Source organism: Rana temporaria, chromosome 3, assembly GCF_905171775.1.
Source record: "Rana temporaria chromosome 3, aRanTem1.1, whole genome shotgun sequence".
Lineage (NCBI taxonomy): Eukaryota > Metazoa > Chordata > Amphibia > Anura > Ranidae > Rana > Rana temporaria.
In genome coordinates this window covers 485,105,662-485,177,750 of record NC_053491.1, presented here as the reverse complement: position 1 = coordinate 485,177,750, position 72,089 = coordinate 485,105,662, and the positions used below count along the sequence as shown (strand labels likewise).

The 72,089-nt window shown below is 48.8% G+C and overlaps 1 protein-coding gene across 1 annotated transcript; it reads right to left on the bottom strand.

Moving 5' to 3' along the window:
- Window positions 1-21,960: 21,960 nt before the first annotated feature.
- On the bottom strand, window positions 21,961-51,536 carry FXR2 (FMR1 autosomal homolog 2). The gene is made up of 16 exons (XM_040347075.1): window positions 51,347-51,536; window positions 48,023-48,075; window positions 39,722-39,815; window positions 39,564-39,635; window positions 38,563-38,705; window positions 36,076-36,169; window positions 35,856-35,972; window positions 32,865-33,035; window positions 32,702-32,780; window positions 31,147-31,256; window positions 30,229-30,315; window positions 27,374-27,542; window positions 25,871-26,023; window positions 24,343-24,429; window positions 23,522-23,598; window positions 21,961-22,224 (listed from the first exon to the last, which is right to left on the bottom strand). Exons 1-16 carry the CDS (start codon window positions 51,398-51,400, stop codon window positions 22,210-22,212), a joined length of 1,575 nt encoding a protein of 524 aa, XP_040203009.1. The 5' UTR covers window positions 51,401-51,536; the 3' UTR covers window positions 21,961-22,209.
- Window positions 51,537-72,089: the final 20,553 nt, after the last annotated feature.

Below are 72,089 nucleotides of genomic sequence, written 5' to 3'. Positions count from 1 at the left end.
ATTCTCGGTACCTGTACTTGTATTGTGCTTGCGGACTGTGCACAGGAGGAGGACTTCTCTTGGTTGGTGATCTCGGTGGAGACCCCCAGCACTGTATTGTTATGCGTCCCCGGAGAGGGAGGGAAGCCTTTGCCTTCGGGTGACAATGAGTCGTCCTTGGAATGCGGTCCTTCCAGTCTGGCTTTGTGTGGTGGGGATGAAGAATTCTGTGGGATGTAGGAGGAGGATACAGTCGGACTCTTCTCGGGTTTCTCCTATTTCCTGTGGAAGTCACCACATTTCAAGCTATAGATGGCCCTGTTGGCACCACTTAGCTAAACAAAAGTCCATTTAAATATAGATTTGTGGAACATTGTCAGCTGACCGGTGACTGCCGGTATTCGGGTAGCCGTGTCTGCCATGGCTGTCAATGACCATCAAAGGTTTCTCCGTCCAAATGGTAAAATCTGGGGCCTCTTATGATGGTTCATTGATGTTCAGATATGAGGCCTACTATGATGGTTCATCTATGGTCAGATCGTCTGAGGCTCCCTATTATCATTTATTCATGGTCAGATATGAGGCCTACTATGATGGTTCATCTATGGTCAGATCTGAGGCCTACTATGATGGTTCATCTATGGTCAGATCTGAGGCCTACTATGATGGTTCATCTATAGTCAGATCTTCTGAGGCCCCTATTATCATTTATTCATGGTCAGATATGAGGCCTACTATGATGGTTCATCTATGGTCAGATCTTCTGAGGCTCCCTATTATCATTTATTCATGGTCAGATATGAGGCCTACTATGATGGTTCATCTATGGTCAGATCTGAGGCCTACTATGATGGTTCATCTATGGTCAGATCTGAGGCCTACTATGATGGTTCATCTATAGTCAGATCTTCTGAGGCCCCTATTATCATTTATTCATGGTCAGATATGAGGCCTACTATGATGGTTCATCTATGGTCAGATCTTCTGAGGCCCCTATTATCATTTATTCATGGTCAAATATGAGGTCTACTATGATGGTTCATCTATGGTCAGATCTTCTGAAGCTCCCTATTATCATTCATTCATGGTCAGATCTGAGGCCTACTATGATGGTTCATCTATGGTCAGATCTTCTGATGCCTACTATGATGGTTCATACATGGTCAGATCTGAGGCCTACTATGATGGTTCATCTATGGTCAGATCTTCTGAGGCTCCCTATTATCATTCATTCATGGTCAGATCTGAGGCCTACAATGATGGTTCATCTATGGTCAGATCTGAGGCCTACTATGATGGTTCATCTATGGTCAGATCTGAGGCCTACTATGATGGTTCATCTATGGTCAGATCTGAGGCCTACTATGATGGTTCATCTATGGTCAGATCTTCTGAGGCTCCCTATTATCATTCATTCATGGTCAGATCTGAGGCCTACTATGATGGTTCATCTATGGTCAGATCTGAGGCCTACTATGATGGTTCATACATGGTCAGATCTTCTGAGGCTCCCTATTATCATTCATTCATGGTCAGATATGAGGCCTACTATGATGGTTCATACATGGTCAGATCTTCTGAGGCTCCCTATTATCATTTATTCATGGTCAGATCTGAGCCCTACTATGATGGTTCATCTATGGTCAGATCTGAGGCCTACTATGATGGTTCATACATGGTCAGATCTGAGGCCTACTATGATGGTTCATCTATGGTCAGATCTTCTGAGGCTCTTTATTATCATTCATTCATTCATGGTCAGATCTGAGGCCTACTTTGATGGTTCATACATGGTCAGATCTTCTGAGGCTCCCTATTATCATTCATTCATGGTCAGATATGAGGCCTACTATGATGGTTCATCTATGGTCAGATCTTCTGAGGCTCCCTATTATCATTCATTCATGGTCAGATATGAGGTATCTTATGATGGTTCATACATGGTCAGATCTGAGACCTCCTATGATGGTTTATCGACAGTTAGATCTATGACCTCATCACTGCCTGCTGGTGCGGGTCCGATCTGTCCATTGCTCCGCCTCCTGCAGCCCTCGCCCCTTCACATCATGCGACTGAGTTGAGCAGCCAGGGGAACCAGGGGCGGGGCCACTTACGTCACTCACTGACGTAGGACGTAGGCGCCGCCAGAGCCGATCCTAGGGTCACAGGCGCCTGGGTGCAGAAATATTTCTGGTGCCCCCCGGTTTTTAATTTTACTAACTCCTCCCCTTTACAAATGTTTCTATGGCAAGGACTTAACCACAGAGATGCTCCTCCATGAAGTCTTCATTACCCTGGGATCCTTACATGATCTTTTAACAATAAATAAAATACAGGAAGAGAAGCAGAGTACTTTATTTGGACCTGGAGGGGGGCTTCTCTGATGGACACAGAGAGGGCTTCTGTTAGAGAGTCTGTTAGAAAGACCCCCAGACATACTACAGACATGATACAGAAGATGGTCAGAGACTGCAGACATAGTACAGGAGATGGTCAGAGACTGCAGACGTAGTACAGGAGATGATCAGAGACTGCGGACATAGTACAGGAGACAGTCAGAGACTGCAGGCATAGTACAGGAGATGGTCAGAGACTGCAGACGTAGTACAGGAGATGATCAGAGACTGCGGACGTAGTACAGGAGACAGTCAGAGACTGCAGACGTAGTACAGGAGACAGTCAGAGACTGCAGACATAGTACAGGAGATGGTCAGAGACTGCAGACATAGTAAAGGAGATAGTCAGAGACTGCAGACATAGTACAGTAGACAGTCAGAGACTGCAGACATAATACAGGAGATGGTCAGAGACTGCAGACGTGGTACAGGAGACAGTCAGAGACTGCAGACATAATACAGGAGATGGTCAGAGACTGAAGACATAGTAAAGGAGATAGTCAGAGACTGCAGACATAGTACAGGAGACAGTCAGAGACTGCAGACATAGTACAGGAGATGATCAGAGACTGCAGACGTGGTACAGGAGATGATCAGAGACTGCAGACGTGGTACAGGAGATGGTCAGAGACTGCAGACATAGTACAGGAGACAGTCAGAGACCACAGACATAGTACAGGAGACGGTCAGAGACTGCAGACGTGATACAGGAGACAGTCAGAGACTGCAGACGTAGTACAGGAGACAGTCAGAGACTGCAGACATAATACAGGAGATGGTCAGAGACTGCAGACATAGTAAAGGAGATGGTCAGAGACTGCAGACATAGTACAGGAGACAGTCAGAGACACATCAGTTCTGGACAGACACACACCTATGCTCAGTACGGAGCTCAGGACGGACACAAACAAGGAGAGAAGGAGGTAGGGGAGAACTCTGCCACTTCGGCGCCCCCACCTCTGCAGGCGCCTGGGTGCAAAGCACCCTGCCTAGGATCGGAGCATAGCGTAGCCAAGGACGAGACAGACAGTGAGACTGTCTGTCACACACTGAGACTGACAGAGTGACTCACTGCACAGGTCAGCGCCGCTGCGGGGACTGGGGGAGACTTATCCTTCAGATACCACCCGCAGTGGCAGCCCACAGACTGTACAGACACACTCTACGATCAGGCGGGCGACTGTCCCAGTCAATTTTCCGCCCTGTTCTCATGGCGGCGCTGGCGCCGTAAGGCAAGTGCCCATGTTGCCCTGCGCTAGCGCCGGCCCTGCTGAGAATCACAACGAGAAAATAGAGAGCAGGTTCTCTATTTTTCTCGTCGAGATTTTAGGCGGTTTTCTTGACGAGAAACCTCAAAGCCTCGTACACACGCTCGGTATACTCGGCAGTTTTCTTGCTGGTTCTTGCCGAGAAAACCGAGCGTGTGTACGAGGCTAGCAGGTTCTCTATTTTTCGCGTCGGGATTCACGTCAGATTTCTCGACGAGAAATCATACACACAAATGGTTTTCTCGGCAAAAAGCTCTGCCAGCAGTTTTTTTTGCCAAGAAAGCCGTGTGTGTGTACGATAGGGTGACCACGTGTCCCGGATTGCCCGGGACAGTCCCGCATTTTGCAGGTCTGTCCCGGGCACATTCATTCCGGGACACTACAGTGTCCCGGAATGAAACTGGCACAGCCACCCGCCGGGCCAATCTGATGCCCCCAAAAAAGGCCGTCACGTCACCTCTTTACTCATTGACAGTACTTGTCCTGGCCAGGAATGTCTGGAGGAGCACAATCCCACCCCCTGCTTATGATTGGAGAAATCATAAATCCCGCCTTGTGTCCAATCACTGTGCTCAGCACAAGCTGATTTTTGGGAAGGGAGGGTGTCCCTGAATGGTAGTCTGGAAATGTGGTCACCCTAGTAGGGTGACCACATGTCCCGGATTGCTCGGGACAGTCCTGCATTTTGCAGATCTGTCCCAGGTCCCGGGCACCTTCATTCCAGGACAATATAGTGTCCCGGAATACAGTGGGGATCCCAGCTGTCACTGGAGATGAGGCTGAGGGGCTGCCCGCTGTTTGTTAACCCCCCAAAAGTGAAGGACTACAGGTCCCAGCATGAACCCCTCAGAGCTGAAGATGTGATACCCTCCTTCCTCCCCAACTAGTGAAGAACTATGGTCCCAGCATGAATCCGTGAAATCTATGGTGGTCACACCCTTAAATCTCAGGGTTTCATGCTGGGATTTGTCATCCTTCAATTTGGGGGGGGGGGGGGGTCACATCCTTAGATATCAGAGGTTCATGCTGGAACTTGCAGTCCTTCACTTTGGAGGTATATAGTGAAGGACTACAGGTCCCAGCATGAACCCCTCAGAGCTGAAGATATGACACCCCCCCCACTGCTCCAACTAGTGAAGAACTACAGGAAATCTGTAGGGTCACACCCTTAAATCTCAGGGGTGCATGCTGGGACTTGTAGTCCTTAAATTTTGGGGCATGTGACCCCCCCCAAAGCAGTGCCATCTTCTTAGCATCATGGGCCCCCGGGCAAAGTAATGCATTGGTGCACTAACAATGAAGATGGTGACCTGCGGCGTGCTACGCTGTCTGAGTCAGAAGATGGCAGGGGAAGGGGATGGAGCTGATCTAGTTTTCCAGCCACATTGGCGGCACGCTATGAATGCTGGGGCGGCCATGGCACGCTCTGAATGTTGGGGCGGCCATGGCACGCTCTGAATGTTGGGGCGGCCACTGATGTCACTGGTTGCTAGGCACCAGGCGGCCGCCAATTCTAGCAACCAGTGCAGTCAAGTGGCATGCCACAGCTTCGGCGGCTTGGTGCCCCTTCTCTGTGGCAGCTTATAGCGTCGGGGCATGGTGCACCCATCTAGGATCGGCCCTGCCTGTCCTGATAGGGCCCCAGGGTGTGCCCACTGGATAAGATGGCCCTGCCCCAAAGTGAAGGACTACAGGTCCCAGCATGCACCCCTCTTAGCTAAAGATATGACACCGCCGCCCCCTCCAGCTAGTGAAGAATTACAGGTCCCAGCATGAACCTTTGAAATCTATGGGGTCACTTTCTTAGATATCAGGGGTTCATGCTGGGAATTGTAGTCCTTCACTTTAGGGGTGTGCGACAACCAAACCCCCCCCCCAAAAAAAAAAGTGACGGGCTACAGGTCCGAGCATGAACTCCTTTGGATCTGAAGACGTGAACCCCCCCCCCCCCCCAAAACAAAATGGCATAAAAGGTATCAAAAATCTTTTTTTTGGGGGGGCCTGAATGGCAGTTTGGAAATGTGGTCACCCTACTGCAGGGATCAGGAAATGTCTCCCTGGCTGTGATTAGCGCAGCGCCGTGCCGACTTCCTGGCGGGCTCTGCACGTGGAGTGTGCGAACACGCCGGAGCTCATCCTTACTCACCTTGCTAGTAGCAGGGTTGGACCCCTTTTTGCCTTAATTCCTCCTGGCATAGGTTCAACAAGGTGTTGGAAACGTTCCTCAGAGATTTTGGTCAATAGTGACACGATGACATCACACAGTTGCTGCAGATTTGTCAACCACCACATCCCTATGGGGCTCTATTGGATGAGATCTGGTGAGTGTGGTGGCCATTGGAGTACAGTAACCTCATTGTCCAGTGGTGAGATGCAGGGGGCGGTGCGTCCATAAAGAGCGCAGGAGCGCCGCCCCCTCTCTCCTGCACCGCTCTACCCCCAGAGATAGATTTATGCATTGCATGAATCTATCTATTGTCGCCGCTGACGCCCCCTATTCAGGTGTCCGGACCCTTTTCGGGCGCCGGCCACCTGAATTACAGCGGCGGGGGTGTTTTTTGGAAGCACCTGATTAGAGGCATTGGGCTAGATTCAGGTAGCTTTGCGCATTGTTACGGCGGCGTAGCGTATCGTATTTACGCTACGCTGCCGTAAGTAAGTGAGGCAAGTGCTGTATTCACAAAGCACTTGCCTCCTAAGTTACGGCGGCGTAGTGTAAATGGGGCCGGCGTAAGTGCGCCTAATTCAAATGAGGATGAAGGGGGCGTGTTTTATGTAAATGGGTGGTGACCCGACAGGATTGACGTTTTTTACGAACGGCGCATGCGCCGTCCGTGTACATATCGCAGTGTGCATTGCTCCAAAGTACGCCGCAAGGACGTATTGGTTTCGACGTGAACGTAAATTACGTCCAGCCCTATTTGCGAACGACTTACGCAAACGTCGTAAACATTTAAAAATTTGACGCGGGAATGACGTCCATACTTAACATTGCATACGCCTCATAATAGCAGGAGCGCCGGGCGTACGTACATTTGTGAATCGGCGTATCTACCTAATTAGCATATTCCTCGCGTAAATCGACGGAAGCGCCACCTAGCGGCCAGCGTAAAATTGCAACTAAGATACGACGGCGTAAGAGACTGACCCCACCATCTGAATGTCGCAGCTGAAATCCAGACTCATCAGACCAGGCAACGTTTTCCCAATTTTGGTGATCCTGTGACAATTGTAGCCTCGGTTTTCTGTTCTTAGCTGGTGTGGTCTTCTGCTGCTGTAGCCCATCTGCTTCAAGGTTCGGTGTGTTGTGCTTCCTGTGTCCCCCCCAGAAGGAAGATTTATCCTCACTTCCTGTCCTGGGAGCTGGTGTCAGAAACAGGACGTGAAGACTACATTTAAAATCTGGCAGAGCCTCTGACCATCCCCCCACCTTCTGTAAAACTAGATAAAAACATTTTATTTTGAGTTGACAGACAGTTGTCTATTAAGCCTTAAAAAACAACCCTTATAAAGAAAGTATGGGCTCATTTGCTTTAACTGAAGAAATTCCTTCCTGACCATGTAATGTATCCTGCTCTGTATTCCTAAAAATGTAGTTAACCTTTAACCTTGTATCATTTTAGGAAAGTGTACGCCCCTTGTTTGAATTTTATGGGCCTCCCACACCATCTGCTGCAAGAGCAGCCCCCCATGGGTGACTATTGAAGAGCCTCGCCACTCTTACCAAAAAGAACTCCTTCCATACCTAAGGATTGAAGCTGATCTCAAGGTAGACACAAAGTAATACAGCTTTGTATTCAATAGCTTAGTGGTTATCTACCCTGTAGCATTGGGGGTTCAAATCCAAACCAGGACCTTACCCACATGGAGTTTGCATGGTCTCCCTGTTCCACTATATAAAAACTCCTGTAATTAAAAAGTAATTTATTACATCCATAAATGGAAATGTTGGCACTAAAAAGTCCATTGAAGGAAACAGGAATTCAAATACACTCAGGTTATACTGCCACCCAGTGGCGGCTGGTGCTAATTTCTTTTTTGGGGGGGGGCACAAACAAACTAAAAAAAAAAAAAAAAAAAATCATCAAACGCTTCCACTGTGCCATCAAATGCTGCGACTGCGCCATCAAATGCTGCGACTGTGCCATCAAACGCTGCCACTGCGCCATCAAACGCTGCCACTGCGCCATCAAACGCTGCCACTGTGCCATCAAACGCTGCCACTGTGCCATTAATTGCTGCGACTGTGACCATTAAACCCTGCCACTGTGCCATCAAACGCTGCGACTGTGCCATCAAACGCTGCCACTGCGCCATCAAACGCTGCCACTGCGCCATCAAACGCTGCCACTGCGCCATCAAACGCTGCCACTGCGCCATCAAACGCTGCCACTGTGCCATCAAACGCTGCCACTGTGCCATTAATTGCTGCGACTGTGACCATTAAACCCTGCCACTGTGCCATCAAACGCTGCAACTGTGCCATCAAACGCTGCCACTGCGCCATCAAACGCTGCCACTGCGCCATCAAACGCTGCCACTGCGCCATCAAACGCTGCCACTGCGCCATCAAACGCTGCCACTGTGCCATCAAACGCTGCCACTGTGCCATTAATTGCTGCGACTGTGACCATTAAACCCTGCCACTGTGCCATCAAACGCTGCCACTGTGCCATCAAACGCTGCCACTGTGCCATTAATTGCTGCGACTGTGCCCATCAAACGTTGCCCCTGTGCCTTTAAACGTTGCCTCTGTGAAATCAAGTGCTGCGACTTTGCCATCAAATGCTGCCACTGTGCTATCAAATGGTGCAACTGTGCCCAAACTGCCCATCAAATGCTGCGACTGTGCCCAAAACTGCAGATAAAACACTGCCAGTGTGCCCATCAAATGCTGCCACTGTGCCAAATGCTGCCACTGTGAGTGTGCCCCCCCGCCCGCTCGCCGTCTGCCCGGCACTTATCCTGTCTTGTAGGGAAGCGGGTGATGGCGACGAGCTGGGTCCTTCATGTCTCCTGCACTTCTTCTCCGGTCCTCTCCTCCCGTCAGGCGTCCAATAGCGGCGCTTGTTGTTTCAGTCAATCAGGTGACAGATAACCAGACCTGAGCAACCTGATTGGCTGAGAGGCGGGTCAGAGGCAGGTCAGTGTTAGGGAAGCCTAACACACCACCACCACCACTGAGTAATCAGCGAACGCAAAGCAGTGCTCCCTGCTGTTTACCGTTTTGGAAGACTATTAGAGCCTACAGGCTCTAATCAGGAGGCCTATTAGAGACTATGGCCCAGATTCTCAAAGGGCTTACGACGGCGCAGCGCCATGTACGCCGTCGTAAGTCCTAATCTGGGCCGTCGTATCTATGCGCCTGGTTCTTAGAATCAGTTACGCATAGATATCCATTAGATCCGACAGGCATAAGGCTCTTACGCTGTTGGATCCCAAATGCATTTTTTTTTTTTTGCCGCTAGGTGTCGCCTCCGTCGTTTTCCCCGTCGAGTATGCAAATTAGCCAGATACGCGAATTTCCGCACGTACGCGCGGTCGACGCAGTGAATTTACGACGTTTGCGTTAGGTTTGCGCGGCGTAAAGTTGCCCCTGCTATATGAGGGGCAACCAATGTTAAGTATGGCCGTCGTTCCCGCGTCGAAATTTAAAAATTTACGTCGTTTGCGTAAGTCGTCCGTGAATGGGGCTGGGCGCCATTTACGTTCGCGTCGAAACCAATGACGTCCTTGCGACGTCATTTGGAGCAATGCACCCTGGGATATTCTCCGGACCCCGCATGCGCAGTAGGTTCGGCGCGGGAACGCGCTTAATTTAAATGCTCCACGCCCCCTACCCGGCTAATTTGAATTAGGCGGGCTTGCGCCGGGTGATTTACGCTACGCCGCCGCAACTTTACAGGCAAGTGTGAACAAAGCACTTGCCTGTAAAACTTGAGGGCGGCGTAACGTAAATGACATACGTTACGCCGCCGCAGAGATACGCCAAGAATCAGGTCCTATGGCTCTAATCAGGCGCTTCCAAAACACACCCGCCGCTGTAATTCAGATGCCCGGCGCCCGACAAGGGGCCGGGCACATGAATAGGGGGCAATGCAGTGTATGAATCTATCTATGGTGAGAAAAAGAGTGACAGGCGCCCTTTATGGACGCAGCGCCACTGCTGCCACCTACTGGATTACTGGCAATTAGAAAAATTGTAAGCCAGCCCACTCCTCTACTCTTTGGTCTCAGCGCAATACCAAGACCATGAACAGAAATAAGAGCGGTGGGATCTGCATCCCTCAATGGATTCCAAGTACAGGAAATACGATTCTATTGAGGGACACAGGTATCCACTATCCAGTTACAGTCAAAAAGCAGGCCAGCTGAGGGTGGGAAACACCTTAGCAACTAGTGTTGCTCACGAATATTCGTATCGCGAATATTCGGCTCGAATATGGCATATTCGAGTATTCGCGAATATCTCGAATTTCGCGGCCAATATTCGCTATTCCGAATATAAAAGAAAAAATTGCGAAATTTCGCTAATGCGAATTTATTGCGAACATTTTGCGAATTTTTTTTTTTTTTTTTTTCTGATTGGCTCTGATGCAAAAGAAGGGCGGAGAAAGTATTTTCGCGAATATTCGGAAATCGAATATTGGTGATATTTTATCGAAAATTTCGCTAATGCGAATGCGAAATTGATTGCGAGATTTTGACAACTCTGATTGGCTCTGATGCAAAAAAAGGGTGGAGAAAGTATTTTCGCGAATATTCGGAAATCGAATATTGGTGATATTTTATCGAAATTTCGCTAATGCGAATGCGAAATTGATTGCGAGATTTTGACAACTCTGATTGGCTCTGATGCAAAAAAAGGGTGGAGAAAGTATTCGCGAATATTCGGAAATCGAATATTGGTGATATTTTATCGAAATTTCGCTAATGCGAATGCGAAATTGATTGCGAGATTTTGACAACTCTGATTGGCTCTGGTGCAAAAAAAGGGTGGAGAAAGTATTTTCGCGAATATTCGGAAATCGAATATTGGTGATATTTTATCGAAATTTCGCTAATGCGAATGCGAAATTGATTGCGAGATTTTGACAACTCTGATTGGCTCTGATGCAAAAAAAGGGCGGAGAAAGTATTCGCGAATAATCGGAAATCGAATATTGGTGATATTTTATCGAAATTTCGCTAATGCGAATGCGAAATTGATTGCGAGATTTTGACAACTCTGATTGGCTCTGATGCAAAAAAAGGGTGGAGAAAGTATTCGCGAATATCTCGAATTTCGCGGCCAATATTCGCTATTCCGAATATAAAAAAAAAAATTGCAAAATTTCGCTAATGCGAATTTATTGCGAACATTTTGCGAATTTTCTTTTTTTTTTTTCTGATTGGCTCTGATGCAAAAGAAGGGCGGAGAAAGTATTCTCGAATATTCGGAAATCGAATATTCGGAATATTTTATCAAAAAAAAAATGTTGTGAAATATTTTGACAACTGTGGTAGGAGAACTCTGATTGGCTCTGATGCAAAAGAAGGGTGGAGAAAGTATTTTCGCGAATATTCGGAAATCGAATATTGGTGATATTTTATCGAAATTTCGCTAATGCGAATGCGAAATTGATTGCGAGATTTTGACAACTCTGATTGGCTCTGATGCAAAAAAAGGGTGGAGAAAGTATTCGCGAATATTCGGAAATCGAATATTGGTGATATTTTATCGAAATTTCGCTAATGCGAATGCGAAATTGATTGCGAGATTTTGACAACTCTGATTGGCTCTGATGCAAAAAAAGGGTGGAGAAAGTATTTTCGCGAATATTCGGAAATCGAATATTGGTGATATTTTATCAAAATTTCGCTAATGCGAATGCGAAATTGATTGCGAGATTTTGACAACTCTGATTGGCTCTGATGCAAAAAAAGGGTGGAGAAAGTATTCGCGAATAATCGGAAATCGAATATTGGTGATATTTTATCAAAATTTCGCTAATGCGAATGCGAAATTGATTGCGAGATTTTGACAACTCTGATTGGCTCTGATGCAAAAAAAGGGTGGAGAAAGTATTCGCGAATATTCGGAAATCGAATATTGGTGATATTTTATCGAAATTTCACTAATGCGAAATTGATTGCGAGATTTTGACAACTCTGATTGGCTCTGATGCAAAAAAAGGGCGGAGAAAGTATTCGCGAATATTCGGAAATCGAATATTGGTGATATTTTATCGAAATTTCGCTAATGCGAATGCGAAATTGATTGCGAGATTTTGACAACTCTGATTGGCTCTGATGCAAAAAAAAGGGTGGAGAAAGTATTCGCGAATATTCGATTTCCGAATATTCGCAAATACTTTCTCCGCCCTTCTTTTGCATCAGAGCCAATCAGAAAAAAAAAAAAAAATTCGCAAAATGTTCGCAATTTTTTCATTTTTTTTAAATATCACGAATATTCGATTTTAGCGAATATTTCACGAATATTCGGCTATATATTCGTGATATATTGCGAAATCGAATATGGCGTATTCCGCTCAACACTATTAGCAACCACTAAGAAAAGAAAAGGAACTGGAGACCACTGGCGTCACCAGTGTGGGGCCAGAGGGGGCCATGACCCCCCCCCCAACATTATACTGTGCCCCACTATGTTCCTCCCAGTTAAAATACCTTTTTGTTTTCACATCTGCTCCACATCTTTCTGGGGCCTCCGCCGAGTTATTGCATTTTTTTAGTTCGCCCCCCTACTTTTGTCCCTGTCCCCCCCCATGTGCCCCCCTGGAGACGCCACTGCTGGAGACTGCCTGAAGCCCAGGGGCTTTCTGAAGGACCAACACCGAATCTGAGCTGGATTTGGGAGCGCCCCCTATCAGATAGGGGAGCCACCAACACACCCAAAAGGGAGGGAAGGGAAATTCAACTTGAAGCTCAGACCAGAAGGCAAAGGTCACTGCCAATGGGGCATGATTCCACATGGAAGGGAATACTAACTAGAATCGGTGATCAGCTGATCAGCCTTTGACATAAAGTAGGGAAGAAAAGATCCACAACTTGATGTGGTTAACATAAAAAGGGATCGTGGGCCAGATTCACGTAGAATCGCGGCGGCGTAACGTATCGTAGATACGTTACACCGCCGCAAGTTTTCATCGCAAGTGCCTGATTCACAAAGCACTTGCGATGAAAACTACGCCGGCGGCCTCCGGCGCAAGGCAGGCCAATTCAAATGGGCGTGTGCCATTTAAATTAGGCGCGCTCCCGTGCCGGACCTACTGCGCATGCTCCGTTTCACAATTCCCGTCGTGCTTTGCGTGCCGTGACGTCATTTTTTTCGAACGGCGACGCGCGTAGCATAATTCCGTATTCCCGGACGTGTTACGCCAACGACGTTAAATTTAAAATTTCGACGCGGGAACGACGGCCATACTTTAGACAGCAATACGATTGCGGACTAAAGTTAGGGCACCCAAAACGACGACTTAATTTGCGACGGGAAAATAGACTAGCGGCGACGTAGCGAACGCGAAAATCCATCGTGGATCGCCGTAACTCCTAATTTGCATCCCCGACGCTGGTTTACGACGCAAACTCCCCCCAGCGGCGGCCGCGGTACTGCATCCTAAGATCCGACAGTGTAAAACAATTACACCTGTCGGATCTTAGGGATATCTATGCGTAACTGATTCTATGAATCAGCCGCATAGATAGAAACAGAGATACGATGGTGTATCAGGAGATACGCCGTCGTATCCCCTTTGTGAATCTGGCCCCAAGAGCCTAAAAAGGAACACGTAAAAAAAAAACACGCAAAAAAAAATAAAAACACATGTAGCCGGATTCAGGTATACTTACGACGGGGTATCAGTAGATACGGCGTCGTAACTCCGAATCCCCGCCGTCGTATATATTTAAGCGTATGTTCAAACTGAGATACGCTTAACTGTTGCTAAGATACGACCGGCGTAAGTCTCCTACGCCGTCGTATCTTAGCTGCATATTTACGCTGGCCGCTAGGGGCGTTTACGTGGATTTACGCCGAGAAATATGTAAATGAGCTAGATACGCCTATTCACGAACGTACGTACGTACATACGCCCGTCGCAGTAAAATACAACGTTTACGTAAGGCGTTTTTCAGGCGTAAAGATAAACCACCTAAAAGATGGCGCAGCCAATGTTAAGTATGGACGTCGGAACAGCCGTCGAATTTCACGTCGTTTGCGTAAGTCGTACGTGAATGGGGCTGGGCGTAGGTTACGTTCACGTCCAAAGCATTGACTATTTGCGACGTGATTTTGAGCATGCGCACTGGGATACGTCCACGGACGGCGCATGCGCCGTTCGTTAGGCGCGTCATTTACGTGGGGTCACGATTCGTTACCATACAACACGCCCACTACCAGCCTACTTTGAATTACGCGGGCTTACGCCGGCCCATTTACGATACGCCGACGTAACTTAGGGAGCAAGTGCTTTGTGAATACAGTACTTGCTTCGCTATGTTACGTCGGCGTAGTGCAAATGGGATGCGCTACGCCGAACTAAAGAAGCGCCGCTCTACCTGAATCCGGCTAATGGTCTCAAAGGGAAGGCCTGAAGCCTTACATCCATTGATGCCTATGGTCATGGGACGGAAACTATTGTCTAGGCATGATGGGACTTGTAGTTTTGCAACAGCTGGTGGTCCGCTAATTGCATATCCCTGAGGCAGACGACTAGCTTTGCTAAGCGAGACTCACCAGGGAAACTCCTGAACGCTCTTTCAAGCACAACAGCCTCAAGGGAATTTGGTGCAACTCCTAAGTCTGCCAAGGAACTCAAGAATTTGATCCCCTGAGGTCAACATGACTGAAAGAATATGGTGCATGAGGAGCGCCCTCACAAGGGTCAGCAGGAAATGGGATTGAGACCCAAAGCTCCAGACGGGTGAGATGAAAATAACCAAGTAGAACTGAGGATGAATCAGTGGCGGTGCGTCCTTAGAGGCCGCAGGGGTGCCGGCCCCTCTCTCCTGCACCCGTCTATCTATTGTCGCCGCTGACGCCCCCTTGTCAGGTGTCCGGCCCCTTGTCAGGTGTCCGGCCCCTTGTCGGGCGCCGGGCATCTGAATTACAGCGGCGGGGGTGTTTTTGGAAGTGCCTGATTAGAGCCATGGGCTCTAATAGGCTTCCAAATTGGTAAACAGCGGGCGCAACACTGTGCTGGCGGGTGCAACACAGGGCTGTGTTAGGGAATCAAATAAATCGCTTCCCTAACACTAACCCGCCTCGCAGCCAATCAGGTGCACCGGGTCTGGTTACCTGCCACCTAATTGGCTGAAATGGCAGGCGCTGTGATTGGACGCCTATTAGGCGTCCAATCATAGCAGAAGAGGGCGGGAGAAGACATCGAGGACTCGGAGGGAGCGTGGAGGAATGCGCTGACCTGAGACAGGTAAGTGGCATGCGGGGGGGGGACACTGGCAGCATTTGATGGGGCAAACTGGTGCCAATTGTTGGGGCACACTGGTGTAAATTGATGGGGCACACTGGTGCCAATTGATGGGGAAAACGGCTGGCAATTGATGGGGCAAACTGGTGGCAATTGTTGGGGCACACTGGCAGAAATTGTTGGGGCAAACTGGTGGCAATTGATAGGGCAAACTGGCGGCAATTGTTGGGGCACACTGGCGGCAATTGTTGGGGCACACTGGCGTCAATTGTTGGGGCACACTGGCGGCAATTGTTGGGGCACACTGGCGGCAATTGATGGGGCACACTGGTGGCAATTGATGGGGCAAACTGGTGGCAATTGATGGGGCAAACTGGTGGCAATTGATGGGGCAAACTGGTGGCAATTGATGGGGCAAACTGGCGGCAATTGTTGGGGCACACTGGCGGCAATTGATGGGCCAAACTGGTGGCAATTGATGAGGCAAACTGGCAGCAATTGTTGGGGCACACTGGCGGCAATTGTTGGGGCACACTGGCGGCAATTGTTGGGGCACACTGGGGGCAAACTGGCGGCAATTGTTGGGGCACACTGGCGGCAATTGATGGGGCAAGCTGGTGGCAATTGATGAGGCAAACTGGCGGCAATTGTTGGGGCACACTGGCGGCAATTGTTGGGGCACACTGGCGGGAATTGATGGGGCAAACTGGCGGCAATTGTTGGGGCACACTGGTGTAAATTGATGGGGCACACTGGTGCCAATTGATGGGGAAAACGGCTGGCAATTGATGGGGCAAACTGGCGGCAATTGTTGGGGCACACTGGCAGAAATTGTTGGGGCAAACTGGTGGCAATTGATGGGGCACACTGGCGGCAATTGTTGGGGCACACTGGCGGCAATTGTTGGGGCACACTGGCGGCAATTGTTGGGGCACACTGGCGGCAATTGTTGGGGCACACTGGCGGCAATTGATGGGGCACACTGGTGGCAATTGATGGGGCAAACTGGTGGCAATTGATGGGGCAAACTGGTGGCAATTGATGGGGCAAACTGGTGGCAATTGATGGGGCAAACTGGCGGCAATTGTTGGGGCACACTGGTGGCAATTGATGGGCCAAACTGGTGGCAATTGATGAGGCAAACTGGCAGCAATTGTTGGGGCACACTGGCGGCAATTGTTGGGGCACACTGGCGGCAATTGTTGGGGCAAACTGGCGGCAATTGTTGGGGCACACTGGCGGCAATTGATGGGGCAAGCTGGTGGCAATTGATGGGGCAAGCTGGTGGCAATTGATGAGGCAAACTGGCGGCAATTGTTGGGGCACACTGGCGGCAATTGTTGGGGCACACTGGCGGGAATTGATGGGGCAAACTGGCGGCAATTGTTGGGGCACACTGGCGGCAATTGTTGGGGCACACTGGCGGTAATTTATGGGTACAGTGGCTGCGTTTGATGGGTACAGTGGCTGCGTTCGATGTTTTTTTTTTCCGTTTGCACCCCCCCCCCCCAAATGTTGAGCACCAGCCGCCACTGGGATGAATATAATGCATTATCATTGGAGCCAAGGAGGTACCACTGGCGTTACTGAAGAGGAGTCCAGCTGAAGACCAACCCTGCCTGACCCCGACCTCAAGCCATAGGTCTTTGAATACTTCTGATCACCTAGATTAGGTGAAGCATCAGCATTCATGGAGGGACATGAACGAAAAGAGCCCAAAAACCTTTCTCAAAAAGCCATGAATCAGCCCAGGAAAAGGACCTAGCCCCCACAGGACATTTCCTGTTCTTGACAGAGGAAACATATGGCAGTGTTCTGCCTGCCACACTGGGCCCTCCAACAATGACCTTCACCTGTATATCATGTCTCTCTCTATATCATTTACAGATATGGCAGCAGTGGAGTCCATACTGACGCGTTTCGTCTCATTAGACGTCTAATGAGACGAAACGCATCGGTACGGACTCCACTGCTGCCATATCTGTAAATCAAGGCACTTTTTTAACCTGCCAAATTTAAGTTTTATAGCTTCATTAAAGTATTCTAATTTTTACGAAATTCCGCTATGTGGCCTTCTTCTTCTTCTTCTGTTTTTCCCTTCTGAACAGACCCCAGACGACATCTAATGGGACAAAACGCATCGGAATGGACTCCACTGCCGCCATATCTTACATTTTTTTAACCTGCCAAATGTAAGTTTTATAGCTTCATTAAGAGCCCTTTCACACTGAGGCGCTGCAAAAACGCCCTTTAGCGCTACTACCGCGTTTTTAGGGCGCCAGCGGTAAAATTAACGCAACGCTGCAGGCGTTTTAACAGCGCTTTTCCATCGTTATTGAAGCATGGGCAATTTCAGTGCTGTTGTTGTAGATGCTCTTTATTTTGCTTGCACGTTTACATTTTTGGGAGATCATGTGACTTTTCTACAGCTGAGCGGATTATAGGAGCTATTCAGGCGTTTTTACAGCACTTTGAATTCATTTCAATGGAGAGGGGCGTTTTTAGAGCGTTTTGTTTTTCAGCGCCCAAAAGCTGCTCCAAAGATGCTGCTTGCAGGACTTTTCTCCACGCCCCACCAGCACGGAATTACACTATGTGGCCTTCTTCTGTTTTTCCCTTCTGAACAGACCCCAGGCGACGTCTAATGAGACGAAACGCATTAGAGCCAGACAAAAGTGACTGTTTAAGAACTGAACCCACAACAGCAAAGCAGTGAGCTGTGTGTCCCATGAAGAGATGGGAGAAAGAGAGCCACCTCTGATGGGAGATGGGCAGCCACCTCTGATGGGAGATGGGCAGCCACCTCTGATGGGAGAAGGGGAGCCCCCTCTGATGGGAGAAGGGGAGCCGCCTCTGATGGGGGAAGGGGAGCCGCCTCTGATGGGGGAAGGAGAGACGCCTCTGATGGGGGAAGGGGAGACGCCTCTGATGGGAGAAGGGGAGACGCCTCTGATGGGAGAAGGGGAGACGCCTCTGATGGGAGAAGGGGAGCCGCCCCTGATGGGAGAAGGGGAGCCGCCCCTGATGGGAGAAGGGGAGCCGCCCCTGATGGGAGAAGGGGAGCCGCCCCTGATGGGAGAAGGGGAGCCGCCCCTGATGGGAGAAGGGGAGCCGCCCCTGATGGGAGAAGGGGAGCCGCCCCTGAAGGAAGAAGGGGAGCCGCCTCTGAAGGAAGAGTTCTCCAACACCCTATGCTCTTGTAAAGGTGAGAGGGGGTGACCTTTATCTCTTTGATAACGAGGTCTGAACGATAGACATGCTGTGGATCTTTTCCAGCAAGACACAATGGTTATCTCCTAAGGATGACAGACAAGTTTTAAAGCTGAAACCTGACAAAGCCAGATCTTGCCGGCTTTGATCCCTTCCCTAGGATCCATAACGATCTACTCACTTCAAAGGAGAGTCCCACAATGGGGATTGTAGGAAAAAGCCCCGGGCCAACCACAGGAGTAAACTATTTGAGAGGTATCAGGTGATCGTGAGCAACGCCAAGGATGTGGATCTCTATACAGTTGACCTTCGTAGTTCAGAGAATTCATGTGGAGAGAGATAGAGGACATGGGGGGTACAAAGGATCACTTAGGGGTCTACGTTTAGCCCAAGGGAAGGTTTTCCATCACGGTTTGACACACTAGGGTCACAGCCAGCAACGGACACACTGCAGACCCTGCCATAGAAAACTGGCATTTACAAAGGGATTGTCTTAAGAATGCTTAACAGGTAAGCAAGCCCTTTACCCGTTTAGCAGATTCCCTATTAAGTAGGTGACTGGTGGCAGGGCGGGTGCTACCACTAGGCAAACTGCTGCCTAGGGGGGGCGCCCAGCCACTGGTGTTCCTACTCTCTTCTCTCTGCAGCAAGCAAATAAGTCTCAGCATCAGCAGGCAACCGCCGCTCCATCCGCACATAGGGCCAGAGGCGCAGCGAAGGCGGAGAACTGTGTCCCGACTCATTGATGGGCGCTGGTGAGGCTGCATTGATGGGCGCTGGTGAGGCTGCATTGATGGGCGCTTTCGGGCGAAAGCCTGCCTTGTGCAATGCCAGCCTACCCTGTACCACCCAGCCTGCCTTGTGCAATGCCAGCCTACCCTGTACCACCCAGCCTGCCTACCCTGTACCACTCAGCCTGCCCTGTGCAATCCCAGCCTGCCCTGTGCCACTCCAGCCTCCTCTGTACCCCCCCAGCCTGCCCTCTACCACCCCAATCTGCCCTATGCCACCCCAACATGCCCTATACCACCTTAACCTGTCCTAAACCACCCCACTATACCACTCTATACTACCCTAACCTGCCACTATACTGCCCTATACTATCATTTACAGGGGCTGGTTTGGGGTGCGCCCCGTGCCCATGTGCTGCCTGCTTGGTGCTGGGCAGCCTAGACAGAGGGGGGGTGACACCATGTTTTACCGCACCGGGTGACACCAACCCTAGTGACGCCACTGCTGGTGGATCCAGTGATTAGGCATAGACCACAGATTCCCTCCTCAAGCGGAAAAATTCCGGCACACTGTCATGGGAGGCCGAGGACTAGGGTTGCCATCTCATCCCTTTACACCCCAAACACATATGAATTACACGGGTTCTCAGTGTATTGGGTGTATGTAGAAGTCGGGGGGCTCTCGGTGTATTGGATGTATATAGAAGTCGGGGGGCTCTCGGTGTATTGGTTGTATGTAGAAGTCGGGGGGCTTACAGTGTATTGGTTGTATATAGAAGTCGGGGGGGCTCTCGGTTTATTCAGTGTATTGGTTGTATATAGAAGTCGGAGGGCTCCCTGTGTATATAGAAGTCGGGGGGCTCTCGGTGTATTGGATGTATGTAGAAGTCGGGGGGCTCTCGGTGTATTGGTTGTATATAGAGGAAGTCGGGGGGCTCTCGGTGTATTGGTTGTATATAGAGGAAGTCGGGGGGCTTACAGTGTATTGGTTGTATATAGAAGTCGGGGGGGCTCTCGGTTTATTCAGTGTATTGGTTGTATATAGAAGTCGGAGGGCTCCCTGTGTATATAGAAGTCGGGGGGCTCTCGGTGTATTGGATGTATGTAGAAGTCGGGGGGCTCTCGGTGTATTGGTTGTATATAGAAGAAGTCGGGGGGCTTACAGTGTATTGGTTGTATATAGAAGTCGGGGGGCTCTCGGTTTATTCAGTGTATTGGTTGTATATAGAAGTCGGGGGGGCTCTCGGTGTATTGGTTGTATATTAAAGTCGGGGGCTCTCGGTGTATTGGTTGTATATAGAAGTCAGGGGGCTCTCGGTTTATTGGTTGTATATAGAAGTCGGGGGGCTCTCGGTTTATTGGTTGTATATACAAGTCGGGGGGCTCTCGGTGAACTGGTTGTATATACAAGTCGGGGGGCTCTCGGTGAACTGGTTGTATATACAAGTCGGGGGGCTCTCGGTGTACTGGTTGTATATAGAAGTCGGGGGGCTTTCGGTGTACTGGTTTTATATAGAAGTCGGAGGGGCTCTCGGTGTACTGGTTGTATATAGAAGTCGGGGGGCTCTCGGTGTATTGGTTGTATATAGAAGTCGGGGGGCTCTCGGTGTATTGGTTGTATATAGAAGTCGGGGGGCTCTCTGTGTATTGGTTGTATATACAAGTCGGGGGGCTCTCGGTGTATTGGTTGTATATAGAAGTCGCAGGGGTCTCTGTGTATTGGGTGTATATAGAAGTCGGGGGGCTCTCTGGGTATTGGTTGTATATACAAGTCGGGGGGCTCTCGGTGTATTGGTTGTATATAGAAGTCGGGGGGCTCTCGGGGGACATTGGTTGTATATAGAAGAAGTCAGGGGGCTCTCGGTGTACTGGTTGTATATAGAAGTCGGGGGGCTCTCGGTGTATTGGTTGTATATAGAAGTCGGGGGGCTCTCGGTGTATTGGTTGTATATAGAAGTCGGGGGGCTCTCGGTGTATTGGTTGTATATAGAAGTCGGGGGGCTCTCGGTGTATTGGTTGTATATAGAAGTCGGGGGGCTCTCTGTGTATTGGTTGTATATACAAGTCGGGGGGCTCTCGGTGTATTGGTTGTATATAGAAGTCGCAGGGGTCTCGGTGTATTGGGTGTATATAGAAGTCGGGGGGCTCTCTGGGTATTGGTTGTATATACAAGTCGGGGGGCTCTCGGTGTATTGGTTGTATATACAAGTCGGGGGGCTCTCGGGGGACATTGGTTGTATATAGAAGAAGTCAGGGGGCTCTCGGTGTACTGGTTGTATATAGAAGTCGGGGGGCTCTCGGTGTATTGGTTGTATATAGAAGTCGGGGGGCTCTCTGTGTATTGGTTGTATATACAAGTCGGGGGGCTCTCGGTGTATTGTTTGTATATGGAAGTCAGGGGGCTCTCGGTGTACTGGTTGTATATAGAAGTCGGGGGGCTCTCTGTGTATTGGGTGTATATACAAGTCGGGGGGCTCTCGGTGTATTGGTTGTATATAGAAGTCGGGGGGCTCTCGTTGTATATAGAAGTCAGGGGGCTCTCTGTGTATTGGTTGTATATACAAGTCGGGGGGCTCTCAGTGTATTGGTTGTATATAGAAGTTGGGGGGCTCTCGGTTTATTCGGTGTATTGGATGTGCATAGGAGCACAATTCCTGTCCAACAGGCCAGATTTTAAGTACTAGCTTTGGGGGGGGGGGGGGGGTGCAGATTAGAATACTGCAATCACTGAGCAGCAAATGTACTCACCTGTTATTTATCTCAGTTATCTTGCAAACCTGGCCTGTTAGTGGGTCCTGAGGAACAGGAGTTCAGAACCACCACCAAGAGAATTGTACAATAATAAAATTTATAAATAAATAATAATAATAATAATAATAATAATAATAATAATATAAAAAAAATAAAAAAAATATATATAAAAAAATAAAAAAAAATAAAAGACACAAAGTCGGGGGTCACTCGGGTTTAATCGATGCATTCATGGTATACAGAGAATTGTACATTGAGGACATGGGGGAGAGTCAGGAGGCTCTCAGTGTATTGGATGTGCATAGATAATAATTGTACATAGGAGACATGGAGGAGTCGAAAGGCTCACGGTTTATTGTGTGTATGCAGAGAACTGTACATGGGTAGTAGATACAGTTGAGGTCAGTCCGGTCATTGTGGCAGCTTCTTGCAGGTCGTGTATATTCAGTTATGCAGTAATCTCCTGGAATTGAAGAACATATATGATAAATCATCTATTTTAGCAGCACAGTGCCCTCTAGAGGGCAATATCTCTTGTACATCGTAGACAATTCAGCCCATGTACTGGTCATGTTTCCCCAAAAATAAGCCCCGGGTCTTATATTCATTTTGGCAACAAAAGACACAGTAGGGTTTATTTTCGGGGTAGGTCTTACCATGTAATAATGTGTGGTCTTCTCTCCCCCTCTCCCTCCCTGCCTGCCTGTCAGGAATCCCCAGTGTGAACCGAGTTAAAATGATTGAAAAAAGCACTCTTCCCCCACAATTATATTACAGAAACACACCCATTTTACATTATATAATACTATAATAGAGTGGATTTTACAAGCATTTTAAACTAGGGTTTATTTTCGGGGTAGGTCTTGCCATGCAACGAGATCTCTTCTCTCCCCCCCCCTCTCCCTGCCTGTCAGGAATCTCCAGTGTGAACTGCGTTAAAATATGTGTAAAATCCTATAATCCTCTCTAATACAGTATTATATAATGTGTGCGTTTCTGTAATATAAATGTGCCAAATACCTTCATTATAGCGCCACTCTGCGCTTCTGTGACCCGCCGGAGCTCTCTTCCCCGCAATTATATTACAGAAACACACACATTGTACATTATATAATACTGTAATAGAGTGGAATTATAGGATTTTAAACTAGGGCTTATTTTCGGGGTAGGGCTTATATTGCAACACTCCTGGAAAATAACTCTAGGTCTTATTTTCGGGGAAACACAGTATTCAAAAATGGAAAAAATGGTGCTCTTGCAAGCATTTGGACAATAGGGAGGAGAAGGAGAAGGATAAGGAGAAGAAACCTTGATTGGAAGGGGTGAGAGTGTAGGGAGTCACCTGGTGACGAATAAATAGATAACACAAGTCCAAATACCAAACTGCGCAAAGCCGTTCCAACTTTGTTACAGCACTGTTGAGGACGCTGCGTCCAGCTCCTCTCTATGATGCATTTCGCCCCCTACTGGTAGAGCTCAAGAGAAAAGGTCAGGCCGACATTCCATCTTGTACCAAATTAGGATTTTTACAGTTTATGTGTCTGAAGCCTAAAGGCAACCGCACTGTACAAGGTCATCTACACTGTCCAATAACTATGCCGTGTGAGGGACACCAACCCACCAGAGTGGATATAAAAAAAAAGGGGGGGGTGGGTAAGTTCTGTAGGACTGTTGGGAAATGTAATGAGATTTGTACAATGAGACTGTAAGGTGTTTACACATCGGGGGGGGGGGGGGGGGGGGGGGGGGGGGTCCCTTACCTTTATGTTGCTGCCCCTTGAGCGTCTCGCTCTGGCGTCTTTCTTTGGCGTCACAGAATCTGTTGGTGAGGCGTCATCTGATTTATAGAGGAGACAAATCAAAATAATGAATACGGCTTCATATCTCCTCTAGTGGATGGAAGGTGTAATGATCAGGAGCCTCATACCTCCCGTCCTCTATCCAATGTAATGATCAGGACCCCTCATACCTCCCAACCTCTATCCCATGTAATGATGAGGACCCCTCATACCTCCCGTCCTCTATTCAATGTAATGATCAGGACCCCTCATACCTCCCAACCTCTATCCCATGTAATGATGAGGACCCCTCATACCTCCCAACCTCTATCCCATGTAATGATGAGGACCCCTCATACCTCCCGTCCTCTATTCAATGTAATGATCAGGACCCCTCATACCTCCCAACCTCTATCCCATGTAATGATGAGGACCCCTCATACCTCCCGTCCTCTATCCCATGTAATGATGAGGACCCCTCATACCTCCCGTCCTCTATCCCATGTAATGATGAGGACCCCTCATACCTCCCGTCCTCTATTCAATGTAATGATCAGGACCCCTCATACCTCCCGTCCTCTATTCATAGTAATGATCAGGACCCCTCATACCTCCCGTCCTCTATTCATAGTAATGATCAGGACCCCTCATACCTCCCGTCCTCTATTCAATGTAATGATCAGGACCCCTCATACCTCCCGTCCTCTATTCATAGTAATGATCAGGACCCCTCATACCCCCTGTTCCCTGGCAATTATTGAGCAGGACCCCCAATTAGACTGTAATCTCTTCTGCACACTCACCAGTCTGTCTGTTCGGGGGTTGGCTGGCTGTGTCTCCTGAGTTGGACTGGTTGTGATTCTTGTGTGGTGGGGTCTTTGATCCATCATCTGGAAGAGAAATAGGAATAGATATATCCATTTGTAGAGGGCCCTTTTATGTGATGGAGGTTCAGATGTGACCCTCATATTCTACAACTATGGAGGTTCAGATGTGACCCTCAGATTCTATACATCTATGGGGGTTTAGTTGTGACTTTTTTTTTTTAAGGCACAAAGTATTCATGCCCCTTGAAATTTTTCACAGGTCACGTTACAACCAAAAACGTAAATGTATTATATTGGGATTTTATGTGATAGAAAAATTATAAATGGTTCTCAATTTGTTTTTATAGAGCTATATGTAACATGAGGGTCGCATCTGAACCTCCATTGAGTTATATGCATCTGAGGGCCACATCTGAACCCCCCATTGAGCTATATGTACCATGAGGACCATATCTGAACCCCCATAGAACTATATGTAACATGAGGATCATATCTGAACCCCCATAGAACTATATGTAACATGAGGATCATATCTGAACCCCCAAAGAGCTATATGTAACATGAGGATCATATCTGAACCCCCATAGAGTTGTATGTATCTGGGAGTCATATCTGAACCCCCATAGAACTATATGTAAAATGAGGGTCATATAAACCCCCATAGTTATAACTCAACGGGGGTTCAGCTATGACCCTCAAATTACATAAAACTCTATAGGAGGGTTTAGTTGTGACCCTCATGTTACATTTAACTTTAGAGGGTTAAGACCTGACCCTCGTATTACATATAACCAAGATGTGACCCTCATATTATTAAATATACCTCTATGCCTCAGCATGCTTCCTGCTCCCTCTGCTGGTCACGCTTGGTAAGGACATGTCCTGCCTATACAAGCTCAGCTTCCATTTTTATTGAATCATCTGAAGGGTTGCCATTAAAAACCATGCCCCCCCCCCCATACAGCCTACCCGACAGCCCGGGGCCCCCTGCTGACCCAATGGCCTGTACCCCCCCCCCCCCCCCCTTACTAGCAGCCCTGCTCTGATCAGGCCAATTTTTGTGTCCCGGGGGGACATCCTGTCTGAACCGATAAGGACAGACGGGTCAGTAAAATGATCAGAAGCTTCCCATACTGTGATTGGTTAAGAAAGAAAAAAAAAATAAAATAAGCATTTTTTTTTAAACAAATTCCATTACTAATGCTGCACCTCATGCTGAAGAAGTGCATTCTAGCTTAAAAAGAGACCCTGTAACCGCCTCAGTGAACGCCAAATAACAGCGACACAAACCAGCACACACCATATGGGGGTTTCATTTAGTTGGAAGGATTGGGTACTCCTAGAAGGCCTATATTATATATAAAAAAAATAATTACACACACACACACACACACACACAGTTTGCTTTCAGACTCTCTCTCTCTCCAATTGAATCTCCCATATAGAGCTACACAGCTCATTCACTTGTATGTAAAATTTCAAGAGGAAGAAAGAAGCCACTTACCTACTCCATTCTGGACTGGGTGTCCAGCCCCCCCATCCTGTTCACCCAATATCGTCCTCTCTTCATCCACGACTCTCCTGCGGGAAGGTCTCGGCCGGTTTACACCGCCACCCCCATTCCGAGAAGGGTAAGGTTGGTCCCCAGACCCTGGAGCTGCAAGGGCCAAAACAAAAGCCAGACGTTAACAATCCATAGAGATACACCGCACAAGACCTGAGCAGAGGAAGTTACACGGCTGCAGCCAAAACTCAAAAAGCTAAAAGGCGAAAGAAAAAATAAAATCATCAAATGCTGCTGCCCACCTCCTTGTGGAATTGCTAAAAAATTTTTTTTTTATAAATTTGCTTAGGGAGGAGAGATATAGCCATCAAAAAAATAAATATGTACAAAATTATATATATATATATATATATATATATATATATATATATATATATAATTCTATATTTCTATCTGTAGTATTTTTGAGAGATGGAGATTTTATATAATTCTCTATATCTCAAAAAAATACTACAGATAGAAATACTTATGTATATATACACACACTTTATTATTTTTATTACTAGATAGAAATCGTGTGTGTGTATATGTATATGTATGTATGTATGTATGTATGTATGTATGTATGTATGTATGTATGTATGTATGTATATGTATATATATATATATATATATATATATATATATATATATATATATATATATATATATAAAAATAAATAAATAAATACACACACACACACACGATTTCTATCTAGTAATAAAAATAAAGTGTGTGTGTATATATACATACATACATACATACATACATACATACATACATTAGGGAGGGAGGGAGGGAGGGAGGGAGGGAGGAAGGAAGGAAGGAAGGAAGGAAGGAAGGAAGGAAGGAAGGAAGGAAGGAAGGAAGGAAAGAAAGAAAGAAAGAAAGAAAGAAAGAAAGAAAGAAAGAAAGAAAGAAAGAAAGAAAGAAAGAAAACAACCCCAAGCAAGGGTGGTGGGGAAAAAAATAAAATATAATAATAATAATAATAATAATAATGTCTGGCTGCAAGTCTGCACTCGCCTGCAGTACCTATTCCCTGCCAGACGATGTCCTTCGCCTTCTCAGATGAATGACATCCACAGTCATTCAACCTAGAAACCTGAGGACTTCCTGTGAGCGCAGGGCGTCATGGATCCACCCCCTACGGGACATCACTGCAGAGCCATCCAATCACATAAAATGATGCACAAAAAAAAAAATGCGACAAAGTCATCAAATCAGCTCCGCCCTGCATCATAGAGAACCGCCCAGCCCTTGGAATGGGTTAAGAGAATTCTATTGAATAACAGGAAGTCAGTTTTGCGTCGGACATCTCCTGACATCACAAAATCCAGAAAACCTTACAAGTTACTCAAAAAAACAAAAAACAAAAAAAAAAACCTTCTTTTACCATAAAGTATTGTGTTTAGCGGCATCATAAACCCAGCATTATAATCAGCAGAGTCGCTAAAACTCACCGTAATTTCCTCGGCCTCTACCGGCGACAGAGGCGAAGGTGGTACCTCCTTCTACCTGCCCTCCGATCCTTTCCTTCTCCAACCGGGAGGGGCCAATACGAACCCCGCCTCCCAGGCCCTTCAGCTGATCCTCAATTTGCAGGCGTTGCATCCGAAGCTGATCCAGTTCCTGTATTTGGGGGAGGGGGAAGAGACAGAGGGGTGATTACCGGGGATAAGGGATGGGAGAGCAGAGGGCGACGCGTTTTGCAGGATAGTAACCGCCTTCATACAATTACTAAACTACTACAATTTTACATTAAAAAGCAGGCGCATGCCACAGGAACAGACCTAGACCGGAATACCCTTCAATAACCCCACACAGGCTCTTCATAGACCAGTCGAATATCCAGGGAGACCGAGGATAAAGAAAACTGAGCTGCACGGCTACCAAAACCGAAAGTCTGTCATTAAAACAAGGAGTACATTTCCTGCTAGAAGCAGACTCCAACTAACGCGTTGCGCCTGTAAATGGGCTTCGTCAGAGGAATTCCTCTTCAGTCATGGAAGGAGGACATTAGTCTAGGGGGGGGGGATCAGGTCCCATGAATGCCTCTTAAGGTACTCAGCAGGATCTTCTGACAATCTAGGGAAGCACAGGGACCTCCAGCGATGGCTTCTTTCAAGGAGTACCCAGGTGCTCAAGCCTATCCCTTTCAGTTTTGGGACTACTGGTTGAGGAGGAGCAGATGGCAATGCAATGTCTCCGGCAAAGACAGTGTGGTCAAGACTAGCACTCTCCGGCATAGGGACCGGGCCATTTGTTCTGTCACATGGAGAACTTCCAGACCATTCATGCAAGTCCGGACAATCTAGGGGAAGCACAGGGACCTCCAGCGAGGGTTTCTTGTGAGGAGCATCGAGGTGCACAAACCTATCCCTTTCATTTTTTGGGACTACTAGTTACATAGGTAATCTGGTTGGGGGAAACACACACACACACACACACACACACACGTCTAACCAGTTCAATCAACTGGTTTAGGAGAAGCAGAGGGCAATGTCTCCAGGAAAGGCAACAAGGTAAAGAGTACCACTCATAGTCCTGTCCCTGTATAGGGACCGGGCCAATTTGTTTTGTCACTTGGAGAACTCCCAGACCTTTCTGGGTGATGAAGTTCCTGCTACTCCTAAGCTGAAGTCCGACAGAGCCCAAATCGGGAACCTGTCTCAAGGGGGGGGCATTGTCCAAAGAAGCGGAGACCATCTGATTCTGGGAAGCCAGACTTGGGGACACCCAGCAAGTGAAGTCCCCCTGGAGCGGGGAAAGAAGAGCACCCCATTTAGCTCAAGAGACCGAAGAGTCATGCCAGGGATTTTTTGGTCTATAGCAGGGATATGCAATTAGCGGACCTCCAGATGTTGCAGAACTACAATTCCCATGAGGCATAGCAAGACTGACAGCCACAAGCATGAACCCAGAGGCAGAGGCATGATGGGACTTGTAGTTTTGCAACAGCTGGAGGTCCGCTAATTGCTTATCCCTGGTCTATAGAGACCATCAAGATGTCTCCGACCAGACATTGGCTCTGCTATTGACACATTTGCCTGTAATTGGGTCTGGTCATCGTGACCAGGCAACAGGGGTCGAGGAGAGCTCCTGCAATTGGAGGGGGCGGGACGGACGGACACAGAAACAAGGAGAGCTCCTGCAATGGGGGACGACACAGGAACAGGTTTTGAGGAGAGCTCCTGCAATGAGGGGGAAGACAGGAGCAGGGGTTGAGGAGAGCTCCTGCAATGAGGGAGACACAGGAACAGGGGTCGAGGAGAGCTCCTGCAATGAGGGAGGAACAGGAACAGGGGTCGAGGAGAGCTCCTGCAATGAAGGAGACACAGGAACAGAGGTCGAGGAGAGCTCCTGCAATGAGGGGGACACAGGAACAGGGGGTCGAGGAGAGCTCCTGCAATGAGGGAGACACAGGAACAGGGGGTCGAGGAGAGCTCCTGCAATGAGGGAGACACAGGAACAGGGGGTCGAGGAGAGCTCCTGCAATGAGGGAGACACAGGAACAGGGGTCGAGGAGAGCTCCTGCAATGGGGGAACGACACAGGAACAGGGGTCGAGGAGAACTCCTGCAATGGGGGAACGACACAGGAACAGGGGTCGAGGAGAACTACTGCAATGAGGGGGGGGGGGGGGGGACACAGGAACAGGGGTCGAGGAGAGCTCCTGCAATGAGGGGGGGGGGGGGGGGGGGACAGGAACGGAGGTTGAGGAGAGCTCCTGCAATGAGGGAGACGACACAGGAACAGGGGTTGATTAGACAAGGTGGCATTTCTCCTTCCTTTGTAGGAAATTTCCATTTCACTTCCTCTTCTTATGGGACAGAAAATGAAGGAGGAAATCTACTCCACGGGGTACATGGACAGTGGTCCTATCACTTCCACACCCCATTCTCACCTTTCCTCGTTCCCACGCTGCTGCATATAGGCCCCAGGAACCGGGGGAACGAAAGAAAGCTCTAAACCGGCTAGAACACATCGCTATGGACTTCTGGGCCAATCACGAGGCACCAGAACGGTCACATGGTAGAGCGGGAGCTGGTCACATGATAACCCATGAATGGTACAAATAGAATCTGGTCTTAATACAACACTCTGGGTAATATCTACTGGGGATCCCCTAAGATCCCTGCTATAGGATTGGGGTGAACTAGTCTAAAAATCTTCCAGTGTATGGTCAGCCTCTGCCCGTTATACAATATGGCGGTAATGTGCGCCTCCAGACTGATATAAAAAGAGAAGATCACAAATAGTCCTGAGGGCGGGAACAGATCATTCCATACATTGTAGAAGGAGAGAGACAGACAGACCTGAAGATGGGAGATCTGGTACTCCAGGAGGGCCAACGCCGTGCTGATACTGTCCTGAGTCCCCACAAACATGAACGGCACCATACCCTGCAATACAAGAGAGAAAGAGAAAGGTGAGCCGACAGTGTGATCATCAGAGGGGATCAGTGAGAAGAATGTCCCTTACATTGGTGATCAGTGGGAAGAATGTCCCTTACTTTGGTGATCAGTGGGAAGAATGCTCCTTACATTGGTGATCAGTGGGAAGAATGTTCCTTACATTGGTGATCAGTGGGAAGAATGTTCCTTACATTGGTGATCAGTGGGAAGAATGTTCCTTACATTGGTGATCAGTGAGAAGAATGTCCCTTACTTTGGTGATCAGTGGGAAGAATGCTCCTTACATTGGTGATCAGTGGGAAGAATGTTCCTTACATTGGTGGTCAGTGGGAAGAATGTTCCTTACATTGGTGATCAGTGGGAAGAATGTCCCTTACATTGGTGGTCAGTGGGAAGAATGTTCCTTACATTGGTGATCAGTGGGAAGAATGTCCCTTACATTGGTGATCAGTGAGAAGAATGTCCCTTACATTGGTGATCAGTGGGAAGAATGTTCCTTACATTGGTGATCAGTGAGAAGAATGTCCCTTACATTGGTGATCAGTGGGAAGAATGCTCCTTACATTGGTGATCAGTGAGAAGAATGTCCCTTACATTGGTGATCAGTGGGAAGAATGCCCCTTACATTGGTGATCAGTGGGAAGAATGCCCCTTACATTGGTGATCAGTGAGAAGAATGTCCCTTACATTGGTGATCAGTGGGAAGAATGTCCCTTACATTGGTGTTTAGTGAGAAAAGGGAAGGGGGGGGGGGGGGGGAGCCTTGTATCCGGTCTGACTAGTGGTTGAGATTCATTCAGAGCCGTGAATGTTTTTTACCTCTTTGGTCTCCTCGGTGGCGTCTCCTTCGGCTTCCACCCTCACCCGGACGACACCGGATTTATCTACGATGTCCTGGATGACGTTGCCGTTCTTCCCGATTACCTTTCCTGGAAGAAAACACGCATGAAAATGAGGTGGCCAAGTCACTGTAGGCCAGAAGTAGGGGGCGATGGCGGGAGGTGACCAAGTCACTGTAGGACTGGATAGCCGGAGGAGTGACGACAGACATGGAGACTCCTTTATAGGTAGGTTCATCCAGGAAGGACTGGAGACACTAACTGTAGCCTGGCAGTAGGGTCGGATGGCCGGAGGTGACCAAGTCACTATAGGCCGGCAGTAGGGTTAGGATGGCTGGAGGTGACCAAGTCATTGAAGGCCAGCAGTAGGGTCGGATGGCCGGAGGTGACCAAGTCATTGAAGGCCGGCAGTAGGTTCGGATGGCCGGAGGTGACCAAGTCACTGTAGGCTGGCAGTAGGGTTAGGATGGCAGAAGTTGATTAAGTCACTGTAGGCCAACAGCAGGGTCGGATGGCCGGAAGGTGACCAAGTCACTGTAGGCTGGCAGCAGGGTCGGATGGCTGGAGGTGACCAAGTCATTGAAGGCCGGCAGTAGTGTTAGGATGGTCGGAGGTGACCAAGTCACTGTAGGCCGGCAGTAGGGTCGGATGGCTGGAGGTGACCAAGTCACTGTAGGCCGGAAGTAGGGTTGGGTGGCTGGAGGTAACCAAGTCACTGTAGGCCGGAAGTAGGGTTGGGTGGCTGGAGGAGTGATGGCAGACATGGAGACTCCTTTATAAGTAGGATCATCCAGTGAAGACCGGAGACACTAACTGTAGGCTGGCAGTAGGGTCGGATGGCCGGAAGGTGACCAAGTCACTGTAGGAACAGAGCATGGGCATTCCACTTGGCTCTGGAAACTGGAGCAGCGAATGATACTGCCTCTAGTCTGAATGAAGGAAAAGAGCGTGCACAACACTCCACCCAGCGGCTAGGTGAGCATTTGACCCCCTTGATGTTAATGCCTTTTGCAGTAAAGCCCAGCAGAATTGGAAGATAAAAAAGGGGTGCCCAGCTGTGAAATAACCAAGGAAGCTCCTGGTGCAACTGGACTGAGGATGGGAGTCCCATGTGGTTCTGCAAAACAGGAGTAGCAGGTGACAGATCTTCACCTCCCCCCCCCCCCCCCCCACTAATCTTCAGCAGCTTTAGCCCCTTCCACAGTAAACCCAACGGCAGCCAGGAATTGAAAGGCCATCCAGTGGTAAAATGACCAAGGTAGCTGCAAGTCAGCCTGATCACTGATAGCGTGAGTCTTCATAGACAGGAACAGCGCCGGGACAAGGCTTTGGACCTAGAAAGTTCTTTATCTGGAAGGAGATCCTTACATAGAACCCAGGGCTACGTCCCGGCCAGTCCTGCAAAGATCAGCCCAGAGGGGTCCGGATACGGCACGCCTTAGGCGGAGGAGGATAATCCGGATAGCATGGAAGTCACCAAGAAAGGAAGTTCTATCATACATATACTAGAATACATCTGACAGACCACCACTTACCCACAAGGGCCTTCGGGACGTCCATTGAGGCCTCTGAAAACTCCAGATACCCCCGAGCCTTCCGAACGGCTTCCTCTGACTGCGGAGGGAGACAAAACGCAAACTATTATTTCACCGCCATTATACAGAGTAAGCAACTCCACCAATCAGCACATTGCATCACCTCTCCGTATATCCTGAATGTAAACGTCTCCTCGTCCAGCTCAACGGCGGCCACTCCGGGAACTTTCCGAGCCTGCTGGATGTTCACCCCGTGTGCCCCGATAGCCAGACCAATCAGATCTTCCCGAACTGCAAACTCCTCCCGATACGCCACCGCAATCTGTTTACTGACCTGTAATGACATCAGAGCTGCGTTACCCATCTGGTGCGCCCTCCCCCCCTACAGGCGTCCCCACCGACTCCTTCCCTCCCTCTACAGGCGTCCCCCGCCGACTCCTTCCCTCCCTCTACAGGCGTCCCCCGCCGACTCCTTCCCTCCCTCTACAGGCGTCCCCCGCCGACTCCTTCCCTCCCTCTACAGGCGTCCCCCGCCGACTCCTTTCCGCCCTCTACAGGCGTCCCCCGCCGACTCCTTTCCGCCCTCTACAGGCGTCCCCCGCCGACTCCTTCCCTCCCTCTACAGGCGTCTCCCCCCGACTCCTTCCCTCCCTCCACAGGCGTCCCCCGCTGACTCCTTCCCTCCCCCTACAGGCGTCCCCCGCCGACTCCTTCCCTCCCCCCTACAGGCGTCCCCCGCCGACTCCTTCCCTCCCTCTACAGGCGTCCCCCGCCGACTCCTTCCTTCCCTCCCTCCCTCCCTCTACAGGCGTCCCCCGCCGACTCCTTCCCTCCCTCTACAGGCGTCCCCCGCCGACTCCTTCCCTCCCTCTACAGGCGTCCCCCACCGACTCCTTCCCTCCCTCTACAGGCGTCCCCCGCCGACTCCTTCCCGCCCTCTACAGGCGTCCCCCGCCGACTCCTTTCCGCCCTCTACAGGCGTCCCCCGCCGACTCCTTCCCTCCCTCTACAGGCGTCTCCCCCCGACTCCTTCCCTCCCTCCACAGGCGTCCCCCGCCGACTCCTTCCCTCCCCCTACAGGCGTCCCCCGCCGACTCCTTCCCTCCCCCCTACAGGCGTCCCCCGCCGACTCCTTCCCTCCCTCTACAGGCGTCCCCCGCCGACTCCTTCCTTCCCTCCCTCCCTCCCTCCCTCTACAGGCGTCCCCCGCCGACTCCTTCCCGCCCTCTACAGGCGTCCCCCACAGACTCCTTCCCGCCCTCTACAGGCGTCCCCTGCCGACTCCTTCCTTCCTTCCCGCCCTCTACAGGCGTCCCCCGCCGACTCCTTCCTTCCCTCCCTCCCTCTACAGGCGTCCCCCGCCGACTCCTTCCTTCCCTCCCTCCCTCTACAGGCGTCCCCCGCCGACTCCTTCCTTCCCTCCCTCCCTCTACAGGCGTCCCCCGCCGACTCCTTCCCTCCCTCTGCAGGCGTCCCCCGCCGACTCCTTCCCTCCCTCTGCAGGCGTCCCCCGCCGACTCCTTCCCTCCCTCTGCAGGCGTCCCCCGCCGACTCCTTCCCTCCCTCTGCAGGCGTCCCCCGCCGACTCCTTCCCTCCCTCTGCAGGCGTCCCCCGCCGACTCCTTCCCTCCCTCTGCAGGCGTCCCCCGCCGACTCCTTCCCTCCCTCTGCAGGCGTCCCCCGCCGACTCCTTCCCTCCCTCTGCAGGCGTCCCCCGCCGACTCCTTCCCTCCCTCTGCAGGCGTCCCCCGCCGACTCCTTCCCTCCCTCTGCAGGCGTCCCCCGCCGACTCCTTCCCTCCCTCTGCAGGCGTCCCCCGCCGACTCCTTCCCTCCCTCTGCAGGCGTCCCCCGCCGACTCCTTCCCTCCCTCTGCAGGCGTCCCCCGCCGACTCCTTCCCTCCCTCTGCAGGCGTCCCCCGCCGACTCCTTCCCTCCCTCTGCAGGCGTCCCCCGCCGACTCCTTCCCTCCCTCTGCAGGCGTCCCCCGCCGACTCCTTCCCTCCCTCTGCAGGCGTCCCCCGCCGACTCCTTCCCTCCCTCTGCAGGCGTCCCCCGCCGACTCCTTCCCTCCCTCTGCAGGCGTCCCCCGCCGACTCCTTCCCTCCCTCTGCAGGCGTCCCCCGCCGACTCCTTCCCTCCCTCTGCAGGCGTCCCCCGCCGACTCCTTCCCTCCCTCTGCAGGCGTCCCCCGCCGACTCCTTCCCTCCCTCTGCAGGCGTCCCCCGCCGACTCCTTCCCTCCCTCTGCAGGCGTCCCCCGCCGACTCCTTCCCTCCCTCTGCAGGCGTCCCCCGCCGACTCCTTCCCTCCCTCTGCAGGCGTCCCCCGCCGACTCCTTCCCTCCCTCCGCAGGCGTCCCCCGCCGACTCCTTCCCTCCCTCCACAGGCGTCCCCCACCGACTCCTTCCCTCCCTCCACAGGCGTCCCCCACCGACTCCTTCCCTCCCTCCACAGGCGTCCCCCACCGACTCCTTCCCTCCCTCCACAGGCGTCCTCCCCGACTCCTTCCCTCCCTCTACAGGCGTCCCCCAACTCGAGTAGGAAGAGAACAGACTCGTAGCCATCTTCTATGTGGAGAACAGGAAAAGAGACTCATAGCCCTCTATGTGTGTCACCCTTCAGGAGGAGGGAGGAGAAGAAGAGAGAGGAGGAAAAGAGACTCATAGCCCTCTTCTATGTGTGTCACTCTTCAGGAGGAGAAGAGAGAAGAGGAAGAGGAAAAGACTCATAGCCCTCTTCTATGTGTGTCACCATTGAGGACGATAGACTCATGTCCTATGTGTGTCACTCTACAGGAGAGGAGAACAGAGGAAAGGAGAGGAGAGACTCATAGCCCTCTTCTATGTGTGTCACCCTTCAGGAGGAGAAGAAGAGAGAAGAGGAAAAGAGACTCATAGCCCTCTTCTATGTGTGTCACCCTTCAGGAGGAGAAGAAGAGAGAAGAGGAAAAGAGACTCATAGCCCTCTTCTATGTGTGTCACCATTGAGGACGACAGACTCATATCCTATGTGTGTCACCCTTCAGGAGAGGAAAGGAGAGGAGAGACTTATAGCCCTCTTGTATGTGTGTCACCCTTCAGGAGGAGGGAGGAGGACAGACTCATAGCCCTCTATGCGTGTCACCCTTCAGGAGGAGAACAGACCCCCCCTCACCTCAAGCTGTTTAGCTGCCTCCTCGTTGTGGGTGATGAACCTGAGTTTGGTACGTAGTGCACGTAGGTGGATGTCGCTGAGTAGGGACGACCGTTTGAGGACCGTCTCATCTGTGGACTGGAGGAAAAAGAAAAAGAGAAGGTTAGGTATCAGCTCTTAAGGCCCCTCAGGGAGACCCCCCTGTCCAATCCAATGTGACCCCCCCCAGATCCAGTCTCACCAGTACAACAAGTTCCATTCCAGTTTTGTCCATGAAGACACAGTTGGCCCCCACCACTCTCTTAAACTCCTTGTGGACCTCCACATTGGTTGAACTACAAAAGACAAAGAGGAGAAAAAAAAAAATGCAATTTAGGACTAAAACATGTTTATTATTTGTTGATCAGCAAGAGGCGTCCCTCCCCCACAGACCCCCCCCCCAATACTAAAAATATAAGGAGAAATCCAGTTTAGTTCACAACAAAGGGGGGCGATTTATAAGGAACTCGCATAGCCACCCAGTGTAGGTGAATGTACATTCATGGGGTGACAAAAGACTCATGTATATAGGCGAGATCCGGTGCGGTTTGAATGTAAATCACTGCATTTGACCACTAGATGGCGATACGTATAATCATTCATTATTAAAGTGAAAAGTATTGCATTTGGCCACTAGATGGAGCAATGTATAGGAATTTTGATATATGTAGCTCCCTCTAGTGGCCAAATGCCGTACTTGCAATTTAATAATCAAATTGAAAATACTGCATTTGGCCACTAGATGGCGATATGTATAATCAGCGCTTATTAACCACTTAAGCCCCGGACCAATATGCTGCCTAAAGACACAAGGTGTTTTTACAGTTTGGGACTGCGTCGCTTTAACAGACAATTTCGCGGTCGTGCGACGTGGCTCCCAAACAAAATTGGCGTCCTTTTTTCCCCACAAATAGAGCTTTCTTTTGGTGGTTTTTATTTTTTGCGCTATAAACAAAAATAGATATTTTTTACTTTTTGCTATACTAAATATCCCCCAAAAACATATATAAATTTTTTTTTTTCCCCCTTAGTTTAGGCCGATACATATTCTACCTATTTTTGTAAAAAAAAAAAAAAAAAAAAAAAAAAAATTCGCAATAATCGTTTATCGGTTGGTTTGCGCAAAATTTATAGCGTTTACAAAATAGGGGATAGTTTTATTATTATTTATTTTTTTTACTACTAATGGCGGCGATCAGCGATTTTTTTCGTGACTGCGACATTATGGCGGACACTTCGGACAATTTTGACACATTTTTGGGACCATTGTCATTTTCACAGCAAAAAATGCATTTAAATTGCATTGTTTATTGTGAAAATGACAGTTGCAGTTTGGGAGTTAACCACAGGGGGCGCTGAAGGAGTTAGGGTTCACCTAGTGTGTGTTTACAACTGTAGGGGGGTGTGGCTGTAGGACTGACGTCATTGATCGAGTCTCCCTATAAAGGGGATGACTCGATCGATGCAGCGCCACAGTGAAGCACGGGGAAGCCGTGTTTACATACGGCTCTTCCCGTTCTTCAGCTCCGGGGAGCGATCGCGACGGAGCGGCTATAAACGAATAGCCGCGCCGTCGTCCCGGATCGCTCCCCGAGGGGACCCGACCCCCGCATGTACCGGGGGGGTCCCGATCGGACCCCCCACCCATTTCAAGCAGAGGACTTAAATGTGCCTGTCCGTGCCATTCTGCTGACGTATATGTACATGAGGAGGTCGGCAAGTGGTTAAATAGAAAGTACTGCATTTGGCCACGAGAGGAAGCAGAGTATAGGGATTTTGATATGATATGTAGCTCTCTCTAGTGGCCAAATGCAGTACTTTCAATTTATAAATCGATGATTATACGTATCGCCATCTAGTGGCCAAATGCAGTACCATCAATGATATGTATCGCCATCTAGTGGCCAAAGGCAGCATTTTCAATTTATTGATTATTGCATTAAAGTACTGCATTTGGCCACCTGTCCTTCCTCCAATTTCCATGCAGACCGCCTACATTTCCATGCGGACAGATCCAAAGTTAAAACAGCAACAAGGGCAGAAGATTTAATAGATGGAAAGATGAAGAAAAATTACTGAAGGTCTTCCTTTAAATTGAAAATACTGTATTTGGCCACTAGATGGCGATACGTATAATCATTGATTTATAAATTGAAAGTACTGCATTTGGCCACTAGAGGGAGCAGAGTATAGGCATTTTGATATATGTAGCTCCCTCTAGTGGCCAAATGCAGGGCAATGTGTTGGGGGGGCTACAAGAGGCAGCAACAAGTTGATGGGGCTTTAAATATATGCAGAGCAATAAAAGGGGAAGTGGGGGCCTATGGGAGGCAGCAGAAATGTGAGAGGAGGAGGGGGGGGGGGGCTTTGAGATGCATGAAGAGAAACAGGAGATAAGCAGGGGTAAGTAGGGGGCTATGGGTGGCAGCAAAAATGGGTGGGTTTTAAAATGTATATAAAAAGAGCAATAGGAGGATAATGGGGGTGGGGAGGTCAATGGAGGGGAAGTGAGGGGGGCCTACAGGAGGCAGCAGACAGTTGATGGGGGGGGGGGCACTTTGAGATGTATGAAGAGCAACAGGAGACAATGAATCGGTAAGTTGGGGGCCAATAGGAAGAGAGCAGCATATATAAGGCCGGGTTGCCGTACAGCCCCACCCACTCCAGCCAATCACACGCTCCCACTCACATTTTGCGGAGGTCCTCTGGGATTGGCAGGCAGTATTTGAAGAAGATCCGGCCGACTTGGTTCTGGTTGACGGGTCGCAGGCGGTCAGCGGTGACGATCTCATTGTACGGGGCGTTGCAGACCGAATATTCTATCACATAAAACTGGAAGAGTGGAAGAGGATGGTGAGACTTGCGCCAACACCACCCCCCCAGCCCCGAGTACCCCTTCAATCCGAGTGCCCCTTCCTTGCCCCCTTCAATCCGAGTGCCCCTTCCCAGCCCCCTTCAATCCGAGTGCCCCTTCCCCTTCAATCCGAGTGCCCCTTCAATCCGAGTGCCCCTTCCCCTTCCCAGCCCCCTTCAATCCGAGTGCCCCTTCCCCTTCCCAGCCCCCTTCAATCCGAGTGCCCCTTCCCCTTCAATCCGAGTGCCCCTTCAATCCGAGTGCCCCTTCCCAGCCCCCTTCAATCCGAGTGCCCCTTCCCAGCCCCCTTCAATCCGAGTGCCCCTTCCCCTTCCCAGCCCCTTTCAATCCAAGTGCCCCTTCCCCTTCAATCCGAGTGCCCCTTCAATCCGAGTGCCCCTTCCCAGCCCCCTTCAATCCGAGTGCCCCTTCCCAGCCCCCTTCAATCCGAGTGCCCCTTCCCAGCCCCCTTCAATCCGAGTGCCCCTTTCCCTTCAATCCGAGTGCCCCTTCCCCTACAATCCGAGTGCCCCTTCCCCGCCCCCTACAATCCGAGTGCCCCTTCCCCGCCCCCCTACAATCCGAGTGCCCCTTCCCCGCCCCCTACAATCCGAGTGCCCCTTCCCCGCCCCCTACAATCCGAGTGCCCCTTCCCCTTCAATCCGAGTGCCCCCCTTCCCAGCCCCCTTCAATCCGAGTGCCCCTTCCTAGCCCCCTTCAATCCGAGTGCCCCTTCCCCTTCAATCCGAGTGCCCCTTCCCAGCCCCCTTCAATCCGAGTGCCCCTCCCCCTTCCCAGCCCCACACCCCTTCAATCCGGGTGCCCCGTGTACTCACATCGCCCTTTATCATCCGGACCTGAGCCAACCACCACCCGGACGGCTCCTGGTCGTTGGGGTGGGACAACACCTGGAAGGAAGGTCACAAGGTTACGTCATTCCAATACATACAAAGCTCCGTCCAATCGTATCGATCCCGCTATGGCGCCTCATTACCTCCACCTGGTCCTCCTCGGAGATCTCCAGAGTCTCAGCAGCAGGGGGCGGAAGTCTCACTTCACAGATGGGCACTTGTCTTTCGGGGAAGGAGCTGGTGGGGGAGGGGAGGCACAAAAGTTAGGAGATATAAATCCTGATAGGATGACATTACCTTCCTCCTGAGAGCTCCTGGTCACCGTTTTAGAGAGTTGGCTGTAAAGTCTCCTGATCATGTGATTACTATAATAGCCAATCACGATGATTGAAGAAGCTGCCCCCCTCCCCCATATTTTTCGGAAACCCTTAAAGGGCCAGCGGCCAGGCGTTTGGTTTACTCTCAGCACATGAAATCCTATTTTCATGTTTCCTCACCCCATTTTCCGACATCGACAAGAGTGTTGCCACCCTATAACAGGAAGTGGCTGAGCCAGCACCTTTCACGGCAGGATCACCAGGGATTATTTTATTTCCCGATGGGAACGGTGGTCCATGCCTGCATCTCTATCAAAGCCCATGACAACACAGGACCATACGAGGGAGACAGGGACAGAGCGTTGTCACCAGTGACGGCCCGTGCATTGTGGGCGCCGGCCTCACTAGCCCTGTGCCCGACCCCTTTCAGAGGCTCCAATAGGCTTAAAAAAAAAAGGGTGGGCTCGGGGAGCAGAGCACTACGTCCCGATTCTACCCAGTTGTGCGACGAGAGCAAATTACTTTTCACACTAAATCTCTCGCCAATCAGGAAGCAGGTGTGAAACCCGTTTCCCGATTGGCCAAAACGTCAGGTGATCCTATTGGACGCCCAACGTGAAGCCAGGGAGGAAGCTGCTGGAGCCGGAGAGGAAGCCTGCCACCCTGGGATCTGCTGCCTGGACCTCTAGAGATGCTGCCCGCACCCCGCCACCCTGGAGCTGCCGCCACCCTGGATGACACCCCCCCCCCCCATCTATCTGGATTAATCTATCTAGGTAAGTGCCGAACCAACCAGCAGACGCGTGGGTGTATGGCGGGAGGTGGTAGCGTTAGTGCTGCCCTGGAGCCGCTGCCCGCACCCCGCTGGGTGACACCCCCTATCTATCTGGATTTATCTATCCAGGTAAATGCCAAACCAACCGGCAGACGTTTGGGGGCAGGGGTGGGTGATAGTGCTACCCTGGAGCCGCTGCCCGCACCCCATCACCAAGGAGATGCTTCCCGCACCCCGCCACCAAGGAGACGCTGCCCGCACCCTGCTGGATGACACCCCCCCCCATCTATCTGGATTAATCTATCCAGGTAAGTGCCGAACCAACCAGCAGACGCGTGGGTGGGTGTATGGAGGGAGGTGAGAGCTTTAGTGCTACCCTGGAGCCGCTGCCCGCACCCCACCACCAAGGAGCCGCTGCCCGCACCCCGCTGGGTGAACCCCCCCCCCCATCTATCTGGATTAATCTATCCAGGTAAGTGCCGAACCAACCGGCAGAAGTTTGGGGGGTGGGCGAGAGTGTTACCCTGGAGCTGCTGCCCGCACCCCATCACCAAGGAGACGCTGCCCGCACCCCGCCACCAAGGAGACGCTGCCCGCACCCTGATGGGTGACACCCCCTATCTATCTGGATTCATCTATCTAGGTAAGTGCCGAACCAACCAGCAGACGCGTGGGTGGGTGTATGGAAGGGAGGTGGGAGCGTTAGTGCTACCCTGGAGCCGCTGCCCGCACGCCGCTGGGTGACACCCCCTATCTATCTGGATTTATCTATCCAGGCAAGTGCCAAATCAACTGGCAGACGTTTGGGGGCAGATGATATCGTTAGTGCTACCCTGGAGCCGCTGCCCACACCCCGCCACCAAGGAGACACTGCCCACACCCTGCTTGGTGACACCCTCTATCTGGATTCATCTATCCAGGTAAGTGCCGAAACAACTGGCAGACACGTGGGTGGGAGCGTTAGTTCCCCCGCCACCAGGATGGTGGTTGTTTGCCGCCCCCCAAAAAATAAAACCACACACACACACACACACACACACACACACACACACACACACACACACACATATATATATATATACATATATATATATATATACATATATATATATATATATATATATATATATATATATATATATATATATATATAGTTGTCGCACTATAACAGGAAGTACCTGAGCAAGTGCCTTTGATGGCAGGCATAGTCCACTGTTGTCACCCTCAGGAAATAAAATAATATCCGGTGATCCTGCCACAAGGGCCCTTGCTCAGGCACTTCCTGTTATGAGGTGACAACAACCTGTTCCCCGTCTCTCAAATATACCCCCCATGTTGTCACCCTGTCACATGGTCTTCCAATAGAGACTCAGGATCACCAGGGATGTTCCCCACCCCCCGATATTGGAAGCCCATGTGACAACACGGGAGGATATTTGGGAGACAGGGACAGAGCGTTGTCACCCTCTAACAGGAAGTACCCGAGCAAGGAGCCTTTGTGGCAGGATCACCAGGGATTATTTTATTTCCCGATAGTGACAGCAGTGGACTATGTCTGCATCTCTATCAAGGCCCAAAAGCATATTTGGGAGACAGGGACAGAGCGTTGTCACCCTAACAGGAAGTGTATTAACAGGGGCCTTTGTGGCAGGATCACCGGGGGTTATTTTATTTCCTGATAGTGACAACAGTGGACTATGTCGGTCTCTCCAACAGAAGCCAATGTGACAACACGGGAGGACATTTGAGAGACAGGGAACAGAGCGTTGTCACCCTCTAACAGGAAGTGGGATTATTTTATTTCCCGATAGTGACAACAGTGGACTATGCCTGCATCTCTATTGGAAGCCCATGTGACAACACGGGAGGATATTTGGGAGACAGGGACAGAGCGTTGTCACCCTCTAACAGGAAGTACCTGAGCAAGGCAGGATCACCAGGGATTATTTTATTTCCTCATAGTGATAACAGTGGACTATGCCTGCATCTCTATCAAGGCCCAAAAGCAGATTTGGGAGACAGGGACAGAGCGTTGTCACCCTAACAGGAAGTATATTAACAGGGGCCTTTGTGGCAGGATCACCGGGGGATTATTTTATTTCCTGATAGAGAGACCGACATAGTCTACTGTTGTCACTAACAGAAGCCCATGTGACAGGGTGACAACACGGGAGCATATTTGGGAGACAGGGACAGAGCGTTGTCACCCTCTAACAGGAAGTGGGATTATTTTATTTCCCGATAGTGACAACAGTGGACTATGCCAGCATCTCTATTGGAAGCCCATGTGACAGGTTGACAACGTAGGAGAGCAAATGGGGAGAGAGTTGTCACCCCATAACAGGAAGTGCCTATTACTGGAAGCCCATGTGACAGGGTGACAACGTAGGAGAGCAGATGGGGAGAGAGTTGTCACCCCATAACATGAAGTGCCTATTACTGGAAGCCCATGTGACAGAGTGACAACACGGGAGGATATTTGGGAGACAGGGATAAAGCGTTGTCACCCTATAAACAGGAAGTGCCTGAGCAAGGATATTTCATGGCAGGATCGCCAGACACTATTATATTTCCTGGTGGTGACAACCACGGGCCAGACTTTTGTCTCCATCGGGAACCTGTATGACAAGAGGTGACAACGTAGTAGCATGTTTTGGGGGGGGGAGAGGTGGACAAAGCGTTGTCACCCTATAACAGGAAGTGCCTAAAGGAAGGACCTTCACGAAGAGATCACCAAAAGATGCTTTTAATAGAAGTTCTTTTGAATCTTTTTTTATAATGATCCCCGACGATCCTTCCAAATGATGGTCTTTATTCAGGCACTTCCTGTTATTGGGGTGACAACCATCTCCCACTTCCTCTCCTGCGTTGTCACCCTGCCACATGGGCCTCCAATTAAAAGACTCCGGATCACCAGGGATCCCCCCCCCCGATAGCGACTACAGTGGACTATGCCTGCGTCTCTATTGGAAGGCCATGTGATCGAGTGACAACACAAGAGCATAATTTGGGAGACACAGCCCATGGTTGTCACCACCAGGGAATAGAATTATTCCCCAGTGATCCTGCCACAAAGACCCCTTTGCTCAGGCACTTCCTGTTAGAGGGTGACAACGCTCTGTTCCCTGTCTCTCAAACATGCTCCCGTGTTGTCACCCGGTCACATGGGCATCCAATAGAGATGCAGGCATATAGCTAGATTCAGAAAGCCCGCCGCATCTTTGCGTATCGTATTTACACTACGCCGCCGTAAGTTTGCAAGGCAAGTACTGTATTCACAAAGTACTTGACTGCCAAGTTACGGCGACGTAGCGTAAATGCGGCCGGCGTAAGCGCGCCCAATTCAAATGAGGATGTGGGGGGGCATGTTTTATGTATATGAAGTGTGACCTGACGTTTTTTTTTTTTTTTTTAAGAACGGCGCTTGCGCCGTCCGTGTACATATCCCAGTGTGCATTGCGGCTAAGTACGCCACACGGACGTATTGGTTTCGACGTGAACGTAAATTACGCCCAGCCCCATTCACGGACGACTTACGCAAATTTCGACGCGGGAACGACGGCCATACTTAACATTACTAGTCCAGCTATTTGATGGAATAACTATACGCCTGAAAATGCCTTACGTAAACGGCGCATCTTTACTGCGACGGGCAAGCGTACGTTCGTGAATCGGCGTATCTAGTGATTTACATATTCTACGCCGAACGCAATGGAAGCGCCACCTAGCGGTCAGCCTAAAAATTACACTTTAACATACGACGGTGTATGACACTTACGCCGCTCGTATCTGAGCCTAATTTAAGCGTATCTGGTTACCAGAATACACTTAAATTTGCGTCGGCGCAGATTCAGACTTAGGCTGGCGTATATATGGATATGCCGGCCTAAGTCTTTCTGAATCCACCTAATAGTCCACTGTTGTCCCTGTCAGGGGGGGGGGGAATATATAATCTCTGGTGATCCTGAATCTCTATTGGAAGGCCATGTGACAGGGTGACAACACGAGAGCATAATATGGGAGACAGGGAGCAGAGCGTTGTCACCTTATATAAAAAAAGGAAGAGCCTTTCATGGTAGGATCAGCAGAGATTTCGTTTTTTCTTCCCGATAGTGACAACAGTGGACTATGCCTATATAAAAAATATCAGAATTTATCCGAAGATAGTACTGATCCAAGCGCTCTATGGATATAGTGTGATATCTACTGAGATATGTGAAGTGGTAGTTTTTGGCAGAATAGCAGCTATTATAAAAGAAATGCTAGAAATTAGGAAAGGTGTCTCTATATGGAAACACTAACAGCGCTTAGGTAAAAGAAAAAAAATCTAAAATTACCCCTCTGCTTATGGTGATAGATATTCACCCTTGGTGAGAGCAATTGTCACTCCAAATCAATCATATACCATGAGTGAAAAAGAAGAGCACAAAACCTCACTGAAATGATAATGGTTGAAATTGCAAAAGAAACGATGATACAAAGTCCATTTACCAAAAAAACGCATTAGCATAAAAAAGTCTCTAAAATCATTGTAATTCCTGTGCGTTGTTATACTCCTGAAGTGTCCACACAAAGATCTTCACATACAGGTCTCCCTTATGCCGCGTACACACCATCGTTTTCTGCGATGGAAAAAAACGTCATTTTCAAAAACGTCAATTTAATTGACCGTGTGTGGGCAAAAACGTCGTTTTATGTCTTCTAAAAAACGACAGAAAAAAATTGAAGCATGCTTCAATTTTATGTGTCGTTTTTGGCCGACGTCGTTTTCTGTGTTCTAAACATTGACCGTGTGTACGTAAAAACGTCGATTTAAGCCCGCGCATGCTCAGAAGCAAGTTAGGAGACGGCAGCGCTCATTCATGTAAAACGACTGTTCAGAATGGAATCAGCACATTCGTTAAGGTGTTTTTCAGCTTATAGACAAGAAAACGAAATTTAAAGCACAGTCACTGAAAATCACGAATCGTATCTCACCAAACTTTTACTAACACGCAGCAACACGATATCAGCAAAAGAGGCCGTCTTCCGCATGGAAACGACCCTTTATAGTGACGTCGTGCGTGATTGACGGAACTGCGCTGTGCTAGAGCGTTGTGAAAAAGCGATGGTGTGTATGCTATGTCGTTGTTCAAATTGAAGTTTGAAAAATGACGTTTTTTTAAAGCACATAAAGCGTCGCATTTTTCCATCGCAGAAAACGATGGTGTGTACGCGGCATTAGGAGTTCTACTCACCAGATGCCTATGGTGTAATCAGCCTTGAGAACTCCTGTGATCCTGCTGGGCTCCTTCAAATGGTATGCCTAGGATGTATCCTGGAAGACTCTAAATATCTTTCCTCCTATTACCAGCGTCTCTCGGTGGAGTGGATGGGTAATCAAGGGCAGAGTATGATCATGGAAAATAAGCATAGGAAAGAAACATAGTGTGATACTGCTTTTTATTCAAACCAAGCCCCTCACAAAATGTTATGCTTACAATGTAATAGAAAAATACAGGCACATCAGATGTTAGGACTATTAGCTCACGTAGCTATGTTGCTTGTCAGCTCAGCTCCAGCTGACAAGTTGCTCGTTCTATACAACTGCTGTCTGTATGGGTGTAGACTCGTCGTGTAGCCACGCCCTGACGCGTTTCGGGATTGGTTCCCGTCTTCAGAGGGAGCAACTTGTCAGCTGGAGCTGAGCTGACAAGCAACATAGCTACGTGAGCTAATAGTCCTAACATCTGATGTGCCTGTATTTTTCTATTACATTGTAAGCATAACATTTTGTGAGGGGCTTGGTTTGAATAAAAAGCAGTATCACACTATGTTTCTTTCCTATGCTTATTTTCCATGATCATACTCTGCCCTTGATTACCCATCCACTCCACCGAGACACGCTGGTAATAGGAGGAAAGATATTTAGAGTCTTCCAGGATACATCCTAGGCATACCATTTGAAGGAGCCCAGCAGGATCACAGGAGTTCTCAAGGCTGATTACACCATAGGCATCTGGTGAGTAGAACTCCTAAGGGAGACCTGTATGTGAAGATCTTTGTGTGGACACTTCAGGAGTATAACAACGCACAGGAATTACAATGATTTTAGAGACTTTTTTATGCTAATGCGTTTTTTTGGTAAATGGACTTTGTATCATCGTTTCTTTTGCAATTTCAACCATTATCATTTCAGTGAGGTTTTGTGCTCTTCTTTTTCACTCATGGTATATGATTGATTTGGAGTGACAATTGCTCTCACCAAGGGTGAATATCTATCACCATAAGCAGAGGGGTAATTTTAGATTTTTTTTTTTTACCTAAGCGCTGTTAGTGTTTCCATATAGAGACACCTTTCCTAATTAGTGGACTATGCCTACATCTCTATTGGAGGCCCATGTGGCAACGTAGGAGAGCGAGTGGGAGACAGTTGTCACCCCATAACAGGAAGTGCCCGAACAAGGACCAGCATCGGAAGGATCGTCAGAGAAAGATCGTCAAGAGACAGATTCAAGCCAACTTCTATTAAAAGCATGCTTGGCGATCCCACCATGGAGGTCCTCCCTTAGGCACTTCCTGTTATAAGGTGACAACATCTGTCCATGTCCCCCAAGCATGCTCCCGACGTTGTCACCCTGTCATACAGGATCCCAATGGAGAAGAAAGCATGGCCCATGGTGGTCACCACCAGAAAATAGAATAATCCCCGGTGATCCTGCCACAAAGGCCCGTGCTCAGGCAACTTCCTGTTACAGGGTGACAACGCTCTGCTCCTGTCTTTTTCTGTGTTGTCACCTTGCCACACGCTCCCCCTGGTGGAGACCACAATGCAGGTAGATGTACAGCTGATCAGGGTGGATCATTGTCTATGCCCCCCCCCCCCCCACTCCTGCCCAAGTCAAGAATAAGCCCCACCCACTCCTGGCCCTAAGTCCCAACCCCCGGTCACACTACCTTTATAGTTGCTCAAGCTACAAAGTTCCACAGTGGAATGGCAGGGGAGGAGTGGCTTCGTTTTGACTTGGGTGGAAGTCAAGGGCCCCATGGAACCACCCAACAGAGGACGACAGGGAATCCAGCATGAGGGCCACACTTTAGCCTGGAATCTTTTTTTTTTGGGGGGGGGGGGGTAGTTAACTGCTAGGCTGCCACCTGCTGGCTTCTTCTACCCCTTGGGAACCTCAACTGGTGTTGCTGGTCAGTTTGGGATGTTCCGGGTCAGTTTGGGATGTTCCGGGTCAGTTTGGGATGTTCCATGGGGGATCTCCCAGTCCTCCTTGGTGGGGCCCGATACAAATCCCAATGGTGGTGTCCCCCTCCCCCAAAGGGCTCCCGCCACCCATAGACCCGGCCCTGCCATGTAGACTTACTTGTTGGGGAATGACACCGTGACGGTCTCCTCGTGAACATCCTGAACATAACCCTGGAAGACAGAGAGAGAGAGAGGAGGTGAGTGTCCCCGCCCTCCGATAGACAGGAAGTGACCCCACACCCCCAACCACAGGACATACATTCTACAAAGCCGTCCAAGAGGAAGAGGGGTCAGAAGGCTGCTGATGGGGTAGTAGGGTTAGGAACGGGCAGGAGAAGGGCCGTAAGAGGGAGCAGGGGTACAAGGGTCCGTGGGGTTAGGAGGGGGCAGGGGTACAAGGGTCCGTGGGGTTAGGAGGGGGCAGGGGTACAAGGGTCCGTGGGGTTAGGAGGGGGCAGGGGTACAAGGGTCCGTGGGGTTAGGAGGGGGCAGGGGTACAAGGGTCCGTGGGGTTAGGAGGGGGCAGGGGTACAAGGGTCCGTGGGGTTAGGAGGAAGGTGGTAGGAGGGAGCAGGGGTACAAGGGTCCGTAGGGTTAGGAGGAAGGTGGGGGCAGGGGTACAAGGGTCCGTGGGGTTAGGAGGAAGGTGGTAGGAGGGGGCAGGGGTCGGCAGATGGAAGGATCAGGGATCAGTTGGGTTAGAAGGAAGGTGAGGGGTCAGCAGATGATAGGAGGTGGGCTAAAGGGCCCATTGGGGGCAGGTGAAAGGTGATAGAATAGGGCATGGTGAGGGGTCAGCATATGATAGAAGGGGGGCAGGGGGTTGGCAGGGTCAGCAGATGATAGGAGACGGCAGGGGTCGGCAAGGTGGAAGGAGGGGGCAGGGTAAGGGGTCCGCAGAGTGGTCTAGGAAAAAGGTGGAGATCTATGTAGATGGTAGAAAAGGGACGGAGTCAGGGGTCCGCAGAGTGGGCTAGGAAAAAGGTGGAGATCTATGTAGATGGTAGAAAAGGGACGGAGTCAGGGGTCCGCAGAGTGGGCTAGGAGGAAGGTGGGGATATATGTAGGTGATAGAAGGAGAAGGGGGCGGGGTCAGGGGTCCGCAGGGTGGGAATATATGTAGGTGGTAGAAAAGGGACAGGGTCAGGGGTCCGCAGAGTGGGCTAGGAGGAAGGTGGGGATATATGTAGGTGGTAGAAGAGGGGCGGGGTCGGGGGGTCCGCAGAGTGGGCTAGGAGGAAGGTGGGGATATATGTAGGTGGTAGAAGAGGGACGGGGTCGGGGGGTCCGCAGAGTGGGCTAGGAGGAAGGTGGGGATATATGTAGGTGGTAGAAGAGGGGCGGGGTCAGGGGTCCGCAGAGTGGGCTAGGAGGAAGGTGGGGATATATGTAGGTGGTAGAAGGGGGCGGGGTTGGCAGATGATAGGAAGGTGCAGGGTTAGGGGTTGGTAGGGTGGGATTAGGGGTAGAAAGGAGCAAGGTTAGGGGTCTGCAGAGTGGAGTTAGGAGGAAGGTGGTAGGAGATCAGGGGGTCGTGCAGTAGAAGAGGGCACAGTCAGGGCGGGGTCGGCTGAGTAGGGAGGAGGGTGGTAGGAAAGACCATAGGGGGGCAGTAGTGTGGGGTATCTGGGGAAGGTACGGTAGGTGTTCCCAGTGATAGGAGGTGGTGTGGTGGGTAGTAGGAGTAGAATAGAAGGTATGGCGGTCATTATTGGGATAGAGTAGTGATGTTTGGACAGGGGGGGGGGGGGGGGGGTTATATGACGGCCAGTATTGGGGTACAGTAGTAGAGGTGGAGCTGTGGTAATCAGAGCGGAGTAGTAGGTAGGAGGGGTAGTAGGGGGAGGGGGTAGTAGTGGGCAGAGTTGAAGTATGGTGGGTAGTATTGAGTAGGGGGTATGGAGATCACTATTGGGGTACAGTAGTATGGATATTAGGGTGGAGTATTGGGGTGATGGTGGATCTGGTTTAGTGTGGTGTCAAGTAGATAATGGTAAGTGAACAGTGAAGTACGCTGGTCAGTATTGGGGGGATGGTACAGTCGTCAGTATTGGGGGGATGGTATGGTGGTTAGTGATGTGAGGGGGGGGGGAGATGGTACGGTGGTCAGTATTGGGGTGGGGTCGGGGATGGGGGACGACGACAGAGGAGCAGGGGGGCAATAGAGGAGCATGGGGGGAGGGGACAGACAGCTGACCCAACAGCTATGGCCTGGGAGTTTCTAACTTCTGCCTAATCTTGTCCCATAAGGGGGGGCACCGAACTGATTATTTGCCCCGGGTGAAATAATGTCTAGCTTCCCCACTGGTACTGCCTATAAGAGTACCAGTACCAGCCGTTCTACTCTAATAAAGTAGAATGACTAGTGGCTAGTGAAGGGGGAGAGGGGGCTTGGGTGGCCGGGGGGGTTCGGGAGTTGTCCGGCCGCCATGGGAGAGACCTGTCAAAGTGGGCCAGTCTGGATGAAGTCCAGGGCCAAATTTTTGTCCCAGTCCAGCCCTGGGGGGGGGGGGGGGTAGTATTAGGGTGATGGGGGGGGGGTTGTGATGTGTGGGGGGGGTAGTATTGGGGTGATGGTACAGTGGTCAGTATTGGGGTGATGGGGGGGGTTGTGATGTGTGGGGGAGGGGTAGTATTGGGGGGGGTTGTGATGTGTGGGGGAGGGGTAGTATTGGGGTGTACAGAGGTTATGGAGGTCAGTGAGTAGTATTGGGGGGTATAGTGATGTAGTATTGGGGTGATGGGGGGGGAGGGGTTGTGATGTGTGGGAGGGGTAGTATTGGGGTGATCGGGGGGAGGGGTTGTGATGTGTGGGAGGGGTAGTATTGGGGTGATGGTACAGTGGTCAGTATTGGGGGTAATGGTTGCGATGTGTGGGGGAGGGGTAGTATTGAGGGGGGTGATACAGTAGTCAGTATTGGGGTAGTATTAGGGTGATGGGTAGTGTGGGGGAGAGGTAGTATTGGGGTGATGGGGGGAGGGGTTGTGATGTGTGGGGGAGGGGTAGTATTGGGGTGATGGGGGGAGGTACAGTGGTCAGTATTGGGGTGATGGGGGGAGGGGTTGTGATGTGTGGGGGAGGGGTAGTATTGGGGTGTACAGAGGTTATGGAGGGCGGTGAGTAGTATTGGGGGGTGTAGTGATGTAGTATTGGGGTGATGGGGGGAGGGGTTGTGATGTATGGGGGAGGGGTAGTATTGGGGTGATGGGGGGAGGTACAGTGGTCAGTATTGGGGTGATGGGGGGAGGGGTTGTGATGTGTGGGGGAGGGGTAGTATTGGGGTGTACAGAGGTTATGGAGGACGGTGAGTAGTATTAGGGGTGTAGTGATGTAGTATTGGGGTGCAGTGGGGGAGGGGTGGTGCGGTGGGGATGGTATTTCCTCCCCTAGAGGGCTCCGTCCCCGGTACTCTCCCCTCCCCCCTCGGGGAGTCTCACTCACCGTGTAGAAGGCTCCGGTCTCGGCTCTCACTTCCACCTCGATCCCCTCCATCATACCGCACGCCGCTCTGCCTGCACACACACACACGGCTCAACCCTCATTGGCCGGAAGTTTCCTGACTCCGCCGCTGATTGGTCACGGGAACTTTCTCGCTCACCAATCACGGCTCCCAACAAAACCCCACGACCGGACGCCGAGATCCTAGACCTCCGATTGGCTCTTGGTGTAAAGATGGGGCCGCTGATTGGACACTTAGGCGCATGGGCACTGCGCTGACAGCTGCAGGGAGTCTCGGCCAGTGGGCGGGATTAAGCAATGGCTACGCCGTGATTGGTGGCGGCCGAGTTACTATAGCAACATAAACGTATAAGGACAAACTACAAAAATAGCAGCGTGCTTGGGAGATGATTGGGCTCTCCGAGACAGGGGTGGGGTCACCGCGAAAGCTCCGCCTCCTTTACGGTCCTAAGCAGATCAGAGGGAGGAGTTGTAGAGACTGACACGCCCCCAACTGCATACAATTACTGCTCCTCCTTATGCAGAGTATTACTACTATTATTTTCTGCAGATTATCACTATTATCCTATTCTGCAGAGAATTAGTATTCCCTTCTAGAGAGTATCACTCCCCCCTGCAGAGCATTAGTAGTATTATTTTCTGCAGAGTATTACTTCAATTCCTTCCTGCAGATTATTACTTCTATTTCTTCCTGCAGTGCAGAGTATTACTTCTATTCCTTTCTGCAGAGTATTACTTTTATTCCCTTCTACAGAGTATTTATTTTATTCCCTTCTGCAGAGTATTACTTCTATTCCTTCCTGCAGAGCATTACTTCTATATCTTCCTGCAGAGTATAACTTCTATATCTTCCTGCAGAGTATTACTTCTATTCCCTTCTGCAGAGTATTACTTCTATTCCCTTCTGCAGAGTATTACTTCTATTCCTTCCTGCAGAGTATTACTTCTATTCCCTTCTGCAGAGTATTACTTCTATTCCTTTCTGCAAATTAATACTACTATTCCCTGATGCAGAGTATTACTTCTATATGCCCTTCTGCAGAGTATTACTTCTATTCCTTCCTGCAGAGTATTACTTATATGCCCTTCTGCAGAGTATTACTTCTATTCCTTCCTGCAGAGTATTTCTTTGATTCCTTTCTGCAGAGTATTTCTACTATTCCTCTCTGCAGATAATTATTACTATTATTTTAGTATTATATTAGTATTATTTCTATGCCCTTCTGCAGAGTATTATTTATATTTCCTGCTGCAGAGTATTACTTTTATTCTGTTCTGCAGAGTATTACTACTTTTGCATGCTGCAGAACATTACTACTATTCCTTTCTGCAGGGTATCAGTGCTATTCTTTCCTGCAGAGTATCACTGCTATTCCTTTCTGCAGAGCATTGCCACTATTACATTCTGTGGTGTAGCACTGCTATTCCTTTCTGCAGAGTATTAACTTCTACACTGACAGAGTGTGAGGAGAGCTGATTAGAAGTATCTCCTCGCAGGGGAGACTGTACAGGAAATCAGGGCACTGATCATCAGTGCAGCCCCAGCAGTGCCTATCAGTGACACCAATCAGTGGCAGTCAGTGCTGCCTATCCATGCTCATCAGTGCTTGCCCATCAGTGCCACCTATCAGTGCCCATCAGTGCGGCATATCATTGCCCCATATCAGTGCTGCATATCTGTGGCACCTAATCAATGCCGCATATCAGTGCCGCATAGCAGTGCTGCATATCTGTGCCACCTAATCAGTGCTGTATATCAGTGCCAACTATCAGTTGCCATTAGTGCCCCATATCAGTCCCACCTATCAGTGCTCATCAGTGCTACCTAATCAGTGCCACTTAATCAGTGCTGCATATCAGTGCCACCTATCAGTGCCCATCAGTGAGACCTAATCAGTGCCGCATATCAGTGCCACCTATCTGTGCCACCTAATCATTGCCGTATATCAGTGCTGCATATCTGTGCCACCTAATCAGTGCCTTAAATCAGTACCACCTGTCAGTGCCACCTAATCAGTGCCACCTATCAGTGCCACCTAATCAGTGCTGCATAATCAGTGCCGTATAATCAGTGCCGCATATCAGTGCCGTATATCAGTGCCGCATATCAGTGTCCATTAGTGCAGCCTATAAGAACATAATCAGTGAAGAAGAAAAATTACTTATTTACAAAATTTACTGACAGAAACTGAAAGAAAAACGATTTTTTTTAATTTTCAGTCTTTTTTCGTTCGTATAGCCAAAAATAAAACCCTGAGGTGATTAAATATTATCAAAAGAAAGCTCTATTTTGGTAAAAATAATGATAAAAATTAAATTTGGGTACAATGTTGCGTGACATTGACCGCGCAATTGTCATTCAATGTGTGAGCACTGAAAGCTGAAAATTGGCCTGGGCAGGAAGGTGGTAAGACTCCTTTCTCACTGGGGCCGTGCCGTTGCGTTAGCGGTAAAGTGCCGATCGTTTTAGCAGTTTACCGCTGTTTAAGTGGTGCTTTTCGGCCACTAGCAGGGCACTTTTAACCCCAAACAAGGGGGTAAGACCCCTTTCTCACTGGGGCCGCGCCGGTGCATTAAAAGTAAAGCGCCAATCCTTTTAGCAGTTCACTGCTGTTTAAGTGGCGCTTTTCGGCCAATAGCGGAGAGCTTTTAACCTCAAAGAAGGGGTTAAAAACGTCCATGTTGCGGCGCTTCCAAAGCGCTGCCCATTCATTACAACGGGCAGGGGCGGTGGAGGAACGGTGTATACGACGCTCCCAAACTGCCCCAAAGATGCTGCTTGCAGGACTTTTTATAACGTCCCGCATGTTCACCGTCCCAGTATGAAAGCACTTGTTGCAATGAATGGGAGGCAGTTTTCAGGCGCTTTACAGGCACTATTTCTAGCGCTTAAATGCCTGAAAACTGCCTCAGTGTGAAAGGGGTGTAAATGTGCCCGATATTGAAATATTGATATATTATATGTAATATTATAATAAATATACAGTGTGTATGTATATATATTGGTTTTTTTTCTTTATATATATATATATATATAATTTTTTCATACGTATATACCGTATATATATATATATATATATATATATATATATATATATATATATATATATATATATATAATTATCGAGACACCTCACAAATACAGGGCTGTGTCTGTGAAAAAAAATGGTGGGAAAGATTTTTTCTTTATACATATATAATTTTTTTATGTGTGTGTGTGTATATATATATATATATATATATATATATATATATATATATACATACATATAAAAAAATTATATATGTATAAAGAAAAAAAAACAATATAAATATATATATATATATATATATATATATATATATATATATATATATATATATATATATATATATATTTTGTAACGGAAGTGATGTTCTGTCACGGCCATCTTGGTACACCCTGCACTCGTCCACAGTAAGCATGCAGTGAGAAGTAGGGTGACCACATTTCCAAACTGCCATTCAGGGACACCCGCCACCCCCCCCAGCACCCACGACAGCCCCCCAAAAAAAATATTTTAGATTTATTTTTTATTTTTAATAAAGTCACTTAGTGACAGTGGCGTACTTTGTACTTTACTTACTCTGGCAAGTTTATCAAATTCACCCTGTTTAGTGTCCCCTCAGGTCTCTCTGTCTCCTTCATCGATGTCCTCTCAGTTCCCTGTGTGTCACCTTTATTAACGTCCACTCTGTTTCCTGTGTCACCTTCATTACTGTTCTCTCAGTTGTTCCCCCTGTTACCTTCATATCCCCTCACTTGTCAGCTTCTTTACTGTCCCCTGCTTGTGTCACCTTCTCCTTCGTTACTGTCCCCAACTTGTGTCACCTTCTTCTTCATTACTGTCCCCAACTTGTGCCACCTTCTTCATTACTGTCCCCAACTTGTGCCACCTTCTTCATTACTGTCCCCAACTTGTGCCACCTTCTTCATTACTGTCCCCAACTTGTGTCACCTTCTTCATTACTGTCCCCAACTTGTGCCACCTTCTTCATTACTGTCCCCAACTTGTGCCACCTTCTTCATTACTGTCCCCAACTCGTGTCACCTTCTTCATTACTGTCCCCAACTTGTGTCACTACCTTCTTCATTACTGTCCCCAACTTGTGTCACCTTCGTCTTCATTACTGTCCCCCAATTGTTTCACCTTCTTCATTACTGTCCCCCACATGTGTCACCTTCTTCATTACTGTCCCCCACATGTGTCACCTTCTTTGTTACTGTGCCCCACTTGTGTCACCTTCTCCTTCATTACTGTCCCCTGCTTGTGTCACCTTCTCCTTCATTACTGTCCCCAACTTGTGTCACCTTCTTCTTCATTACTGTCCCCAACTTGTGCCACCTTCTTCATTACTGTCCCCAACTTGTGCCACCTTCTTCATTACTGTCCCCAACTTGTGTCACCTTCTTCATTACTGTCCCCAACTTGTGTCACTACCTTCTTCATTACTGTCCCCAACTTGTGTCACTACCTTCTTCATTACTGTCCCCAACTTGTGTCACCTTCGTCTTCATTACTGTCCCCCAATTGTTTCACCTTCTTCATTACTGTCCCCCACATGTGTCACCTTCTTTGTTACTGTGCCCCACTTGTGTCACCTTCTCCTTCATTACTGTCCCCTGCTTGTGTCACCTTCTCCTTCATTACTGTCCCCAACTTGTGTCACCTTCTTCTTCATTACTGTCCCCAACTTGTGCCACCTTCTTCATTACTGTCCCCAACTTGTGCCACCTTCTTCATTACTGTCCCCAACTTGTGTCACCTTCTTCATTACTGTCCCCAACTTGTGTCACTACCTTCTTCATTACTGTCCCCAACTTGTGTCACTACCTTCTTCATTACTGTCCCCAACTTGTGTCACCTTCGTCTTCATTACTGTCCCCCAATTGTTTCACCTTCTTCATTACTGTCCCCCACATGTGTCACCTTCTTTGTTACTGCGCCCCACTTGTGTCACCTTCTTCTTCATTACTGTCCCCAACTTGTGTCACCTTCCTCTTCCTTACTGTCCCCCACTTGTGTCACCTTCTTTATTATTGTCCCCTCAGTTGTTGTTCCCCTGTATCACCTTCAAATTTCCCACTTGTCAGCTTCATGTATTACTGTCCCCCTGACCCCCACTTGTCGGCTTTGTGTATTACTGTGACAGTAATACATGAAGCTGATAAGTGGGGGACAGTAATAAATTAGGCTGACAAGTGTGGCAAAGCAGTGGCAGGTGGTGCTCAAAATTTTTGTTGGTGGGAGAGCAAACAAATTGAAAAAAAAAAAACAGAAATTGCAGCCACTGTGCCCATCAAACGCAGCTACTGTGACCATCAATTGCCGCCACTGTGCCATCAAACGTAGCAACTGTACTCATCAATTGCCGCCAGTGTGCCCATCAATTGCCGCCAGTGTGCCCATCAATTGCCGCCAGTGTGCCCATCAATTGCCGCCAGTGTGCCCAATCAAATGCCGCTACTGTGCACCATCAAATGCTGCCAGTGTGCCGAACAATTGCTGCTACTGTGCCCCATCAGATGCTGCCAGTGTGACGATCAATTACCACTACTGTGCCCCATCAGATGCTGCCAGCGTGTCGATCAATTGCTGCTACTGTGCCCCATCAGATGCTGCCTGTGTGCCGATCAATTGCAACTACTGTGCCCCATCAGATGCTGTCAGTGTGCCCATCAATTGTCGCTAATGTGCCCCATCAGATGCTGCCATTGTGCCGATCCATTGTTGCTACAGTGCCCCATCAGAGTGCCAGTGTGTCCATCAATTGTCGCTACTGTGCCCCATCAGATGCTGCCATTGTGCCGATCAATTGTTGCTACAGTGCCCCATCAGAGTGCCAGTGTGTCCATCAATTGTCGCTACTGTGCCCCATCAGATGCTGCCATTGTGCCGATCAATTGTTGCTACAGTGCCCCATCAGAGTGCCAGTGTGTCCATCAATTGTCGCTACTGTGCCCCATCAGAGTGCCAGTGTGCCAATCAATTGCCACTACTGTGCCTCATCAGAGTGCCAGTGTGCCAATCAATTGCCGCTACTGTGCCCCATGATCAAATGCTGCCAGTGCCAGTGTGAGTGTGCCCATCAATTGCCGTGACTTTGACACTGTGCCCCATCAGAAGCTATTTGTCACCTGATCATCTGCTCTGGTTTCATTTGCTTTGCTAACCTTTTAATCCTGGACTCTGTCACTCTGGTCTCGTGGGGCAGACTTCTTCTTGGTTCCCTGGTCCTGCAGGCAGTTGGGCTGCTCGGGCGGGAGGAGGAGGTCGGATGTCGTGCGGCCACGGGTTGCAGCCTGAAATGCACTGCAGGAGCGGGAGGTCGGGATTCGGGACGGACCGGGGACAGCTGAGCCGAGCCGGTGGATCTAAGGCACTGCAGAATGCCGCCGCCCACCAGCGCCGCCGCCGAGAGGCCACTGGACTGGAGGTTAAGGTCTGGCCGGAGGACTCGGATTCAGCGTTGATGTGAGTGACTTGCGATGCTGCTCTCTCTGCTGCTGCTGCCGCGGCCGGAGGTGGAGTCGGAGGAAGTACTGGTAAAGGCCTGTTCCCTCGGCGGGCCGCCTCCCTTTGCCCTCTCTGCATGTGACGTCACTGGTTGCTACACGCCAAGCGGGTGCGGCCGTAGCAACCAGTGAGTTTGGCAATATTTTATTACAGTGGCACTGTGGCAGGCTGGGAGCCAGTCCTTTTTTCATTCCGGGACAATGTATTGTCCCGGATTGAAGGTGCTCGGGACACGGGACTCACATTTTAATTACGGGATAATCCCGGGCAGTCCGGGACACGTGGTCACCCTAGTGAGAAGGTGGCAAGCGGACATCTTGTTACACCCACCGTAGTAACGCATTTCACACTTATTTTTACCACTAAACTCAGCTTAACCACTTAAGGACCGGACCAATATGCTGCTAAATGACCCAATGGGTTTTTACAATTCGGCACTGCGTCGCTTTAACAGACAATTGCGCGGTCGTGCGACGTGGCTCCCAAACAAAATTGGCGTCCTTTTTTCCCCACAAATAGAGCTTTCTTTTGGTGGAATTTGATCACATCTGCGTTTTTTTTTTTTTTCCCGCTATAAACAAAAATAGAGCAACAATTTTGAAAAAAATACAATATTTTTTACTTTTTGCTATAATAAATATCCCCCAAAAACATATATAAAAACATTTTTTTCCTCAGTTTAGGCCGATATTCTTCTACATATTTTTGGTAAAAAAAATCGCAATAAGCGTTTATCGATTGGTTTGCGCAAAATTTATAGCGTTTACAAAATAGGGGATAGTTTTTTTTTTTTTTACTACTAATATATATATATATAATATATATATATATATACATACATATAAAAAAATTATATATGTATAAAGAAAAAAAAACAATATAAATATATATATATATATATATATATATATATATATATATATTTTTTTTTTTCAGCCATATTTTCCCATAGAGACATGAGCCCTGTAGCTGTGAGGTATCTGTGTCCTCAACAAAATGGCCGTCCCGACTGAGCCATTTTGCACAGATGGTCCTCTAGTGCCTAGGACTCTTTCTCCTATTACTCGCAATGCAATATTGTCCACAACAAAATGGCCGCTGCCGGTGGGAGACTCAGTCAGGGACAGATTTGCCTCAGGAGTGTGTGCGTCACGAGGAGGCTGTTAGAGAAGTTCAGAACAGGTGGAATGTATGGAGAGACATGGAGGGGAGGTAAGGAGGCAACTTATAGGGTTTTTAATGGAAGAAATAACATTTATAGTAGGAGGAGGAGAGGTAAACATACAGATAGGAGGATGTTATACTGGGAGGCACAGCAGATGGAAGCTGACACTATGTGCTGAGGTTCCTACTTGTATTTGTCATTATTACATTTTTCTTTTTTTCTTTTAACAGGTGACCGAGGCCGGTGGGACGAGCTCGCAATCATGTGACAGCGAACTATAGCGATCACATGACCAGGATGACCGTGACGATGTCCTGTCAGATATGGTAGACATGGTAACGGAAGTGACGTTCTGTCGCCGCCATCTTACTACACCCCGCACTCGCCCACACTGAAAAGGCGACAAGCGCACATCTTGTTGCACCCACCGGAGTTTTGCATTTCACACTTATTTTTAACATTAAACGCAGCTCATAAGGTCAAATATAGTATTTAGAAATCCGTCAGGCTCTTTAGATGTTGAATTATAAAATCAGCGGTGTTCTATCCGAGTAAAAAAAAATTGTGAGATCGGCAGGTTTGCCGCTGCTTTTACAATTCAACGGCGTCACGGATTTCTAAATCCTGTATTTGACCTTATAAGCTGCGTTTTCTGTAAAAAATAAGTGTCAAATGCAAAACTCCGGCGGGTGTAACAAGATGTCCGCTTGCCCCCCCTTCTCGGTGTGTATACTTACTGTGGAGGAGGGTGTAGCAAGATGGCGGTGACAGAACGTCACCTCCGTTACAAATTCTGGCACCGGTGTTCTGTCAGATTAGGCGAACCCGTCAGAATTTTGTAACGGAAGTGATGTTCTGTCACGGCCATCTTGGTACACCCTGCACTCGTCCACAGTAAGCATGCAGTGAGAAGGTGGCAAGCGGACATCTTGTTACACCCACCGTAGTAACGCATTTCACACTTATTTTTACCACTAAACTCAGCTTAACCACTTAAGGACTGGACCAATATGCTGCCTAAAGACCCAAGGGGTTTTTATAATTCGGCACTGCGTCGCTTTAACAGACAATTGCGCGGTCGTGCGACGTGGCTCCCAAACAAAATTGGCGTCCTTTTTTCCCCCACAAATAGAGCTTTCTTTTGGTGGTATTTGATCACCTCTGCGGTTTTTATTTTTTGCGCTATAAACAAAAATAGAGCGACAATTTTGAAAAAAATGCAATATTTTTTACTTTTTGCTATAATAAATATCCCCCAAAAATATATAAAACATTTTTTTCCCCCTCAGTTTAGGCCGATACGTATTCTTCGACCTATTTTTGGTAAAAAAAATGGCAATAAGCGTTTATCTTTTTTTTTGTGCAACATTTATAGCGTTTACAAAATAGGGGATAGTTTTATTTTATTTTTTATTTTTTTTATTTTTTTTACTACTAATGGCGGCGATCAGCGATTTTTTTTTGTGACTGCGACATTATGGCGGACACTTCGGACAATTTTGACACATTTTTGGGACCATTGTCATTTTCACAGCAAAAAATGCATTTAAATTGCATTGTTTATTGTGAAAATGACAGTTGCAGTTTGGGAGTTAACCACAGGGGGCGCTGTAGGAGTTAGTGTTCACCTAGTGTGTGTTTACAACTGTAGGGGGGTGTGGCTGTAGGAATGACATCATCGATCGAGTCTCCCCTATAAAAGGGATCACTCGATCGATACGCCGCCACAGTGAAGCACGGGGAAGCCGTGTTCACATACGGCTCTCCCCGTTCTTCAGCTCCGGGGAGCGATCGCGAGGGGGCGGCTAGAAACGAATAGCCGCGCCCTCGTCCCGGATCGCTCCTGAAGCCACGGGAACCGCCGCATGTACCGGGGGGGGGGGTCCCGATCGGACCCCCCACCCACGTCTAGGCAGGCACGTACAGGTACGCCAATGTGCCTGTCCGTGCCATTCTGCCGACGTAAATGTACATGCGGCGGAGGAGTGCGAGGTGTAGCAAGATGGTGCTGACGGAACGTCACTTCCGTTTACAAAATCTTACAAAACGCCGCCTTCCCAGGGTATCCTTACCGTGGACGAGTGTGGGGTGTAAGCAAGAGGGGCGTAATAGAAGGGAAGTTCTGTCGCCACCATCTTGCTACACCCTGCACTCCTCCACAAGTAAGGATACAGTGAGAAGGGGGCAAGCGGACATCTTGTTACACCCACTGAGGCCTTGCATTTCACACTTATTGGCCCGGATTCAGATCCAATAGTGTATCTATCGGCGGGCGTAACGTATCTCAGATAGGTTACGCCGCCGTAACTTAGGGCGCAAGTTCCGTATTCATAAAGAACTTACGCCCTAAGTTACGGCGGCGGATTAGCGTATGTGGTCCGGCGTAAGCCCGCCTAATTCAAATGAGGATGATGTGGGCGTGTTTTATTTAAATTAATTGTGACGTATTTGACGTTTTTTACGCCGTTCGTGAAAGGATCCCAGTGCGCATGCTCGAAATTACACAGCAAATCGTCAATGCTTTAGACGTGAACGTAACTTACGTACAGCCCTATTCGCGAACGACTTACGCAAACGGCGTAAAATTTTCAAAATTCGACGCGGGAACGACGTCCATACTTGACATAGGATACCCCTCATATAGCAGGGGTAACTTTACGCCGGAAAAAGCCTAACGTTAACGACGTAAAAAAATGCGCCGGGGCGGGCGTAAGTTTCTGAATCGGCGTATCTACCTAATTTGCATATTCCTCGCGTAAATCTACGGAAGCGCCACCTAGCGGCCAACGTAAATATGCAGCCTAAGATACGATGGTGTAAGACACTTACGCCGGTCGGATCTTAGGGAAATCTATACGTAACTGATTCTCTGAATCAGGTGCATAGATACGACCACGCACACTCAGAGATACGACGGCGTATCCGGAGATACGTCGTCGTAACTGCTATCTGAATCCGGGCCATTGTTAACAGTAAACGGAGCTTATATGGTGAAATTCAAGGCTACGGTGGGTGTACAAATATGTCCGCTTACCGCCTTCTCACTGTATCCTTACTGTGGATGAGTGCGGGGTGTACCAAGATGGCCGCAACGGAAGTGATGTTCTGTCGCCACCATCTTGTTACACCCCGCACTCCTCCACAAGTAAGGATACAGTGAGAAGGGGGGAAAGCGGACATCTTGTTACACCCACTGAAGCCTTGCATTTCACACTTATTTTTAACAGTAAACTGAGGGCTAGATTCAGCAAGAATTTACGCCGGCGTATCTATAGATACGCCGCGTAAATTCAAAGCTGCGCCGGCGTATCTTCTTTCTGTATTCAGAAAGCAAGATACGCCGAAATTAGGCTAAGATCCGACTGGCGTAAGTCTCTTACGCCGTCGTATCTTAGGGTGCATATTTACGCTGGCCGCTAGGTGGCGCTTCCGTCGTTTTCGGCGTAGAGTATGCAAATGACCTAGATACGCCGATTCACAAACGTACGTGCGCCCGGCGGAATTTTTTTACGTCGTTTGCGTAAGGCTTTTTCCGGCGTAACGTTGCTCCTGCTTCTATGAGGCGTACGCAATGTTAAGTATGGACGTCGTTCCCGCATCGAATTTAGAATTTTTTACGTCGTTTGCGTAAGGCTTTTTCCGGTGTAACGTTGCTCCTGCTTCTATTCGGCGTACGCAATGTTAAGTATGGACGTCGTTCCCGCGTCGAATTTTGAATTGTTTGCGTTAGTCGTTCGCGAATAGGGCTGGACGTAATTTACGTTCACGTCGAAAGCAATGGAGATTTGCGCCGGAATTTCGAGCATGCGCACTGGGATTCTTTCACGAACGGCGCTTGCGGGGTCAACAATAATTTAAATAAAACACGCCCACATCATCCCCATTTGAATTAGGCGGGCTTACGCCGGCCCACATACGTTACGCCGCCGTAACTTAGGGCGCAAGTTCTTTCTGAATACGGAACTTGCGCCCTAATTTACGGCGGCGTAACATATCGGAGATACGTTACGCCCGCACTAAATTACGCAGGGCTATCTGAATCTAGCCCTGAGCTTATATGGTGAAATACAAAGCTGTGGTGGGTGTACAAATATGTCCGCTTACCACATTCTCACTGTATCTTTACCGCAGAGGAGTGCGAGGTGTAGCAAGATGGTGACGGAAATGTCGCTTCAGTTACAAATTCTGACGGGTCGCCTAAATCTGACGGAACACCCGTGTTAGGCCCGCTAAAAGGCTGCCAAGAGGGGGCAGGAATGGTGTTTTATTTTTTATAAAGGGGGCAGGGTTTATTGTTTAACCCTTTTGCTACCATGGAACGCGAGGCTCAGGGACCGATCAGATGTATGGCAGATTGAAGAGCGATCTGAGGTGTGTAAGTGAGGGGGGCAGAATGTATATAAACCCTTACATAGGTGTCAGCGGCGGGGGGTGTACAGCGGGCCAATCGCTTCCTCACACACCTTAGGAATGGTCAGCCTCCCCCCCACCCCCTGCCATGTTTCCTGGGCTCAGCAGACTGGGGACTGGCATGGTGGGTGTCGTAGGATAGAGGGTAGGGGGGGTGAGTCAATATCTGTTCACTGACCCCCTTCCTGCTAAGGAGCCCAGGGCCAGTGTATAAAACCTCACCTCCGGGTCCCGATGTCTCTTTCTCTTTCGTTCATAGACGGACACAGCCTTCATTGACCTTAGGGTTATGCTTCTTCCTACCAGGAGATTTAGAAGAAGCATAACCCTAAGGTCAATGAAGGCTGTGTCCGTCTATGAACTCAGAGAAATGGATTTTACGGTGAGTACAAAAATCCTTTTTTCTCTTTCGTTCATAGACGGACACAGCCTTCATTGACCTTAGGGTTATGCTTCTTCTAAATCTCCTGGCAGGAAGAAGCATAACCCTAAGGTCAATGAAGGCTGTGTCCGTCTATGAACTCAGAGAAATGGATTTTACGGTGAGTACAAAAATCCTTTTTTCTCTTTCGTTCATAGACGGACACAGCCTTCATTGACCTTAGGGTTATGCTTCTTCTAAATCTCCTGGCAGGAAGAAGCATAACCCTAAGGTCAATGAAGGCTGTGTCCGTCTATGAACTCAGAGAAATTGATTTTACGGTGAGTATAAAGATCCTTTTTTCTCCGGTTGGGGAAGAAGCTAATAGAGCCCAGTCTGCCCTCTATTAGCTTCATTATAGGACAGCTGAGACATCAGGGGGTCTTTTAGATCCCTGATGTCTCATTAAAGTGGTTGTAAAGGGCTAAAGTTTTTTTTTTTTTATTTTTTTTTTTTTTTTAGTGCATTCTATGCATCAAGATAAAAAAAATCTTCTGTGTCCGTCAGCCCCCTCCTAGTACCTACCTGAGCCCCATCTCCATCCAGCAAGAGTCTCAGCTGCTGATTGGCTAAGACAGCGCCATTGGCTCTCGAGCTTTTATTCAGAGTCAGTGAGCCAATGAGGAAAGGGGTAACATGTTTGTTATGAGACTTTACAATCACTTCAAAGAGAACCTGTCACCATTTTTTTTTTTTTTTTAATAAATGCCTCACACAGGAGACTTTTGTCACCTTTTGAGATGAAAAATAAAGTTTAGTATAAAAAAAAAAACAATTTGTTAGTGCCAGCGCGGGGAAGCAGTATCACATGCGATGTGTGACATCACACGAGTGTGAACCCTTAGGCTGCATTCACACCTGAGCGTTTTCAGCTCATAAAACGCTCGTAAAAAACGCCCAACAAACAAAATCCCATTCGTTTCAATCACATCTGAGCGTTTCGTCACCTGAAGCAAAACGCCCTGAGCTCAAAAAAAGAACGCAAGAGTCTTTGGGGAAGATTACAGGCGTTTTTTGGTGACCTGAACAAAATTGTGGTAAAAACGCTACAAAATCGCAGTAAAAAACGCACGAATTTGAAACACAGGTGTGAATGCAGCCTTACACCCAAACACTTGAACTGCCCAACTTTGAAAGTACTGATACTTACCCCACTCCCCTTCTCTCCCCCAGCAGATGGCGCTCCAGCGGCGGACCGTCCCGTAGATTCCTCACGTCCTACACTTGCATCGGTCTCGATGACGTCGGGAGCTCAGACTATAGAAGCGTGACACAGGGGCCGGGTCTAGCAGCAATGAGGACTGAGTAAGTAAATCTTTTCTTTTTCTATGCCTCCTTAGGCTCCGGTTCTCACTGCCGTGACTTCAGAGTTTAGCGACTTTCTCACGACTTCTTCTTTAACAGAAGCCAATGCAGGTCGTGCCGAAAGTCGCACCAAAAGTAGTGCAGGAACCTTTTTTTTCTATGTATGAGCGACTCAAGTCGCTCCTATTAGAACGGTTCAATTGCACGTAAGTCCGGGTTCACGCTTGTGCTATGCGGGAAACCCTGCGAATCCACTGCAGTGTGGTGCGAATCACATGCGTTTTTTTATTTTTTTTTGCACCACGCAGCAGTGTGAACCAGCCCTTAAGCGGAACTTCAGTCATTTTTCCATCTATTAAATCTTCTGCCCTTGTTGTTGTTTTAATTTTGGATAGTAAAACAGTTTTTTGTTCTGCCAGTAAATCCCTAATACAGCCCACTTCCTGTTTCCTTATACAGCCCACTTCCTGTTTTCATTATACAGCCCGCTTCCTGTTTCCTTATACAGCCCACTTCCTGTTTCCTTATACAGCCCGCTTCCTGTTTCCTTATACAGCCCGCTTCCTGTTTCCTTATACAGCCCACTTCCTGATTCCTTATACAGCCCGCTTCCTGATTCCTGGATAGTAAAACTGTTTTTTGTTCTGCCAGTAAATCCCTAATACAGCCCACTTCCTGTTTCCTTATACAGCCCGCTTCCTGTTTCCTTATACAGCCCACTTCCTGATTCCTTCTACAGCCCACTTCCTGTTTCCTTATACAGCCCACTTCCTGTTTCCTTATACAGCCCACTTCCTGTTTCCTTACACAGCCCGCTTCCTGTTTCCTTATACAGCCCGCTTCCTGTTTCCTTATACAGCCCGCTTCCTGTTTCCTTATACAGCCTGCTTCCGGTTTCCTTATACATCCCGCTTCCTGTTTCCTTATACAGCCCGCTTCCGGTTTCCTTATACAGCCCACTTCCTGATTCCTTATACAGCCCACTTCCTGATTCCTTATACAGCCCACTTCCTGATTCCTTATACAGCCCACTTCCTGATTCCTTATACAGCCCACTTCCTGATTCCTTATACAGCCCACTTCCTGTTTCCTTATACAGCCCACTTCCTGATTCCTTATACAGCCCACTTCCTGATTCCTTATACAGCCCACTTCCTGATTCCTTATACAGCCCACTTCCTGATTCCTTATACAGCCCACTTCCTGTTTCCTTATACAGCCCACTTCCTGTTTCCTTATACAGCCCGCTTCCTGTTTCCTTATACAGCCCGCTTCCTGATTCCTTATACAGCCCACTTCCGGTTTCCTTATACAGCCCGCTTCCGGTTTCCTTATACAGCCCACTTCCTTATACAGCCCACTTCATGGTTCCTTATACAGCCCACTTCCTGTTTCCTTATACAGCCCACTTCCTGTTTCCTTATACAGCCCACTTCCTGTTTCTTGTCTGGTCATTAGCCTAGACTTATGACATCATGCACAGCTTAGGACATCATGCACAGCTCTCTCTCTCTCATTATTTTATGTCTGTGTGCAATATAATGTGCTTGGCTCGGTTCACATATATGCGAATTGCATGCACTTTGCACCGCATCCGATCCGCATAACAAGTGATCTAAACGGCTTTTAATAGGGCCGGTTCACATATGTCTGAGAGGGGGGAGGGGGGCATTTTTTATTGACGAATACTGTGCATTTTTCAGTCCAGTTCAGGTCCAGATTGGTTCACACCAATCAGCTTCCAGGTTTTATTGTCAAGGCTCAATTGGACAAGCTGAAGTTAGAAGCTGATTGGCTGCCATGCACAACTGCACCAGATTCCGAGCGCTCAACTTTTAGTAAATCCCCCCCCCCCACCTCCAAGAGTCACGTTACACCAGCTGCTGCTTTACAACTGCTATGTGCTGCAGGCAGTGCTGATATGCCGAACCACTGTTCAATTTTTTTTTTAAACTCAAACTTTATGAAATGTCACTGGCCCGGATTCAGAGAGCAATTGCGCCCGTGTAACCATAGTTACGCAGCACGATTGCTTACTTGCGCCGGCGTAACGAATGCTCCTGATTCAGGAACCTCGTTACGCCGACTGCAGCCTAAGATATGCGTGGCATAAGGCTCTTATGCCCGCATATCTTAGGCTTCATTCTTACGCAGGCCGCTAGGTGGCGTTCCCGTTGTGGTCAGCGTATAGTATGCAAATTGCATACTAATGCCGATTCACAACGTTACGCTAGCCCTGCGTACGCAGTTTACGTCGTTTCCGTACGGCGGTTTTCGCGTAAGGCTGCCCCTGCTATTAGGGGCAGCCAATGTTACGTATACCCGTCGTTCCCGCGTTGCGAAATTTGAATTTTATGTAGTTTGCGTAAGTGAATCGTGAATGGCGCTGGACGCCATTCACGTTCACTTTGAAGCAAATGATGTCCTTGCGACGTCATTTACCGCAATGCACGTCGGGAAAGTTTCCCGACGGAGCATGCGCTCTACGCTCGGCGCGGGAACGCGCCTAATTTAAATGATTCCCGCCCCCTACGGGATCATTTAAATTGCACGTGCTTACGCCGGGCATTTTGCCGGAGCGCACACGCAATTTACGGAGCTACTGCTCCGTGAATCGCAGGTAGCACAGAAAATTTGCGGGGGCGCAGGGCAAAAACATTGCCCTGCGCCTCCGTAAAAAAAGCGCAAAAGGTACCTGAATCTAGCCCACTGTTGCTAAATTTTAATAAAGTCCTATCGGCCAGCGTGCGGTGTTAACTTTTTTTTGTTTTTACAAAAACAAACTTTATTGAAATGTCACTCAGTGTGCAGTGGCTGCACTGTGCTGAAAAAAAAAATGTGAAAGCTGCACATACACCAGGAAGTCGCTGATTAATATCGGAGGGATTGGAGTCAGTTTGTAAAATAATCAGGAAAAGAGAGGAGTAGACGTAAGAGGAAATATTTATTGGAACAGATCTGGTTGGCGATGGTGGAACTTTCTTCCTCTTTCTGGCTCCTGTATTGTCTTCCATTGGTCGTTGAGAAACGAGAAGCTGCAGAACATCCGGGGCTGCTGTTAGAAATCATAGGGCCCCGTACAACCTACCTGACAGGGCCCCGTACAACCTACCTCACGGTCACACTTGTAGGTGTGAACCAAGTCTGACAGGCGGCTCCAGCTGCATGAAAAAAAAAATATTTATTTTTAACAATTTCTATATTTTTTTTAAATATTCCATTACATTGCAATACATGTTTAAGCCGGCCAACTGCGTCAAAGTAATCCCTCTCTGGCCAGTCCCTACTCTACTCTACTGCAAAATGCAAATGCTCCAATGTATATAGTGCCCCCTATGGAATGTTCAGTGTATATAGTGCCCTCTATGGAATATCCAGTGTATATACTGCCTCTATGGAATATCCAGTGTATATAGTGCCCCCTATAGAATATCCAGTGTGTATAGTGACCCCTATGGAATATCTAGTGTATATAGTGCCCCCTATGGAATATCCAGTGTGTATAGTGCCCCCTATGGAATGTCCAGTGTATATAGTGCCCTCTATGGAATATCCAGTGTATATACTGCCTCTATGGAACCTCCAGTGTATATAGTGCCTCTATGGAATATCCAGTGTATATAGTGCCCCCTATAGAATATCCAGTGTGTATAGTGACCCCTACGGAATATCTAGTGTATATAGTGCCCCCTATGGAATATCCAGTGTATATAGTGCCCCCTATGGAATATCCAGTGTATATAGTGCCCCCTATGGAATATCCAGTGTATATAGTGCCCCCTATAGAATATCCAGTGTGTATAGTGACCCCTATGGAATATCTAGTGTATATAGTGCCCCCTATGGAATATCCAGTGTATATAGTGCCCCCTATGGAATATCCAGTGTATATAGTGCCCTCTATGGAATATCCAGTGTATATAGTGCCCTCTATGTAATAACCAGTGTATATAGTGCCCTCTATGGAATAACCAGTGTATATAGTGCCCCCTATGGAATATCCAGTGTCCCTGGTGGAATATCCAGTGGATATATATATATATATATATATATATATATATATATTATATACTACTATATTCACTGGATATTCCATAGGGGGCACTATATTATTGTTATATAGCGCTGTTAATTTACGCAGCGCTTTACATATACATTGTGCATTCACATCAGTCTTTATCTAACATTCATATATTAGGGCCAATTAACCTACCAGCATGTCTTTGGAGTGTGGGAGGAAACCGGAGTACCCAGAGGAAACCCACGCAGACACAGGGAGAACATGCAGACTCCAGGCAGGTAGTGTCGTGGTTGGGATTCAAACCAGCGACCCTTTTTACTGCTAGGCGAAAGTGCTACTCACTACACCACTGTGCTGCCCATACTATATACACTGGATATAGCGCCCCCTATGGAATATCCAGTGTATATAGTACCAATAACTTATACACATACAGTGCATATATATGTAACCCATCAGATGCTAGAGGGGTGTGATCACTTGCTAACACTATAACAATTCTGGTTGAACCTTCTTCTGCACACTGCTCTGCTTTCTAGAAAACTTTTTGCAAAAAAACAGGGATTTTTAGTTCACATATATTGCAATGCAAGTATAACCACTTCCCGTATAACAAAACCACGTGCGCAACCTGGAGCCAGATCCAATGCTCTGCGTTCCAAGCCCACCCTATTTTGAAGCCTATTAATAATAGCTTATAACCCCAACCCTAGCCCTTAACTTTACCCCTAGCCTTTAACCCCAACCCTAGTCTAACCCTAGCCTTCAACCCTAACATATAACCCCAACCCTAGCCCTTAACTTTACCCCTTTAACCTCAACCCTAACTTAACCCCATCCCTAGCCCTTAACTTTACCCCTTTAACCTCAACCCTAACATATAACCCCAACCCTAGCCCTTAACTTTACCCCTTTAACCTCAACCCTAACATATAACCCCAACCCTAGCCCTTAACTTTACCCCTTTAACCTCAACCCTAACATATAACCCCAACCCTAGCCCTTAACTTTACCCCTTTAACCTCAACCCTAACATATAACCCCATCCCTAGCCCTTAACTTTACCCCTTTAACCTCAACCCTAACTTAACCCCATCCCTAGCCCTTAACTTTACCCCTTTAACCTCAACCCTAACATATAACCCCAACCCTAGCCCTTAACTTTACCCCTTTAACCTCAACCCTAACATATAACCCCAACCCTAGCCCTTAACTTTACCCCTTTAACCTCAACCCTAACATATAACCCCATCCCTAGCCCTTAACTTTACCCCTTTAACCTCAACCCTAACATATAACCCCAACCCTAGCCCTTAACTTTACCCCTTTAACCTCAACCCTAACATATAACCCCAACCCTAGCCCTTAACTTTACCCCTTTAACCTCAACCCTAACATATAACCCCATCCCTAGCCCTTAATGCTCACCCCAAATCTTAACCCTAAAATTTAGCCCTATCCCTCAACTATAACCCCAGGTCTTAACCTATGTCGAAGCCGGGAAGAATCTGTAGGAATCTGTGAAGGAGCAGAGAGGAGTCTGCATGCCATGCATCCCTCCCTCCCTGGCAGACTCCTCTCTGCTCCCATACAGACTCCCATCGCTTCCCTGCAGACCTATCCCTGCTCAATTGTAGACTCAGTCCCCTCTTCCTGGAAGACTCCTCTCCAGTTCCTGTAGACTCCCCAGCTCTCCGACACTCTTCCGTGCTTCGGTGTAGGCTCTGCCCTGGCTCCCTCACAGTCTCAGTCTGACTCCCTTGGAGACTACGTCACGGTTCCCTTGTGGTGGTAGATGGTTGAGAGGGGAACACCAGGTGTGAAATTCCTTGCAGTGTTTTATATATCGGTTACAATAACCTTCATCCTGGCGTGTTTCGGCTTTAGTTCACCTTCTGTATGGCTCTCCATTGATCACTCTCAAATGAAAAGCCATCGTATAGCTTCTGCTTCTCGTCGTCTGGAGTATCCTCATCGTATAGGAGGACATCCAGTGGTATCTTTTGCTTTGTAATGTGTTTGAGGCCCTGAAATAGAAAAAAAGAGAACAATGAGATTAATGAATGATTGGAAGAAACCCCTCTATGTAGGGATGCACCGATATATGCGAAGAATAGGGTTATCTGCGTTTTGCCGATAGAAAAAAAAAGGTGCCGATAATGGCATGACGCCTCCTATTGATTTCAATGCATAATCGCGTCCTATTGACACACTGATCAAATACTTACCTTTTGACGTACAAAGAATGGGGGGCGCGTCTCTCTCGCCTCCACCTCCTCCCAGTTTATTCCTTTGAAAAACGGGTGATATCTGATGTTCCTGAAGGCCACTTTGCGCTGCTCTTTGTCTTCCTGCTGGAGCTACGGGAAGGAAAGCAAACAGAAAAACATTAGATGACAGTAATGGCGCATGAAGAGCACTGGCTCTCTGGCGGAGCCTATATGTCTACTCTCCTTGTCCCGCTGGGACTGTGTCACTACTTACCTTTTCTATCAGGTTATTGAAGTCAGTGTAGGCCGTGTAAGTGGTCCTTGAAGTCGGTGTAAGTGGAATGAAGTTTGAAGAATTAACGAAGGCCAGGTCACATAAAGTGATCCCCAACATGTAATAATCCATCCCTGGGTCAAACGGCATCTGTGGAGAAATCAGAGAGAGAAGGATAAGGATGAAAGGTGAGGCTAGAGACCAACAGCATCAACATCACAACAAGTATTCAGTTTCAACGTGTAAATGTTAATCCCCAGGGGTGGGTGGTAGCTGGATGTGGCCTCCAGGAGTGGACAGGACCCCCAGAACCAGATGATGGTTAGACAGGACCCCCAGAACCAGATGAGGGTTAGACAGGACCCCCAGGACTGAACAGGGCT

What these genes read in the sequence shown, in the direction of transcription:
- FXR2 (XM_040347075.1), bottom strand. Translation starts at nt 51,400, where the DNA reads ATGATGGAGGGGATCGAGGTGGAAGTGAGAGCCGAGACCGGAGCCTTC. An exon ending in TCCGGATGATAAAGGGCGAT is followed by an intron (nt 38,706 to 39,563) that starts GTGAGTACACGG and finishes CCACTCTTCCAG; the next exon opens with TTTTATGTGATAGAATATTC. An exon ending in ACCCCCGAACAGACAGACTG is followed by an intron (nt 23,599 to 24,342) that starts GTGAGTGTGCAG and finishes TCTATAAATCAG; the next exon opens with ATGACGCCTCACCAACAGAT.